General features: G+C 44.8%; 1 protein-coding gene across 1 annotated transcript; it reads left to right on the top strand.

The window, feature by feature from the left end:
* Window positions 1-25,109: 25,109 nt before the first annotated feature.
* Window positions 25,110-29,708, top strand: LOC123165556 (fatty-acid-binding protein 2). Its single transcript, XM_044583223.1, has 11 exons — window positions 25,110-25,462; window positions 26,309-26,854; window positions 26,990-27,200; window positions 27,465-27,540; window positions 27,649-27,751; window positions 28,492-28,560; window positions 28,655-28,691; window positions 28,766-28,840; window positions 28,912-28,963; window positions 29,063-29,107; window positions 29,302-29,708. The coding sequence occupies exons 2-11, from the start codon at window positions 26,373-26,375 to the stop codon at window positions 29,403-29,405; spliced, it is 1,254 nt and encodes a 417-aa protein (XP_044439158.1). The 5' UTR covers window positions 25,110-25,462; window positions 26,309-26,372; the 3' UTR covers window positions 29,406-29,708.
* Window positions 29,709-72,089: the final 42,381 nt, after the last annotated feature.

A 72,089-nucleotide genomic window follows, 5' to 3' on the forward strand; every position in this document is an offset into this window, starting at 1 on the left:
TTTTCTTGAAACTAGTGGTCTTGTTAACCATCAACAATTGATGCTTTTTCTTGATTTCAACCTTCGCCGATTTCAGCATCGCGAAGAGCTCGGGAATCGTTTTCGTCATCCCTCGCATATTGTAGTTCATCATGAAGTTCTAGTAACTTGGTGATAGTGACTAGAGAACTCTGTCAATCACTATCTTATCTGGAAGATTAACTCCCACTTGATTCAAGCGATTGTAGTACTCAGACATTATGAGCACATGCTCACTAGCAGAGCTATTCTCCTCCATCTTAGAGGCAAAGTACTTTGTCAGAGGTCTCATACCTCTTAACACGGGCATGAGTCTGAAATACCAATTTCAACTCTTGGAACATCTCATATGCTCTATCGCATTCAAAACGTTTTTGAAGTCCCGGTTCTAAGCCGTAAATCATGGTGCACTAAACTATCAAGTAGTCATCATACCGAGCATTGTTCAAACGTTCATAACGTCTGCATCTGCTCCTGCAATAGGTCTCTCACCTAGCGGTGCATCAAGGACATAATTCTTCTGTGCAGCAATGAGGATAATCCTCAGATCATGGACCAAGTCCGCATCATTGCTACTATCATCTTTCAACTTAGTTTTCTCTAGGAACATATCGTAAATAAACGGGGAGCTACATCGCAAGCTATTGATCTACAACATAGATATGCAAATACTATCAGGACTAAGTTCATGATAAATTAAAGTTCAATTAAGAATATTACTTAAGAACTCCCACTTAGATAGGCATCCCTCCAGTCATCTAAATGATCACATGATCCAAATCAACTAAACCATGTCCGATCATCATGTGAGATGGAGTAGTTTTCAGTGGTGAACATCACTATGTTGATCATATCTACTCTATGATTCACGCTCGACCTTTCGGTCTCAGTGTTTCGAGGCCATATCTGCATATGCTAGGCTCGTCAAGTTTAACCCGAGTATTCTGCGTGTGCAAAACTGGCTTGCACCCATTGTATGTGAACGTAGAGCTTATCACAGCCGATCATCACGTGGTGTCTCGGCAAGACGAATTGTAGCAACAGTGCATACTCAGGGAGAACACTTATACCTTGAAATTTAGTGAGGGGTCATCTTATAGTGCTACCGCCGTACTAAGCAAAATAAGATGCATAAAGGATAAACATCACATGCAATCAAAATAAGTGATATGATATGGCCATCATCATCTTGTGCCTTTGATCTACATCTCCAAAGCACTGTCATGATCACCATCGTCACCGGCTTGACACCTTGATCTCCATCGTAGCATCGTTGTCGTTTTTCCAACTATTGCTTCTATGACTATCGCTACCGCTTAGTGATAAAGTAAACCAATTACATGGCGATTGCATTTCATACAATAAAGCGACAACTATAAGGCTCCTACCAGTTGCTGATAACTTTTACAAAACAAGATCATCTCATACAACAATTTATATATCATCAGGTCTTGACCATATCACATCACAGCAAGCCCTGCAAAAACAAGTTATACGTCCTGTACTTTGTTGTTGCAAGTTTTACGTGGCTGCTATGGGCTTCTAGCAAGAACCATTCTTACCTACGCATCAAAACCACAATGATTTTTCGTCAAGTGTGCTATTTTAACCTTCAACAAGGACCGGGCGTAGTCAAACTTGATTCAACTAAAGTTGGAGAAACAGACACCCGCTAGCCACCTATGTGCGAACCACGTCGGTAGAACCAATCTCATGAACGTGGTCATGTAATGTCGGTCCGGGCCGCTTCATCCAACATTCTCGCCGAATCAAAGTAAGACGTTACTGGTAAGCAGTATGACTATTATCGCCCACAACTCTTTGTGTTCTACTCGTGCATATAACATCTACACATAGACCTGGCTCGGATGCCACTGTTGGGGAATGTAGTATTTCAAAAAAATTCCTACGATCACGCAAGATCTATCTAGGAGAAGCATAGCAACGAGCGGGGAGAGTGTGTCCACGTACCCTCGTAGACCGAAAGCGGAAGCGTTTAGTAACGCGGTTGATGTACTCAAACATCTTCGCGATCCAACCGATCCAAGTACCGAACGTACGGCACCTCCACGTTCAGCACACGTTCAGCTAGATGACGTCCCTCGAGCTCTTGATCCAGTTGAGGATGAGAGAGAGTTTCGTCAGCACGACGGCGTGGCGACGGTGATGATGAAATTATCGGCGCAGGGCTTCGCCTAAGCACTACGATGATATGATCGAGGTGCGTAACTATGGAGGGGGGCACCGCACACGGCTAAGAGAAGTCTTGGTGTGTCTTTGGGGTGCCCCTCTCCCCCGTATATAAAGGAGGGAGGAGGAGGAGGCCGGCCTAGGAGGGTCACGCCTATAGGGGAATCCAACTAGGATTCCCAATCCTAGTTGGAGTCCCCTTCCTTTTCCAAGAGGTGGAGAGATGGAAGGAGGAGGAGAGGGAGAAGGAAAGAGGGGGCGCCGCCCCCTCCTAGTCCAATTTGGACCAGCCCATGGGGGGCGCTGCCTCCCCTTGTGGCCATTCTCTCCTTTCCACTAAAGCCCAATACTTCCCCCGGCGAATTCCCGTAACTCCCCGATACTCCGAAAACTACCCGAATCACTAGGAACCATTCCGATGTCCGAATATAGCCTTCCAATATATGAATCTTTAACTCTCGACCATTTCGAGACTCCTCGTCATCTCCGTGATCTCATCCGGGACTCCGAACAAACTTTGGTTCATCAAATCACATAACTCATAATACAAATCGTCATCGAACGTTAAGTGTGCGGACCCTACGGATTCGAGAACTATGTAGACATGACCGAGACACATCTCTGGTCAATAACCAATAGCGGAACCTGGATTCTCATATTGGCTCCTACATATTCTATGAAGATCTTTATCGGTCAAACCGCATAACAACATACGTCATTCCCTTTGTCATCAGTATGTTACTTGTTTGAGATTCGATCGTTGGTATCCTCATACCTAGTTCAATCTCGTTACCGGCAAGTCTCTTTACTTGTTCTGTAATGCATCATCCCGCAACTAACTCATTAGTCACATTGCTTGCAAGGCTTATAGTGATGTGCATTACCGAGAGGGCCCAGAGATACCTCTCCAATACACGGAGTGACAAATCCTAATCTTGATCTATGCCAACCCAACAAAACACCTACGGAGATACCTGTAGAGCATCTTTATAATCACCCAGTTACGTTGTGACGTTTGATAGCACACAAGGTGTTCCTCCGGTATTCGGGAGTTGCATAATCTCGTAGTCAGAGGAATATGTATAAGTCATGAAGAAAGCAATAGCAATAAAATTTAACGAACATTATGCTAAGCTAACGGATGGGTCTTGTCCATCACATCATTATCCTAATGATGTGATCCCGTTCATCAAATGACAACACATGTCTATGGTCAGGAAACTTAACCATCTTTGATTAACGAGCTAGTCTAGTAGAGGCATACTAGGGACACTTTGTTTTGTCTATGTATTCACACATGTATCAAGTTTCCGGTTAATACAATTCTAGCATGAATAATAAACATTTATCATGATATGAGGAAACAAAATAATAACTTTATTATTGCCTCTAGGGCATATTTCCTTCACCCTCTGTGAAGGGACTATCTATTTACTTTTATGTTGTGTCATCACCCTCTAAAATAAGCGCCAGAACTTGAAAGCACTGTTGTCATGCTTATGCATTGTGTGTAGCTAATGTTGGGTGCATCATCACTAGATCTTTTCTACCATGAATTACAATGTTTAGTCGCTGCTTGAACTTTGCAGGCGCTCCGCATTTATGTTTCGCAGTCTCAGAAAGGGCTAGGGAGATACCAGTATTGTCATATTATATCACGGTTGTTTTGATAACGTGTTGCCGTCTGAGATATCTTATCATTGCTCGCTAGTTGATTATGTCATTGATATGAGTTAATATAATTTTAAGAGTTATTGTTGGCATGGTTATTTATAATGTTCCCTGAAAACCTGAGTGTTGTTTAAGCTTAATTATTTATGCAAACAAGAGCAAAAGACTTCGTAAAAGTTTTTCTTTTTCACTTTCAGTTTATCAACTGAATTGCTTGAGGACAAGCAAAAGTTTAAGCTTGGGGGAGTTGATACGTCTCCAACGTATCTAATTTTCCTAACGCTTTTCCTCTTGTTTTGGACTCTGATACGTCTCCGACGTATCTATAATTTTTACTGTTTCATGCCAATATTATACAACGTTCACATACTTTTGGTAACTTTCTATATGATTTATTTGGACTAACTTACTTATCCAGTGCCAGTGCCAGTTCCTGTTTGTTGCATGTTTTTTGTATCGCAGAAAATCCATATCAAACAAAGTCCAAATGCAATGAAATTGCACGGCGAATTATTTTGGAATATATGTGATTTTTGGGAGTTGGAATCACCGCAAACGGAGGCCCACGCAGCCCACAAGACAACTCTGGCGCGTGGTGTTGGGTTGTGCCCTCCTCGAACGTCGGTTGGAGCTCTACTTCGGGCGCAAGGAAGCTTATATCCGGAAAAAAAATCATGTTAAAATCTCAGCGCAATCGGAGTTACGGATCTCCCAGAATATAAGAAACGGTTTTCGGCCAGATCTGGGGAACGCGAAATAGAGGAGAACAGAGAGGGAGATCCAATCTCGGAGGGGCTCCCACCCCTCCGGCGTCATGGAGACCAAGGACCAGAGGGGGAACCCTCCTCCCATCTAGGGGGGAGGCCAAGGAAGAAGAAGAAGGAGGGGGGCTCTCCCCCCTCGCTTCCGGTGGCACCGGAGTGCTGCAGGGGCTAGGATCATGACGGCGATCTACATCAATAATCCTGCTACCGTCAACACCAACTCTCTCCCCCTCTATGCAGCGGTTTAACACCTCTTCTCCCTGCTGTAATCTCTACTTAAACATGGTGCTCAACTCCATATATATTTCCCAATGATCTATGGTTATCCTATGATGTTTGGGTAGATCCGTTTTGTCCTATGGGTTAATCGTGATCTTGGTTGGTATGATTGTATATTTTATTTATGGTGTTGTACTATGGTGCCCTCCGTCTCGCGCAAACGTGAGGGGCCCCCGCTGTAGGGTGTTGCAATATGTTCATGGTTTACTTATTGTCAGTGTTGCAGGGGATGACGGCAGCCCAAACGCGGATAGGTGGGTTATGGCGTATGGGTGTAAAGAGGACTGGATACGTAATGCTATGGTTGGGTTTCAGGACCTTAATGATCTTTAGTAGTTGTGGATGCTTGCTAGAGTTCCAATCATAAGTGCATATGATCGAAGTAGAGAAAGTATGTTAGCTCATGCCTCTCCATCATATGAAATTACAAGATTGATTACCGGTACTTGTTATCGATTGCCTAGGGACAAATAACTTTCTTGTTGACAAAAGCTCTCTACTAAAACTAAATTAGTTGTGTCTTTATCTAAACAGCCCCTAGATTTTATTTACGTGCTCTTTATTATCTTGCAGACCTATCTTATCACACCTACAATGTATTTCTAGTTTCATACTTGTTCTAGGTAAAGTGAACGGCAAGCGTGCGTAGAGTTGTATCGGTGGTCGATAGAACTTGAGGGAATATTTGTTCTACCTTTAGATCCTCGTTGGGTTCGACACTCTTACTTATCAAAAGAGGCTACAATTGATCCCCTATACTTGTGGGTTAACAAGACCTTTTTCTGGCGTCGTTGCCGTGGTGCAATAGCGTGGGGTGAATATTCTCGTGTGTGCTTGTTTACTTTATTACTAAGTAGTTTTTATTTTCTGTTATAAGTTGTTCAATATCTTTAGTTATGGTGATGGAACACGAAACACAAAAAAATAGTGGTACTTGCTACTCATGGAGTTGGGGAACCTCCTAAAACCCTCGATGCTCGTTATGTGAAAAATATTATGCACTACTTTGATAATCCTGAGAAAAACCCATTCAACTTGATAATGGGAGTAACGTTGGATCAACTTGAATACTTTAGGGATTATCGCTTGAAACAAAAAGGGAAACTTTTATGGGATCAAATTCATATGTTGCATGGGTATGCTTGGAATTTATGTCAGAGATATGATTTTACTTGTTGCTCCAGGATGAATGCTTCACATCTTTCCTTTTCATGTGAATTTAATGATAATGAAACCTTGGCTTCTTGTGCTAATGGTATATATGATTATTATGATGTGGAACGTTCGAAGAATTTGTTGCTTTTAAGGGTGCTTATGAAATTGAATCTTTGTTTGAAAAATATGAAGCTTTTGATGATGATGTTATAGACCTGAAAATTTTTCCATCCTTAAATATTGCTATGATAATTATAAATACAATTCTGATATTGATGAATTTATTGAGAAAGTCTCCGCTGTCCAAGAAGAGAATAATATTTTGCAGGAGTCTATGGAAGAAGAAACTGATGAAACTGTGAGCTCATTGGATGAAAAAGAGGATGAAGAGAGCGAAGAACAAAAGGAGGAAGATCGGATTAGCTACCCGTGCCTACCTTATAATGATAGTAACTCTTCAACTCATACATTATTTAATTTCCCTTCGTGCTACCGAAGGATGAATGCCATGATAATTGCTATGATCCCGTTGATTCGTTTGAAATATCCCTTTTTGATGATGCTTGCTATGCTTGTGGCCATGATGCTAATATGGATGATGCTTATGGAGATGAACTTGCTATAGTTCCTTATGTTAATAATGAAATTGTTGCTATTGCACCCACACATGATAGTCCTATTATCTTTTGGAATTCTCCAAACTACACTATATCGGAGAAGCTTGCTCTTGTTAAGGATTATGTTGATTAGCTGCATTTTGCTACTACACATGGTGATTTTGATGAATCTAATATGCATGTGCTTTGCTCCTCCTACTTGCAATTATTATGAGAGAGGAACTACATCTCCGCCTCTTTATGTTTCCAACACGATAAAATTGTAAGAAACTGCTTATGCTATGTATTGGCCTTTACTTGATGTGCATGAATTGTTCTTGTATGACATGCCGATGCATAGGAAGAGAGTTAGACTTCGTCATTGCATGATATATGTTGCTTTGTGCTCACTACTAAATGCCAAATCATTGTTAATTAAAATTGGCTTTGATATACCTTGGGATCTGGGTGGATCCATTACTTGAGCACCTTATGCCTAGCTTAATGGCTTTAAAAAAAGCGATGCCAGGGAGACAACCCGGAAGTTTTAGAGAGTCATTTATTTCTGTTGAGTGCTTTTATATAGTTTAAAAACAAAAAAAATATAGAGGGGAACTTAAAACTTCACAAAAAGAAAAGTGAAAGTGAGATAGACGAGCACCGTCGAAGCGGGAGCTAGCCTTGAACTTTGTTCATGCCCATGGAAACTTTGTGAATCTTAATTACAAAAAAATTTCAACAAAAAAAATTATCCCCTTGTACAATTCCATTGTATTCTAAAAATAATGTGCCAAGGTTTGCCTTTAGGATGTTTAATTTGCTTGTTTGTTTGTGCGGTGCAAAACAGAAACTTTGGCTGTAGTGCGCGATTTTACATTTTTTTTACTAGAACGTCAAACAGTTCTGAAACTTTTTGCACTGTCTTTCTATACAATTTTTTTTATTTTTCCTAAATTTTTCAGAATTTTTGGAGTACCAGAAGTATGGTTAATGTTCAGATTACTACAGACTGTCCTGTTTAAGACATATTATGTTTTTGATGCATTGTTTTGCTTGTTTTGATGAAATTATTGATTCTATTAGTGGATTAAGCAATGAAAAAGTTATATTACAGTAGCTACAATGCAAAAACAAAATATTAATTGGTTTGCAACAGTACTTAGAGTAGTGATTTTCTTTATTATACTAACGGATCTTACCGAACTTTCCGTTGAGTTCTGTGTGGATGAAGTGATCAAAGATCGAGGAGGTTTCGATATGAGGAGAAGGAGGAGAGGAAAGAGCTCAAGCTTGGGGATGCGCAAGGCACCCCAAGTAAATATTCAAGGATACTCAAGCGTCTAAGCTTGGGGATGCCCCGGAAGGCATCCCATCTTTCTTCAACAAGTATCGGTATGTTTTCGGTTTCGTTTCGTTCATGTGATATGTGTGAATCTTGGAGCGTCTTTTGTGTTTATTTTTTACTTTTCTTTTATGCACCATGCTAGTATGAGATAGTTCATGGTTGATTATAGAATGCTCATTGCACTTCACTTATATCTTTTGAGTGTGGCTTTATAGAATGCTTCATGTGCTTCACTTATATCATTTGAAGTTTGGATTGCCTGTTTCTCTTCACATAGAAAACCGTTGTTTAAAGAATGCTCTTTTGCTTCACTTATATTTATTAGAGCATAGTCTTTTGTAGAAAGAGTTATACTCTCATGCTTCACTTATATCTATTTAGAGGGTCAACAGGAATTACTCAATTGCATGGTTAATCATGAAATCCTAAATAAAACTTATGGATCACTGAGTTGATATGTTTGATTCCTTGCAATAGTTTTGCGATATAGAGATGATAATATGTGGGAGGTACTAGTGAATGGTTGTGTTTAGTAGGAATATTGGTGTTAAGCTTTGTAATTCCCGAAGCATGCACGTATAGTCTCTCGTTATGCTATGAAGTTGGAGCATGATTTATTATTGATTGTCTTCCTTATGAGTGGCGGTCGGGGACGAGCGATGGTCTTTTCCTACCAATCTATCCCCCTAGGGGTATGAGTAGTAGTACTTTGCTTCGAGGGCTAATAAACTTTTGCAATAAGTATATGAGTTCTTTATGACTAATGTGAGTCCATGGATTATACGCACTCTTACCTTTCTGCAATTTGCTAGCCTCTACGGTACTGTGCATTGGCCTTTCTCACATTGAGACATGGTGCAAACTTCGCAGGTGCATCCAAACCCCATGATATGATACGCTCTATCACACATAATCCTTATTATATCTTCCTCAAAACATCCACCATACCTACCTATTGTGGCTTTTCCATGGCCATTCCGAGATATATTGCCATGCAACTTCCACCGCTTCCGTTTGATGACTTGAGAATTCATTGCCATATTGCTTTGCATGATCATATAGCTAACATAGTAGTTGTGGCTCAGCCACCGTTCATCATTATTCATACATGTTACGCTAGATCATTGCACATCCTGGTACATGCCAGAGGCATTCATATAGAGTCATATTTTGTCATAGGTATCGAGTTGTAATTTTTATTTCTTTTGAGTTATAAGTAAATAGAAGTGTGATGATCATCATTAATCATTTTTAGAGCAGTGCCCCAGTGAGGAAAGGATGATGGAGACTATGATTCCCCCACAAGTCGGGATGAGACTCCGGACAATGAGAGAGAAAAATATAAAAAATGAAAAAAATGAAAAAGAAATAAAAAACAAAGAGAGAAGGGGCATTGTTAGTATCCTTTACCACACTTGTGCTTCAAAGTAGCACCATGTTTTTCATATGGAGAGTCTCATATGTTGTCACTTTCATATACTAGTAGGAATTTTTCATTATAGGATTAGATGCACACCCACTTAGTTTTCATATTGAGCTTTCATACACTTATAGATCTTAGTGCATTCGTTGCATGGCAATCCCTACTCCTCGCATTGATATCAATTGACGGGCATCTCCATAGCCTGTTGGTTAGCCGCGTCGATGTGAGACTTTGTCTTCTTTATATTTACCCTATCATCATACTCTATTCCACCCGTAGTGCTATATCCATGGCTTGCGCTCATGTATTGCGTGAGGGTTGAAAAAGCTGAAGCGCGTAAAGTATGAACCAATTGCTCGGCTTGTCATCTGGGTTTTGCATGATAAATACTTTGTGTTAAGAAGAAAGAGCATGACAAGACTATATGCTTTTGTAGGGATAGCTTACTTTAGGATTGATATTTTGAAAGACATGATTGTTTGTTGGGATGCCTGAGTATGATGTCTTTATGTCAAATTATAGACTATTGCTTTGAATCACTTATGTCTTAATATTCATGCCATGATTAGACATATGATCAAGTTTATGCTAGGTAGCATTCCACATCAAAAATTATCTTTTTTATCATTTACCTGCTCGAGGACGAGCAGGAATTAAGCTTGGGGATGCTGATACGTCTCCATCGTATCTACAATTTTTGATTGTTTCATACCAATATTATACAACTTTCACATACTTTTGTCAACTTTTTCTATGATATATTTGAACTAACTTACATATCCAGTGCCGAGTGCCAGTTCTTGTTTGTTGCATGTTTTTGTATCGCAGAAAATCCATATCAAACGAATTCCAAATGCAATAAAATTTCATGGAGAATTATTTTGGAATATATGTGATTTTTGGGAGTTGGAATCACCGCAAACGGAGGCCCACACAGCCCACAAGACACCAGGGCGCACCAGAGGCCCCTGGCGTGCGGTGGTGGGTTGTGCCCTCCTCGAATGTCCGTTGGAGCTCTACTTCGGGCGCAAGGAAGCTTATATCCGTAAAAAAATCGTGTTAGAATCTCAGTGCAATCGGTGTTACGGATCTCCCGGAATATAAGAAACGGTATTCGGCCAGATCTGGGGAACGCGAAACAGAAGAGAACAGAGAAGGAGATCCAATCTCGGAGGGGCTCCCACCCCTCCGGCGCCATGGACACCAAGGACCAGAGGGGGAACCCTCCTCCCATATAGGGGGGAGGCCAAGGAAGAAGAAGAAGGAGGGGGGCTCTCTCCCCCTCGCTTCCAGTAGCACCGGAGTGTCGCCGGGGCTAGGATCGTGACGGCGATCTACATCAACAATCTTGCTACTGTCAACACCAACTCTCTCCCCCTCTATGCAGCGGTGTAACACCTCTTCTCCCCGCTGTAATCTCTACTTAAACATGGTGCTCAACTCCATATATTATTTCCCAATGATCTATGGTTATCCTATGATGTTTGAGTAGATCCATTTTGTCCTCTGGGTTAATCGTGATCTTGGTTGGTATGATTGTATATTTTATTTATGGTGTTGTACTACAGTGCCCTCCGTCTCGTGCAAACGTGAGGGGCCCCTGATGTCTACTACACAACCTTCTTCTTGTAGACGTTGTTGGGCCTCCAAGTGCAGAGGTTTGTAGGACAGTAGCAAATTTCCCTCAACTGGATGACCTAAGGTTTATCAATCTATGGGAGGTGTAGGATGAAGATGGTCTCTCTCAAACAACCCTGCAACCAAATAACAAAGAGTCTCTTGTGTCCCCAACACACCCAATACAATGGTAAATTGTGTAGGTGCACTAGTTCGGTGAAGAGATGGTGATAAAAGTGCAATATGGATGATAGATATGAGTATTTGTAATCTGAAAATATAAAAACAGCAAGGTAACTAATGATAAAAGTGAGCGTAAACGGTATTGCAATGCTAGGAAACAAGGCCTAGGGTTCATACTTTCACTAGTGCAAGTTCTCTCAACAATAATAACATAATCGGATCATATAACTATCCATCAACCTGCAACAAAGAGTCACTCCAAAGTCACTAATAGCGGAGAACAAACGAAGAGATTATGGTAGGGTACGAAACCACCTCAAAGTTATTCTTTCTGATCGATCTATTCAAGAGTTCGTACTAGAATAACACCTTAAGACACAAATCAACCAAAACCCTAATGTCACCTAGATACTCCAATGTCACCTCAAGTATCCATGGGTATGATTATACGATATGCATCACACAATCTCAGATTCATCTATTCAGACCAACACAAAGTACTTCAAAGAGTGCCCCAAAGTTTCTACCAGAGAGTCAAGACGAAAACGTGTGCCAACCCCTATGCATAAGTTCACAAGGTTACGGAACTCGCAAGTTGATCACCAAAACATACATCAAGTGAATCATGTGATATCCCATTGTCACCACAGATAAGCACATGCAAGACATACATCAAGTGTTCTTTAATCCTTAAAGACTCAATCCGATAAGATAACTTCAAAGGGAAAACTCAATCCATTACAGGAGAGTAGAGGGGGAGAAACATCATAAGATCCAACTATAATAGCAAAGCTCGCGATACATCAAGATCGTGCCAAATCAAGAACACGAGAGAGAGAGAGAGAGATCAAACACATAGCTACTGGTACATACCCTCAGCCCCGAGGGTGAAATACTCCCTCCTCGTCATGGAGAGCGTCGGGATGATGAAGATGGCCATCGGTGATGGATCCCCCCTCCGGCAGGGTGCCGAAACAGGGTCTCGATTGGTTTTTGGTGGCTACAGAGGCTTGCGGCGGCGGAACTCCCGATCTAGGTTATGTTCTGGAGGTTTCTGTATATAAGAGGTTTTGGCGTCGAGAACAAGTTAGGGGGGTCTCCGAGGCGGCCACGAGGCAGGGGGCGCGCCCAGGGGGTAGGGCGCGCCCCCACCCTCGTGGTGGCCTCGGGACTCTTCTGGCCCAACTCCGGTACTCTATGGGCTTCTTCTGGTCCAAAAAAAAGCTCCGTCAAGTTTCAGGTCAATTGGACTCCGTTTGGTTTTCCTTTTCTGCGATACTCAAAAACAAGGAAAAAACATAAACTGGCACTGGGCTCTAGGTTAATAGGTTAGTCCCAAAAATCATATAAAATAGCATATAAATGCATATAAAACATCCAAGGTTGATAATATAATAGGATGGAACAATAAAAAATATAGATACGTTGGAGACGTATCAAGCATCCCCAGCTTAATTCCTGCTCATCCTCGAGTAGGTAAATGATAAAATAGAATTTTTGATGTGGAATGCTACCTAACATATTTATCAATGTAATTTTCTTTATTGTGGCAAGAATATTCAGATCTGTAAGATTCAAGACAAAAATTTAATATTGACATAAAAATAATAATACTTCAAGCATACTAACTAAGCAATTATGTCTTCTCAAAATAACATGGCCAAAGAAAGTTCATCCCTACAAAATCATATAGTTTGGTCAAGCTCCATTTTCGTCACACAAGAATGCTCTCATCATGCACAACCCCGATTACAAGCCAAGCAATTGTTTCATACTTTAGTAATCTCAAACTTTTTTCAACTTTCACGCAATACATGAGCGTGAGCCATGGACATAGCACTATGGGTGGAATAGAATAGAATGATGGGGGTTGTGTGGAAAAGACAAAAAAGGAGAAAGTCTCACATTGACGTGGCTAATCAATTGATGTCAATGCGAGGAGTAGGGATTGCCATGCAACGGATGCACTAGAGCTATAAATGTATGAAATCTCAACAAAAGAAACTAAGTGGGTGTGCATCCAACTTGCTTGCTCATGAAGACCTAGGGCATTTGAGGAAGCCCATTGTTGGAATATACAAGCCAAGTTCTATAATGAAAATTTCCCACTAGTATATGAAAGTGACAATCTAAGAGACTCTCTATCACGAAGATCATGGTGCTACTTTGAAGCATAAGTGTGGAAAAAGGATAGTAGCATTGTCCCTTTTATTTCTCTCTTTTTTTATTTTTTTATTTGGCCTTTCCTTTTTTTATTGGCCTTTCTTTTTTTTCTTTTTTTTGGCCTTTCTTTTTTTCCCTTTTTTTGGCCTTTCTCCTTTTTTTCCGGGACAATGCTCTATTAATAATGATCATCACACTTCTATTTATTTACAACTCAAAGATTACAACTCGATACTAGAACAAAGTATGACTCTAATGAATGCCTCCGGCGGTGTACCGGGATGGGCAATGACTCATGAGTGACATGTATGAAAGAATTATGAACGGTGGCTTTGCCACAAATACGGTGTCAACTACATGATCATGCAAGGCAATATGACAATGATGATGCGTGTCATAATAAACGGAACGGTGGAAAGTTGCATGGCAATATATCTCAGAATGGCTATGGAAATGCCATAATAGGTAGGTATGGTGGCTGTTTTGAGGAAGATATAAGGAGGTTTATGTGTGATAGAGCGTATCATATCACGGGGTTTGGATGCACCGGCGAAGTTTGCACCAACTCTCAAGGTGAGAAAGGGCAATGCACGGTACCGAAGAGGCTAGCATTGATGGAAGGGTGAGAGTGCGTATAATCCATGGACTCAATATTAGTCATAAAGAACTCACATACTTATTGCAAAAATCTACAAGTCATCAAAAACCAAGCACTACACGCATGCTCCTAGAGGGATAGATTGGTAGGTAAAGACCATCTCTCGTCCCCGACCGCCACTCATAAGGATGACAATCAAAGAACACCTCATGTTTCAAATTTGTCACACAACGGTTTACCATACGTGCATGCTGCGGGACTTGCAAACTTCAACACAAGTATTTCCCAAATTCACAATTACTCAACTAGCACAACTCTAATATCACCATCTTCATATCTCAAAACAATCATCAAGTATCGAACTTTTCATAGATTTCAATGCACTCTATATGAAAGTTCTTATTATATCCCTCTTGGATGCCTATCATATTAGGACTAAATTCATAACCAAAGCAAATTACCATGCTGTTTAGGACTCTCAAAATAATATAAGTGAAGCATGAGAGTTCATCTATTTCTTCAAAATAAAACCACCGCCGTGCTCTAAAAGGATATAAGTGAAGCACTAGAGCAAATGACAAACTACTCTGAAAGATATAAGTAAAGATCAGTGAGTAGTCGAATAATTATGTACTATGTGAAGACTCTCTAACATTTAAGAATTTCAGATCTTGGTATTTTATTCAAACAGAAAGCAAAACAAAACAAATAAAATGATGCTCCAAACAAAACACATATCATGTGGTGAATAAAAATATAACTCCAAGTAAAGTTACCGATGAACGAACACGAAAGAGGGGATGCCATCCGGGGCATCCCCAAGCTTAGGCTTTTGGTTGTCCTTGAATATTACCTTGGGGTGCCTTGGGCATCCCCAAGCTTAGGCTCTTGCCATTCCTTATTCCATAGTCCATCGAATCTTTACCCAAAACTTGAAAACTTCACAACACAAAACTCAACAGAAAACTCGTAAGCTCCGTTAGTATAAGAAAATAAATCACCACTTAGGTACTGTTGTGAACTCATTCCAAATTCCTATGTGTGTAATATCTACTGTATTCCAACTTCTCTATGGTTTATACCCTCCAATACTACTCATAGATTCATCAAAATAAGCAAACAACACATAGAAACAGAATCTGTCAAAAACAGAACAGTCTGTAGTAATCTGTATCAAACGTATACGTCTGGAACTCCAAAAATTCTGAAATAAATTTGTGGACCTGAGGAATTCGTATATTAATCATCTGCAAAAAATAATCAACCTAAAAGCACTCTCCAGTAAAAAATGGCAGCTAATCTCGTGAGCGCTAAAGTTTCTGTTTTTTACAGCAAGATCATAAAGACTTCACCCAAGTCTTCCCAAAGGTTCTACTTGGCACAAACACTAATTAAAACATAAAACCACATCTAACCAGAGGTTAGATGAATTATTTATTACTGAACAGGAGCAAAAATCAAAGAACAAAAATAAAATTGGGTTGCCTCCCAACAAGCGCTGACATTTAACGCCCCTAGCTAGGCATGATGATTTCAATGATGCTCACATAAAAGATAAGAATTGAAACATAAAGAGAGCATCATCAAGAATATGACTAGCACATTTAAGTCTAACCCACTTCCTATGCATAGGGATTTTGTGAGCAAACAACTTATGTGAACAATAATCAACTAGCATAGGAAGGCAAAACAAGCATAACTTTACAATTTTAAGCACATAGAGAGGAAACATGATATTATTGCAATTCCTACAAGCATATGTTCCTCCCTCATAATAATTTTTAGTAGAATCATGAATGAATTCAACAATATAACCAGCACCTAAAGCATTCTTTTCATGATCTACAAGCATAGAAAATTTACTACTCTCTACATAAGCAAAATTCTTCTCAATCGGAATAGTGGGAGTATCATAAGAGACTCGAATACTATAAATTGTTTCCACGTTAAAAGAGTAGTGTTCAGAAAAAGGGTAATCATAATCATGACAAGTTTTATAAATATAATCATCACTACTCTTTATAGCATAAGTATCGTCACAATAATCGTCATAGGTAGCAACTTTGTTCTCATCATAATCGATTGAAACCTCTTCCAAGATAGTGGAATTATTACTAAATAAAGTCATGACCTCTCCAAATCCACTTTCATAATTGTCACAATAAGATTCGACACCCTCCAAAATAGTGGGATCATTACTTCCTAAAGTTGACACTCTTCCAAACCCAGTTTCGTCAATATAACCATCATAAATTGGAGGCATGCTATCATCATAATAAATTTGCATATCAAAACTTGGGAGGTTAAACATATCATCTTCATTAAACATAGCATCCCCAAGCTTGGGACAAACGTTAATCACAGAAAATATATTCTCAAACATGTCATTCTCATCAAACATAGCATCCCCAAGCTTGGGCCTTTTCATATCATAAGCATAATCACTCTCATCATTAATAGTATGGATAGCACCAATAGTATAGCAATTATCATCATCACAATGAGTAATAGGAGCAACATCATTTGGGAGGGATACCTTTCTACCTTTGCTTCTCCGTCTTTTCTTTTTCTTCTTCACATTATGTGTGGGTTTAATCCTCTTTTTGGAGCTCCTTATTAATGAGATTGGTTGAATAGAAGGCTCCTCCTCATTACCTGATTCATCATAAGAAATAATAGGAAGATATTGGGAAGTCTCTTCCCTTTCATTAGAATTCTCTTCATCTTCTATTTGTTTTCTTGTCTTTATGTAATTGGCAATATAAGGATTTTCAATGCAATTCACCGCACAATACATAAAAATTTCTTCTAGATCAAAATCAAGAAATCTATCAAGATTAAATTTTGGAATACCCTCAGTGATACGTTTCAATTCTTCATACCCCAAAAGAAGACTAAGCTCTTTATGATGCTCAAGGGTAATCAAGTTATCACAATTTTTGGACACGATTTGATCATGAAACAAATAGCATTGGAGCTTTAAATGACCATGTTCATTGCAAAGTTCACAAGGATGCCGATAAATATTGAATCTTTCAGCACAATCATCTAGCCTTTCTTGCAACTATTTAGTTTCCAAATACTTATGACTCTTGCAAAATCTATCTTATCTATTTGGTGCATAATTGCAAACTCTATGCACTCCACAAAAGTTGACATGCTTATATGACATATTTTCATCATGACTAGTGCAATCATCATTAGTACTATGAATATTCAAAGAGTTCATACTAATAACATTGCAATCATGCTCATCATTCAAAGATTTAGTGCCAAACATTCTAATGCATTCTTCTTCTAACACTTTGGCACAATTATCGGAATCCTTATTTTCACGAAAGACATTAAAAAGATGAAGCATATGAGGTACCCTCAATTCCATTTGTTTGTAGTTTTCTTTTATAAACTAAACTAGTGATAAAACAAGAAACTAAAAGATTCAGTTGCAAGATCTAAAGATATACCTTCAAGCACTCACCTCCCCGGCAACGGCGCCAAAAACGGCTTGATGTCTACTACACAACCTTCTTCTTGTAGACGTTGTTGGGCCTCCAAGTGCAGAGGTTTGTAGGACAGTAGCAAATTTCCCTCAAGTGGATGACCTAAGGTTTATCAATCTGTGGGAGGTGTAGGATGAAGATGGTCTCTCTCAAACAACCCTGCAACCAAATAACAAAGAGTCTCTTGTGTCCCCAACACACCCAATACAATGGTAAATTGTGTAGGTGCACTAGTTCGGCGAAGAGATGGTGATAAAAGTGCAATATGGATGATAGATATGAGTATTTGTAATCTGAAAATATAAAAACAGCAAGGTAACTAATGATAAAAGTGAGCGTAAACGGTATTGCAATGCTAGGAAACAAGGCCTAGGGTTCATACTTTCACTAGTGCAAGTTCTCTCAACAATAATAACATAATCGGATCATATAACTATCCATCAACCTGCAACAAAGAGTCACTCCAAAGTCACTAATAGCGGAGAACAAACGAAGAGATTATGGTAGGGTACGAAACCACCTCAAAGTTATTCTTTCTGATCGATCTATTCAAGAGTTCGTACTAGAATAACACCTTAAGACACAAATCAACCAAAACCCTAATGTCACCTAGATACTCCAATGTCACCTCAAGTATCCATGGGTATGATTATACGATATGCATCACACAATCTCAGATTCATCTATTCAGACCAACACAAAGTACTTCAAAGAGTGCCCCAAAGTTTCTACCAGAGAGTCAAGACGAAAACGTGTGCCAACCCCTAGGCATAAGTTCACAAGGTTACGGAACTCGCAAGTTGATCACCAAAACATACATCAAGTGAATCACATGATATCCCATTGTCACCACAGATAAGCACATGCAAGACATACATCAAGTGTTCTCAAATCCTTAAAGACTCAATCCGATAAGATAACTTCAAAGGGAAAACTCAATCCATTACAAGAGAGGGGAGAAACATCATAAGATCCAACTATAATGGCAAAGCTCGCGATACATCAAGATCGTGCCAAATCAAGAACACGAGGGAGAGAGAGAGAGAGAGATCAAACACATAGCTACTGGTACATACCCTTAGCCCCGAGGGTGAACTACTCCCTCCTCGTCATGGAGAGCGCCGGGATGATGAAGATGGCCACCGGTGATGGATCCCCCCTCCAGCAGGGTGCCGGAACAGGGTCCCGATTGGTTTTTGGTGGCTAGGCTAGCGGCGGCGGAACTCCCGATCTAGGTTATGTTCTGGAGGTTTCTGTATATATAAGAGGTTTTGGCGTCGAGAAAAAGTCAGGGGGGTCTCCGAGGCGGCCACGAGGTAGGGGGCGCGCCCCCACCCTCGTGGTGGCCTCGGGACTCCCCTGGGCGCGCCCCCACCCTCGTGGGGGCCTCGGGATTCTTATGGCCCAACTCCGGTACTCCGTGGGCTTCTTCTGGTCCAAAAATAAGCTCCATCAAGTTTTAGGTCAATTGGACTCCGTTTCGTTTTCCTTTTCTGCGATACTCAAAAACAAGGAAAAAACAGAAACTGGCACTGGGCTCTAGGTTAATAGGTTAGTCCCAAAAATCATATAAAATAGCATATAAATGCATATAAAACATCCAAGGTTGATAATATAATAGCATGGAACAATCAAAAATTATAGATACGGTGGAGACGTATCAGCCCCCGCTGTAGGGTGTTGCAATATGTTCATGGTTTACTTATTGTCAGTGTTGCGGGGGATGACAGCAGCCCAAACGTGGATAGGTGGGTTATGGCGTATGGGAGTAAAGAGGACTTGATACGTAATGCTATGGTTGGGTTTCACGACCTTAATGATCTTTAGTAGTTGCGGATGCTTGCTGGAGTTCCAATCATAAGTGCATATGATCCAAGTAGAGAAAGTATGTTAGCTCATGCCTCTCCCTCATATAAAATTACAAGAATGATTACCGGTACTTGTTATCGATTTCCTAAGGACAAATAACTTTCTTGTTAACAAAAGCTCTCTACTAAAACTAACTTAGTTATGTCTTTATCTAAACACCCCCTAGATTTTATTTACGTGCTCTTTATTATCTTGCAGACCTATCCTATCACACCTACAAAGTATTTCTAGTTTCATACTTGTTCTAGGTAAAGTGAACGTCAAGCGTGCTTAGAGTTGTATCGGTGGTCGATGGAACTTGAGGGAATATTTGTTCTACCTTTAGCTCCTCGTTCTGTTTGACACTCTTATTTATCAAAGAGGCTACAATTGATCCCCTATACTTGTGGGTTGTCGGACTCTAATTTGCATGATTTGAATGAAACTAACCCCGGTCTGACGCTGTTTTCAGCAGAACTACCATGGTGTTGTTTTTGTGCAGAAATACAAGTTCTCAAAATGGAACGAAACTTTGCGAGGATTTTTTATACAATAAAAGTGAATTTCTGGAGCGAAGAGCCACCGGACGGGGGCACCTGGGTGGGCACAACCCACCAGGGCGCGCCTGCCCTCCCAGGCACGCCCATGTGGGTTATCCCCACCTGGTGGCCCTGCAGACCTCAACCCTGATACTATAAAATCACATATTTCCAGAAAAAAAACCAGGGAGAAAGAATTATCGCGATCCACGAGACAGAGCCACCGTCACCTCCTGTTCTTCATCGGGAGGCCAGATCTGGAGTCCGTTTGGGGCTCCGGAGAGGGGGATCTTCGTTCTTCGTCATCACCAACCCTTCTCCATCGCCAATTCCATGATGCTCCCCACCGGGAGTGAGTAATTCCTTCGTAGGCTCGCTGGTCAGTGAGGAGTTGGATGAGATTCATCATGTAATCTAGTTAGTTTTGTTAGGGCTTGATACCTAGTATCCACTATGTTCTGAGATTGATGTTGCTATGACTTTGCCATGCTTAATGCTTGTCACTTTGGCCCGGGTGCCATAATTTCAGATCTGAACTGTTTATGTTATCACCATTATATCCATGTTCTAGATCCGATCTTGCAAGTTATAGTCACGTACTACGTGTTATGATCCGGCAACCCCGGAGTGACAATAGTCGGGACCACTCCCTGGTGATGAACGTAGTTTGGGGAGTTCATGTATTCACCGTGTGTTAATGATTTTTCCGGTTGTCTATTAAAAGGAGGCCTTAATATCCCTTAGTTTCCAATTGGACCCCGCTGCCATGGGAGGGTAGGACAAAAGATGTCATGCAAGTTCTTTCCATAAGCACTTATGACTATTTACGGAATACATGCATACATTATATTTATGAACTGGAGCTAGTGCCGTATCGCCCTAGGTTATGACAGTCACATGATGAATATCATCCAACAAATTACCAATCCAATGCCTACGAATTTATCCTATATTGTTCTTGCTAAGTTACTACTGCTGCTGCTACTGTTGCACTTGCTACAAAACTATTGCTATCACTATTATCAAAACTATCATACTACTTTGCTACTGATCACTTGCTGCAGATAATTAATCTCTAGGTATGGTTGAATTGACAACTCAGCTGCTAATACCTTCAAATATTCTTTGGCTCCCCTTGTGTCGAGTCTATAAATTTGGGTTGAATACTCTACCCTCGAAAACTGTTGCGATCCTCTATACTTGTGGGTTATCAAGGCATACTAGGGACACTGTGTTTTGTCTATGTATCCACACATGTATCAAGTTTCCGGTTAATACAATTCTAGTGAATAATATTTATCATGATATAAGGAAATATAAATAACAACTTTATTATTGCATCTAGGGCATATTTCCTTCAGTCTGACCAACAAAAATTGTATGTACAATGTTGTTTTCTTGGGCCACTATAAATACCTCTCTTCCACCCCGTGGAACGGTTGACCTCTTCACTCAAAACACCCCAAAAATGATAAGTGACCCCTCTCAATCTCCCCGTACCAAATCCTAGAACCCAGAGAGATTCTTGAGAGTTCTTTTGATAAATTCCACCAAGTGGATCATTCTCTCTTCCTCCTTTGACGAAAAAGGGTTTCCTCTCGCTTTATATATAAAGCAACCATCACCACAACATTCGAGGCGAAGATACAAACGCACTCCACCACCACACTTAACACACACACCCAAGGCGAGATACAAAGGTGCCAGGCACCGAAACACCACCCCAACGAAGACCAATCAACCTAATGATAAGCAAAGGAGAACTGCTTGGGCCGACGGAGATCACCACCAAGATGAGCAATCCACCCGAGGATCGGTGAGACAGACACGCCCAGAGTGAGGACTCCAAGATGATGCCTTCAGGAACGATACGACCAACGTCCGATCCCGAAGATCAAGTTTTCACCCAAAGTGGCACGAAAGGAGTGGGAGCACCACGACGGAGCCTGCAAGGAGGAACATCCACAGACGCTGCCTATGTCAGCCAGTACATGGACTGGGCAGGTGGTGTACACGGTTGCTCCTACCACTCCATCGCATCCCCGCTCCGCTATCCACCTGCAGCCATGCCGCCTGTTGGGGATATAAGTATTGAGTATAAACCACCTAGGAGGGGCCGGATTATACTCATGATGATTACCAGTATTGAAGCCCATGAAGAGATAGAAGATGGCGACTTATGAAGGAGGCTTAATAAGAAGTCTCAAAGCCCAGAGGCGGGTTAGGGCCCATAGACATAAACCGCCATAGGCGTATGACTTGTATTGTAAGATGGGAAAGAGTAGATACCGAGCCAGACACGTTTATGAGCTGGCCGGGATTCTGTGAACCGTGGGGCGTCAACCTGTGTATATAAAGGGACGACCCGGCGGTGGTTTAGGGGCAAGAAACAACATATCGAGAGCCAGGTTAAGCGTATTCGCTCCCTGGTCATCGAAACCCTAGCAATACCACCTCAAACTGGATTAGGCCTTTACCTTCACCGCAAGGGGCCGAACCAGTATAAACTCCCCATGTCCTTTGTCCCGTTTAACCCCTTTAAGCTAATCTCGTTGCGATGGCTCCATGACTAAGTCCTTACACTAGGACATCTGCCGTAACAATTCCACGACACCGCCCAAGCGACCATGGCTGCCCGTTCGCACCCGAGCTGCGTTGTCAGCCCACGATCAAAGCACCTCCCGCCGCCAGAGCCGCCGCTCCACACCCAGACCACCGTGAGCACCAACAAAGGCCGCGACTTTCAGTAGATCCGCGCCCCCAACACCATCGGGACCGCCGACAAGCCACCCCGCCTCGAGCAACACCGGAACCGAAAACAGAGCAACCATGATGCGAAAGGGGGGAGGGGGATGGAGCGGCCCACAGCCACGACCGGCGACAACCTGTGCCTGTGACGATCAACTCGACCACGGAGCCCCCGTCCCTCCAACCAGCCTCCGGCCTGAAACCCATGTTTCGCCCCACCGTGGCCACTGGCTGGGACCAGCGTGAGACCACTGGCCGGGACCAACGTGAGACCACTGGCAGCAGCCCGTCGCCGGAGAGGGGGGAGCAGAGCCATCGTCGCCGCCACCATGGATGGCAACCAGGGGGGTCTCTCGCGTCGTGCGTCGTCGACTAGCCACAAGGGCCCGACCAGCCAACGCGAACGCAACCACCAGCTGTCGTGCCACCCCTGCCCACGAGCCATGGCAAGGAGGCCGACCGCGACTCAGGTCGCCCGCGACCAGCGGCGCTGGAGGGAGATCTGGGCGCGCCGCCGCGACGCAGTAGCCACCATCAGCAGCCCAGCCCGCACCACCTCCGTGCCGCCCGTCGCATCGCCGTCAGGTCACCGTCGCCGGCCCACTTCGGAGCGTCGACGAGCTGTCGTGCCCAACACCGAGCGTTATATCCGGCTCTAGGCATCCGACTTGCGCCATATCCCCTGCGCGCGGAGACGAGGAGCCCCGCCGCTGCCAGCGACGAACGGGCTTCACCCGCTCGCGCCCCTGGTGGTGGCGAGGGAGGAGGGGGCCCAGTGGCAGTGCTAGGGTTGGCCTCCCGGACGCTCGTGGGAGCGTCGTGGGAGGAGGAGGCAAACTCCTGACGAGAAAAGAGAGGCTATTTTCGGAATATAAATTCTCTTCCTCCTTTGACCAATGTGTTTTGTGATTTGAGCAAGTCTTGAGCTTTTTTCATTTGATCTTGTTACTCTTGGACATTGAAGAGTCCTAGACGATAAAAAGTGCTCCGATGAGGAATAAAAGTGTGATTTACCTCGAAAAATCTGTGAAGCTTTGGAGGCCCCCTCAAGGTCTACCACTGGTGATCGAGAATCACATTTGCTATGATATCTCAAGGGAATAGGGTGAGCCTTCGTGGTAACATCCACCCCTCCACCAACGGTGACTAGCTTCCTTCCAAAGAAGTGGACATCAAGATACATCACTATTGTTGTTATCATCTATTTTAGAACTTAACTCACCTTTGCAACTGTTGGGCTTACATTTATATTCTGCACATGCCTAAAATTGATAATTATTAATTGTACATATTCACCCCATATAGGTCTACATTTTGACTCCTTTGGTTAAACTGTCATGAAATAGAACAACACAAAAGACAACATCGACTAGTCTGCTACCAACACGGAGTGAACACACACACGCGCGCGCACACACACCACTGCGATTAAGGTTGTTAGAATCACAATTTTGAATCGGATCGGACCTCTGATGGCAGCATCGCAAATCGTAGAATCTTAACTATTAGAATCGTGGAAATGTAGATTTTACGAACTAAAATCGTAGAATTCGAGTGGTTAGTTTGGATCATAAAGTTGTAGAATCGTACAATAGAATCGTGGTTCTGAGAACCTTGTTGCAAAGAGAGCCACCGCCTATGCAACAAATACATATACATAGCCAGAACAAACTAGTATGTTTAGAGCAGTAGCTAATTGTTCGTGCGTCGCAACGGAGGCTATATATTCTATTGTTTCAACACCAATCGGGTCCGACATAAATCGTATACCCATCATATTTTAGATTTTGGTAAGATTTGATTATATTTGAGTATGGGCATGGAAAGACTGGCATTTTTGATTCAGTTGAGTTTTGTAAAGATTTGTTTTGGGCATGGATATGGGAAGGCAAGAAATGACATTTTGGTAAAATTTGATTTTAGTTAACATTTTGATATATTTGATTTGATTTGATTTTAGTTAACATTTTGATATATTTGATTTGATTTTAGTTAACATTTTGATATATTTGATTTGATTTGATTTTGAGTTAAAACAAGACGTGGCGACCCAGCGTGACCAAAGAGAGAAAAAAACACGTCCAGGAAATTTGGACCTTTCCACGAGGAAGAGGAAGAAGGCGTCCATTTTAAACGTGCTCCAGGCCCTTCCAGCCGCCGTCCGCGTCTGTCTCCGCGGTCGACGTGGACCAACTCCCGCGGTCGCGTCGCATCGACGGCCGCTACCTCCCAACGCCAGCCGACCCCTTCCTCGTGGCCGTCCGATCGCCCCGCCGAATATCCCTCGGTTCCTCGTGCCACGACCCGCACCTTCCCGGAAAAGGACGAGGCATTTTACATCCAACCCCCCTTTACAACCTCCTATTATCCTTAACAACGGTCAGGCACGTATCCAGTGCACGTGACAAGGACTAATATGGGAATATAGTTCTGAGAAGGGCTCCCCGGTGAACGCGGAAAGGAGGGAACCCAAAAATTATTGAACCCTTTTTTGGCCTCGGCTGGGGTGGGAGGAGAGAGAGAACGGAGCAAACGACGCCGGGCCGGAGCACGCGTTCTACGCCCCTCTCCCTCTCCCTCTCTCTCACGGGAGGCGAGTGCGAGGGCGGAGGCGAGGCGAGGCGCGGGGGGTCGGATTTGGGGAGGCTGATCGAGCAGGGGATCCGCCGCCCCTCCATCCCCTCCAGGTTTCGTGTCAGGCGCGGGGGCTCCGGGCCGATTGGTCTTTGATCCCGGGCCCCCGAATCAGCTCGGATCGCGCGCGGATCCTAGGCCGGCCTCGGTCGCCGCTCTCGCCCCGGAGTTCTCCCTGATCCGTTGGATAGGTATGGTGATTTTATTCAGCTTTCCTTTTTTGGTGTATGAGAGTTATTTTTTTTTTCGTGAATGTGAGTTGGTCAGTGACGATTTTGTTGATTTTGTATGGAGGGGAGGGGTGATGAATCATGTTTAGGCAGAGATTGCTGCCCAGCAAATTTTAGTATGATGACGTTTGAATTGTCACACGCTTGGGTGGTTGATGCTTAGCTTGGGGAATTTTTTTTGGGTTAAGGGGCCATTGATTTGTGCCATTGCTGCACTAATTTCCCGCTACAGGTTGGAATCTAATCGCGTTGGCACTGTCCTGTTCATCAGCTTATATATACATATGGGCATTTTGTGTTGGTCTGATAGTTTTGTGAATAAATGTTAATGCTGCAATTAAACTAGAAAGAAATACTGTTTGCACATCTAACCTTCTGGTTTTCTAGAGCTTCCGAGTGCTGATTTGAGGTGCTTTAGCAATACTGTTTGCACATCTAACTAGTTATTGCACATCTAAGTGACTCAATCAAACTAGAAAGAAAAAGAAAAAAGACTAATGAAAATGCTTGCATGAATCTTCACGTAAAATGGCATAGGACTTAGATGTGGCATCTAGATGTGCTTTAGCAAAACCGTTTTCTTATTTAGTTGGCATGAAGTTAACTTGAAGGTTTCCCAAAGCGACCTGTGCAAGTGTGATTTATACTGTTTTGCAATGTCGTTGTAAGTTGTAATTATTATGAACTCGCCTACAGGGTAAAAGCCGTCAAGTCGATGAAGAGTTCTACTCGTTGTTTAGGTCTGTTCTGAACAGCTGGTGTTGTTATTGCATAGCTGATTCATTTTACTTTTGCTCTTATTGACAGATCACTATATAATCCTCGTCCTACATCCACACGCTTGAAAGGCTTCATATATATTCATTTTAGCATGAAGCACAATCGGTTAATTTTCGCCAATATTGGTCATGCTGGGGGATACATGTACCAGTATCCACCAGAGTTTCCAATGTCCCATGATCTTGGGCTGAGTTTGGTAACACATCTCGGAAGATTGTTGGGGAGTTCTTTGCAACATCGCAGGGAGATCTGTTCTTCAGGAAATGTGAAGGCTCAGGAAGCATTCATCTGCCTCAGGAAGTTTGCCAGAGCTTTCTTCTTCTGGTTTTCTAGAGCATATGACCCCAAGAGTCCCCACGGGTTTTCACATATAAAGCGAGTGACTTCTGGTGTGCAAAATTTGGTGGGATCGCAGTTTGGTTCTCTAAAAGAAGGGCATGCTGTACAGCTGTTGTTAGCCAGACTTGCACAGGCAACCGTTGGACGAATGTGGAATGACATTGAGCGGCAACATGCCAGCAATCTTCTTACTATGGCTGGTTTTGCTGCTATCGTACCACCATTTGAAAACATGTAGGCCTCAATACCAATTATTTGCCCATCATGTGCTCTACTTTCCCTTTTATATTTTTGTTTGCGTTCATGACTTCTCTATTGTATTTCTTGAAAATGCTTCTCTCTAATTTTATATTTGTATGAATGTTCAAGATCTCCGAAGATGCTTGCAGAGTTGATGGCGTTTGGAAATGTTGATGGTTATATCAACATGCCAGCAGACCAGTCTTGTTTGGAGGGAAAACGCTTAAGTTGTTCTTCTGTTGCTGTGCCAACTACGATCTTTCAGGAAGATGCAGTTGAACCAAAAACTGGAATCAAGTTCCCTGCATTCCTTGAAGATGACTCCTGTCCAGCTACAACGGTACACACCCCTTATTTTTAGGAGCTTCTTATGTCATACTGCAGAGTTGTTTCTTTAACTATGTAGAGTTAAGATTGGACATAAGTCTAGTATAAGTATTAAATCGACTAACCAAGACACTTGGTATACTCAGTTATTCCGTGGATGGATTCATTTGAAAGTTCATTGATAACTAATGCTTTACTTCTCAATTTTCTAAGTCATTTGTCCTCCCTTGGTTTGTGGATGACTTCATGTGACAGTTCACTGAAAACTAAATTGCAGGTCCTTGTTGGGGTGGGTTTCAAAGGCATGAAAATAATGAGGGTCAAAAATTTGAACCTGTACGCTTTTGGTTTATGTAAGTAAACTGTTTGAAAAGTGATTAGGTTGTTTGTATCTATTTACCAGTAAAATTTGTTTATCCGGCATTCCTCTATTGATTACTGACGATACCATGCCCTCATAGATATGCAACCGAATACTATTTGCGAGAAGCTGGGTCCTAAGTATGCTTCAGTTCCAACCACCAATCTGAAGGATGACCCAGATTTCTATAATGATCTTCTGAGGTATGCTCTCCATTGATATGTCACTGACCCAGTGACACACTCACACATTCTCTGAAGTGCATAAGCTTAGCATGCGCTATTATGGCGTCACAAAATTATCTTGTCGAGCAAAGGTCATAAGGATTCTTCTTTAAGCTGGATATATGTTATTGTGGTAGTTGGTTTCTGGTTGTACTGCATGTTGCTATCAGTTGGTATCTTGTTGTCAGGATTTCTGCTTGTACACTTTCATGGCAGCAGATGGTGCACATTTCACCCACATGTGCATAGGTCACTAAATCCTCATAGGGAACATTTAGTGGTTGTTTATCTACTATGTGTTCATCATGGAAATATGATAAGAAAGTTAGGCCCTTTTTTATTCTATGGATTTCATAGGATTTTGGTAGGACTCCAATCCGTAGAAATTTTTCCTGCACAGGCACTTTGGATGATAGGCGTTGGTTCCATCTTCCAATTTATTGGTTTCCCGTGCCCCAATTCATAGGAATTGCAACGCCCATTCCAAGTTTCCGACCTATTTTTCCCACTCATTCTCGTAGGATCGATGCACTTTTCTCTTGTTGTATAGCTGAACGTTTGTTCCTACCATTTTCATGCGTTTTCAATTCTCTGTTTTGGACTTACATTCTGTTAAAAGCCTGTGTTTTTCATTCTTGCAATCCAAAGTGGACCTTCATACTTCTTCTACATTCTATGATCCTCTGGTTCTAATAACATATGTGTTGTCATTTTTCCAGGGAAAACCTTCATATTAGAGTCAGGTTGGTAGTCAACTACAAAGGCCTTAGCATTGGTGCAGTGAGAGAGTAAGTAGTATGATCTTATTTTGCTGGCATGAATCTCTTACCAATATCTATCATGTACTTCAGACTGAACTGGCATTCCTTTTATTCGTTGCAGTGTATTCGAGAAGTCACTTGGCCTGCGCTTGCGAAAGGTCCTTGCTGTTTCAGATGCCACTTCACTTCTCTTATAGTCCTATAGACTTATGTGAGATTTTGCATTTTACAGATAAATCCCAACACTGACTATCATTGCTTGAAGACCTTTGCTTCTTACTTCACTAAAGATATCCCTATACCTGCTGTAAGGCTGAACACACTAGTTTGTAGTCGGTAACTTTCAGACTTGAGTGGTTAAATTAATGTTATTTGCAGGGCACAAAGATCGACTTCTGCCAAACGTCTGACGGTCAGCTAATAACAAAAAGTAAGTACCTCAGGCCGTGGTTGCTGAGTCGATTTATTTGTTTCGGAATGTTCTCTATGCAATATCGAGTGTATCTTTGACAAGAATGTTTGTTTGCAGTTGATGGCAGGCAGATCAGTGCTGTTCAGAGCAAAGACCTTTGCAGTAAGTATATGTTTCCCTAGTCAAAATTTTGGTAGCTACCATTATTTGCACCCTCAGTGTCTCCACTTGGAACATCCATAAGTTGTACTCAACAGGCAACTTGGTGAAGTGCTTCTTCCTATGCTAAGGCAACTTGGTGATTCTGTATATGTGTGCTGCTTGTAATTTTGAACCAAGTCATTTTCTACGCGCAGGGGCTTTCTTCGACATGTACATTGGCGACTCACCCGTCTCGTTAGAGGCCAAAAGGGAAGTCGCCCGGAACGTCGCCGGGCTCATGGGCAGATGCGGCGGGTGAGACAGGGCCCCGGTGGGCCAGAGAATTATTTCGTTCTTCCGTTACAGCATGTGGATAGGAGGAAACTAGGCGAGGATCGTTGTTGCGTGTACATACGCTGAGAGATCTGGTAACCTGTAAAGTGGAAAGGGCGATGTTGTATATTGTTGTAATACACACACATGGAGATGCGCATCTGCCTGCTGTGCCAAGGGGCCTCCGTCCCCATTTGGATGGAGCTCTTGCCTTTTTGTAGATGAGGAGTTGAGGATGCTTCTCCCATGATGAAAGAAAATATACAAGCCAGTCTTTTCGTTGGTGACTTGGTGCCGTGAGTCTTTGCAATGCGATGTGCCTGTTGTCGTGCTCTGCTCTGTTCAATTTCTATTTCGTACAAGTCAGAGCTGCCTTTCTCTGCTCTTCGACTCTATCGTGTGTCTACAAGATTTGGATGTATCCCGCGCAGAAATCCTGCAAGCAGATGTAAGTAAAAGAACAGATATGTTTGGTCCATGTGACCAAGCTAGTTGGTGCAATCTACCATAAACCACACCCAATTCGCTATCATTTATCAGCATTAGAAAAAAAAACGAGACCAGAGGGCAAACACCATCTGGGGAACGCAAGACAATGTCCATACCACTGAGTTAATGCTCAGTTCTCTATTTATTAGCATTAACAAGGCACATTATTCACGCGTGTTTTAGGCATAGTTTAAAAAATCGAACCAAAAAGGTTGTCGGTTCAGGTTTTCACCGGTCGGACCGCCGGTTCACCGGCTTGATTATCGGTTTTTAAGCAATAAAATAATATATGTTGAGTAATATATGTGCTAATATAGTGTGAAACAATGGTCAAATAAAATTATTTCCATGTAATTTACAACAAAGTAGCACAATCAAGTTGGTTATTGGGCCATTGGCAGGCCCCGTGTACTGCTCACACGACCTTCGATTGAATCCCACTTTCCCAATTTCTATTAAAACATTTTTCCTGGGTTTTCCGGGTTCAATGGCCCGGTTTTTTCACCGGTTTTCCAGAAAACCGGCAGGTTCACTGGTTTTCACCGGTCTGATTGCAGAACGGTCTTATTAGCTTAAAAACCGCTGAGGCTGCCGGTTCCAGTTTTTTCCGGTTCGACCGCCTGTCCGGTCTGATTTTTTAAACTATGGTTTTAGGGACAGATTAACGATTGATAAGTGAAATGACACGCTTGACTGGCTCACATTTTCATCTTCGTCTTCCTCTCAGATAGAGCTTGACATAAAGCTCAAGGCTCGGTTGGGTTTGTCTTGTGCTCAGCCCAACTTGAAGGTCCAACAAGCCGAGCCTAAGCCTCCGGCCAAGCTCGTGAAGCTTCCAAGCCAGCTTGAGGTTCGGTGGAGATTTTTCTTGGAATGACCTTTTCCAAAAAAAAACTAACAATACATAATCAAAATCAACAAAATCATGATGATATAAGATAAGATAGGCATGCCTTGATCATATTGATCATAAAACAGCGCAACGAGTGTAACATCAGCATTCATGCATGCACCTAGTCCATCAAATTCGAAATAAAAACAGTCTATATCATTGATTGAGAGCGCATACTTTACCAAAGGTGTGAAATAATTAGTTGTACGGAGACAACTGGGCTCATCATATGGAGTACCAGTATAAATTTGCATGCTAGGAGTTGTTAGTGATGCATGATCTTCAGGATTTCAGAAAAAAAAAAGCATGATCTTCAGGATCAAGAGAATGGTTGCTAATTAGTAGTACTTCTCATACCATGAATATACCCATCAGTGCTCCGATCTCCATCAATTAAAGTAATGACATCATAAAAATCAAAGAGCAGAGGCCCAGTGGTTTGTGGTGGTGATCAAGGATCAGGCGAATGATGTACTAGAGAAGCAACAAAATTGGTCAGTTGCTCTCACCATCTGTTGGCAATAACTCGTTCCATTTAATCTCGTCAGGGGGGATCTGCTTCGATTTCCACGTCAGTTTGGCATTTCGATGAACCTATTAACATTTCCTTTGCAAATACATCAAATAATACAACATGGAGATTTACGGGCACATCATGACACAAACAAACTCACCTGTCTACACGGTTTAGTTTTTACCCTAGTACAGATTCAACCACCTCCATTGACTATCCAATCAATACTTGACTCTCAAACATGTTCTTGCATGTTACTCTTAAACATACATGTTTGGTCCATGTGACACGAGAGGATATGTGCACCCTGGTTAGCTTGTGCCAAGATAAGTGGTGCACTTTACCATTAACCACGCCCAACACATTAGCTGACCAGGTACAATCATGCTTGTTTAGGTACAGATCAACAGGGCGGAGTCAGGAAGTTTGGCAAATGGGTTTACTAAGGATTTGGGGTATGAACTGGCTATTGTCTACCAATGGCGGAGCTTGCTATAAATCCAGGCTAAGCTCTCCCAAAATCCTTCACAACTTAATCCAAGGTTAGGGGGCCCCCGACGATAGTTACATAGCTCTTTTTGGTCATGAGGTTCACTAAAAAAACCAAATGCGTGGTAAACCATTCGTACCACTACCAAACTAAAATGAATCGGGGATCTCAATAATTTTGCACTGGTCAAGACATAATTTGGCGCACTTGATAAATGATGGTAAAAGTAGAAACTAAATGATAAAATGTTTATTTAACACCAAAAAACATAGGATGACGGCAAAACTAATGTGTGCATCAACCCTGGCTCCACGGCTTCTCCAAAGGCAAGAACACCACCACCCGTTGGACTGTGCATGCATAGCGTGAAGACTTTGCCTGATACTCCAGGAGAATATAATTGTGAAATAAAGGATATTCCAAATGGCGCGAAGCCGAAAATCCCGTCAAATGAGGCTTGTGATCGTTGCCCCGTCCATGAAGTGGTGCATCTGTTGAAAAAATGATCGGTAAATTGATGGATAGGACAGGTAATGATACTAGAGGAGTAGAGGATGCAGGAGCATACCCCAAAACTATCTTGCACGGGTAGATGCACCGTCCAAGTGCACTAATTAAATCATTGTCTCCATTACCATACCCAAGGTCATAGACACAACTGTTGGTCGAAGCGTGGCATCCTGCAAAATGCGCACTGGCCATGGTCTCGCACCTCTGATCTGGACATGTGAATGCCAACGTTGATGATCCAGGGTGGAAAAGTCGGGTCTGACAAACAAATGAAAATTCGATAATTATTTTATTGATTAGATATAGAGGACAATTTCTCGAAAGGAAGAAACTTCTGATCGGAGAAGATGGCTTACAGTAAGTCCAGCTGACGTCTCGCAACCGACCCAGGGTATACTACTACTGGTGTCCAGGGGCAGAACCTGGAAGTTTTGTCAATGGGTTCACCAAGGATTTGGGTATGAACGAACTATTGTGTGCAGTGGTAGAGCTTGCTAATAAATCCAGGCTAAGCTCTCCTAAAATCCTTGACAACTTCAAGGTTGGGGGCCAATGCCCCCCGCCTGACGATATTTACATAGCTCTACCCTTGATTATTTTTACAACCTCATACTAGACAACACTAGTAGAAAACTGGGCTTTGGTCACAGGGCAATATTCACATTAGTTCCGGTTCAGTCACGAACCGGGACTAATGTGAGCATTGGTCCCGGTTCGTGCGGCCAGGGGCCTGCCGGGCCTCGTGGGGGCATTGGTCCTGGTTCGTCCGGCCCCTTTGGTCCCGGTTGGTGGGACAAACCGGGACCAATGGGCCTCGCTCCTGGCCCACCACCATTGGTCCCGGTTGGTGGCTTGAACCGGGACCAGAGGCTCACCCTTTCGTCCCGGTTCATACCACAAACCGAGACTAAAGGGTTGGTCCTAGTTGCGGTCAGAGTTTAGTCCCACCTCGCCAACCGAAGGGCGCTCACACCGGTTTATAAGCCCGTCCCTCTCTGCCTTGTTGAGCTCCTCTCAAAGTGAAAATAGATGCCCTTATACAGGGAATTTGACCTAAATTCAGAGTAAATTTCTTTGAATTTCATAGAAATTTATTATGAATTTAGGTTGAATTTTCTCTATAGGCGCATCTATGTTCATTTTTTTATAGTAAATAAAATAAATAAACCTTAATAAAATAAATAAAAATAAATAAACCTTAATAAAATAAAATAAAATAAACTATAGTAAATAAAATAAATAAAAATAGCAGCAGTAAAATAAATAAAAATAAAATAAATAAAGTAAAATACATAAGTAATTAGAAACAAAATGGAATAAAATAAATACGTTTTTTGTTGTAATTAGAAACAAAACAAAATAAATAAAGCAAAATAGAAAACAAAAAACAGGGAAAAAATTATGCCACCAACTGGGCCACCACGGCCTGAATACGATTTGAAACCCATCCATGGGCCAGAATTCAGGCCCGCAGAAGGCCCAGTAGGCCCCACAGGCAAAGAGAACGGTTAGGCCCGAAAGCCTGCAGTTGAGAGGAGCTCGAGAGGGTGGGCGCAGCAGCGCTTATAAACCACTCTCGAGCTCTCTCAACTAGCGAGGTGGGACTAAAATTTTGACGCGGGGCAGCACAAGGCCTTTGGTCCCGGTTGGTGCCACCAACCGGGACTAAAGGGGGGCATGCGTACCGGTTCGTGGCACCAACCGGGACCAATGCCCCCCTTTAGTCCCGGTTGGTGCACGAACCGGGACCAATGAGTTGCCTATATATACCCCATCGCCACAGCAGAGCACTCCACAGTGCTCTGTTTTTTCTGGCCGGCGAGGGGAGGGCATTTGGGTGCTCTAGCTCACCTCCTATGCACATGAGGTGTTCGATGAAATGTCTGAGCCACACTAGTTAATCTTTCTCCTCTCGAAACTCGACCTCCGAGCTCCATTTTCCCCGAGATTTGTCTAGGTTTAGCGGTCCGTCACGTCCCGTCCCCGTCTTCACCGCCGTCGATCGCCCGCGCCGATCTCGTCGCCAGCACCACCGTGGTGAGCCTCTTGTTCTTATCTTCTTTCTGAAAGAAAAAAATTCTTACTTTAGATAGATACTTGTCTAATTTTGTTACTTTTATTATTCCTTCTTATTACATAGTGCGATGGTTTTGGTATCCGCCCCGTCGGCCCTCGTCCTGTCTATGATTCGGATGTGGTATATATTATCTTTTTATAACTATTTGGTTCATTTATTGTTTATGACAAATATGCCGACCAACGTGACATAGATTTTATTTATCTAGGAGGTGGTTGAACCGGAAATTCCAACCGACCCTATTGTCGAGAGGTTAAATTTAGTTGAAGAAGAAAACAATTACTTGAAGGAAAAAATAAAAAAATTGAGGAGGAGAAGATGATATTGGAGTTGCATGTTGCGGATGTCGTCGATGATCACAAGATCAAGATGGATGCAATGCGCTTGAAGATTAGAAAGATTAGAAAATATGCCATTCATACCGAGGCTTGGTATCATTATGCCGTTGGATCAATTGTTACCTTGGTTGCGATTATGATCGCATTTGTTTTCGCATTGAAATGTTTTACATAGTTTCAATGTATGGTTTAATTAATTAGATGCTCTGGAGAGCTATATGTTGTTAGATGAGAACTATGTATGTACTTTGGTTTTAATGTGATGATGAACTTCTATTAATTTGGTCACTTAATTATCTATTCATGATGTTCTGTAATGGTTTTTGACACACTTAATTATATATAATGCACGCAGATGAACCGGCAATGGATGTACGGTGACAGACACACCTCCGAGTACATTAAGGGCGTGCATGATTTTCTCGAAGTGGCTGAGGCAAACAAGCAGAATGGTTTTATGTGTTGTCCATGCCCTACATGTGGGAATACGAAGTCTTACTCTGACCGGAAAATCCTTCACACCCACCTGCTTTACAAGGGTTTCATGCCACACTATAATGTTTGGACGAGGCACGGAGAAATAGGGGTTATGATGGAAGACGGCGAAGAAGAAGAGGACGATGACAACTATGTGCCCCCTGAATACGGTGATGCTGCAACGGGGGAAGCTGCTGAAGATCAAGAGGAACCAGACGATGTGCCCAATGATGCTGCAAGGGGGGAAGCTGCTGAAGATCAAGAGGAACCAGTGCCCGATGATGATGATCTCCGCCGGGTCATTGTCGATGCAAGGACGCAATGCGAAAGTCAAAAGGAGAAGCTGAAGTTCGATCGCATGTTAGAGGATCACAAAAAAGGGTTGTACCCCAATTGCGAAGATGGCAACACAAAGCTCGGTACCGTACTGGAATTGCTGCAGTGGAAGGCAGAGAATGCTGTGCCTGACAAAGGATTTGAGAAGCTATTGAAAATATTGAAGAAGAAGCTTCCAAAGGATAACGAATTGCCCGACAGTACATACGCAGCAAAGAAGGTCGTATGCCCTCTAGGATTGGAGGTGCAGAAGATACATGCATGCCCTAATGACTGCATCCTCTACCGCGGTGCGTACAAGGATCTGAACGCATGCCCGGTATGCGGTGCATTGCGGTATAAGATCAGACGAGATGACCCTGGTGATGTTGACGGCGAGCCCCCCAGGAAGAGGGTTCCTGCGAAGGTGATGTGGTATGCTCCTATAATACCACGGTTGAAACGTCTGTTCAGAAACGAAGAGCATGCCAAGTTGATGCGATGGCACAGTGAGGACCGTAAGAAAGACGGGAAGTTGAGAGCACCCGCTGACGGGTCGCAGTGGAGAAAAATCGAGAGAAAGTACTGGGCTGAGTTTGCAGCTGACCCAAGGAACGTATGGTTTGGTTTAAGCGCGGATGGCATTAATCCTTTCGGGGAGCAGAGCAGCAATCACAGCACCTGGCCCGTGACTCTATGTATGTATAACCTTCCTCCTTGGATGTGCATGAAGCGGAAGTTCATTATGATGCCAGTTCTCATCCAAGGCCCTAAGCAACCCGGCAACGACATTGATGTGTACCTAAGGCCATTAGTTGAAGAACTTTTACAGCTGTGGAATGGAAACGGTGTACGTACGTGGGATGAGCACAAACAGGAGGAATTTAACCTGCACGCGTTGCTGTTTGTAACCATCAACGATTGGCCCGCTCTCAGTAACCTTTCAGGACAGACAAACAAGGGATACCACGCATGCACGCACTGTTTAGATGACACTGAAAGTATATACCTGGACAAATGCAGGAAGAATGTGTACCTGGGCCATCGTCGATTTCTTCCGACCAACCATCAATGTCGAAAGAAAGGCAAGCATTTCAAAGGCGAGGCAGATCACCGGAAGAAGCCCGCCATGCGTACCGGTGATCACGTACTTGCTATGGTCAATGATTTACACGTAATCTTTGGAAAGGGTCCCGGCGGACTAGCTGTTCCGAATGACGCTGAGGGACACGCACCCATGTGGAAGAAGAAATCTATATTTTGGGACCTACCCTACTGGAAAGAGCTAGAGGTCCGCTCTTCAATCGACGTGATGCACGTGACGAAGAACCTTTGCGTGAACCTGCTAGGCTTCTTGGGCGTGTATGGGAAGACAAAAGATACACCTGAGGCACGGGAGGACCTGCAACGTTTGCACGAAAAAGACGGCATGCCTCCGAAGCAGTATGAAGGTCCTGCCAGCTACGCTCTTACGAAAGAAGAGAAAGAAATCTTCTTTGAATGCCTGCTCAGTATGAAGGTCCCGACTGGCTTCTCGTCGAATATAAAGGGAATAATAAATATGCCAGAGAAAAAGTTCCAGAACCTAAAGTCTCATGACTGCCACGTGATTATGACGCAACTGCTTCCGGTTGCATTGAGGGGGCTTCTACCGGAAAACGTCCGATTAGCCATTGTGAAGCTATGTGCATTCCTCAATGCAATCTCTCAGAAGGTGATCGATCCAGAAATCATACCAAGGCTAAGGAGTGATGTGGCGCAATGTCTTGTCAGTTTCGAGCTGGTGTTCCCACCATCCTTCTTCAATATCATGACGCACGTCCTAGTTCATCTAGTCGACGAGATTGTCATTCTGGGGCCCGTATTTCTACACAATATGTTCCCCTTTGAGAGGTTCATGGGAGTCCTAAAGAAATATGTCCGTAACCGCGCTAGGCCAGAAGGAAGCATCTCCATGGGCCATCAAACAGAGGATGTCATTGGGTTTTGTGTTGACTTCATTCCTGGCCTTAAGAAGATAGGTCTCCCTAAATCGCGGTATGAGGGGAGACTGACTGGAAAAGGCACGCTTGGAGGGGACTCAATAATATGCAGGGACGGATATTCTTGGTCTCAAGCACACTACACAGTTCTACAGAACTCTACCTTGGTGACCCCGTATGTCGATGAACACAAGAACAGTCTGCGCTCCAAACACCCGGAGCAGTGCGACGACTGGATTACATGTGAACACATCAGGACTTTCAGCAGTTGGTTGGAAACACGTCTCAGAGGTGACAACACTGTTTGTGATGAGCTGTACTCGTTGTCCAGGGGACCATCTTTGACTGTATTGACTTACAAAGGATACGAGATAAATGGGAATACATTTTACACGATCGCCCAAGATCAAAAGAGCACCAACCAAAACAGCGGTGTCCGCTTTGATGCAGCAACCGAGAGGGGAAAGGACACATATTATGGTTACATAGTGGACATATGGGAACTTGACTACGGACATGATTTTAAGGTCCCTTTGTTTAAGTGCAAATGGGTCAATCTGTCAGGAGGCGGGGTACAGGTAGACCCACAGTACGGAATGACAACAGTGGATCTGAACAATCTTGGGTACACTGACGAACCGTTCGTCCTAGCCAATGATGTGGCACAGGTTATCTATGTGAAGGACATGTCTACCAGACCGAGAAAAAGAAAAGATAAGGAAGCGAATACATCATACGATGAGCCAAAGCGCCACATAGTTCTTTCAGGAAAAAGGGACATCGTGGGAGTGGAGGGCAAGACAGACATGTCTGAAGATTATGAAAAGTTTCATGAAATTCCTCCCTTCAAAGTCAAGGCTGATCCAAGCATCCTGATAAACGATGAAGATTATCCATGGTTACGGCGCAATAAGCAAAGGACACAAGCGAAGAAAAAGTGAAGACTTTCTCTCCACAACTATTATGATGATACCATGCCAACTTTCAACCTTTTTGTAGTTCATTTGAAATGCCTGTTGTAACAGATGAGTTTTCGTCCGAAATCCTGATACTTCGAAAGAGATTGTCCATTTTGTACACGAAGTGCATCCAGTTTTTGCCGTAACCCTCTCAACTTTTTAGCACATGCTATGTGGGTGAAATGATGACACCATGCCAACTTTCAACCTTTTCAGAGTTCATTTGTAGTGCTTTTCAATTTCACGGTCATATAGCTCATGAAAATCAGTAAATGCATGAAAAATAACAAATGAAGTCAGAAAGGGTTGAAAATTGATGATGTGGCTTTGAATGGTGCATTTTGAACACACAAAAAGTCTGGAGTTCAAATAAGTTCAAAAAAATGAAATCCCTTTGTAACTGATGAGTTTTCGTTCGAAACCCTGATACTTCGGAAGAGATTGTCCATTTTGTACACGAAGTGCATCCAGTTTTTGCCGTAACCCTCTCAACTTTTTAGCACATGCTATGTGGGTGAAATGATGACACCATGCCAACTTTCAACCTTTTCAGAGTTCATTTGTAGTGCTTTTCAATTTCAGGGTCATTTATAGCTCATGAACTAATAGCAAAAAGAATGAACTAAAAATAATCAATTAAAATATGCTGTTATGATCAACTAAAACAAAACTATAATATTCTTCAATAGCCAAAAGAATCAACTAAAAAGCTTTTATAAAACTCCAATAGCAAAAGGAATTTTCATAAAGAATGTTTTTGTTAGAAACTTTAATAGCAAAAAGCATTATCATAAAGATTTTTTTGTTAGAAACTAAAATAACAAAATCTGTTTTTGAATAGAATCATAAAACACAGTAATATTAAATAGCAGGAAAAAGAATCACTCCAAAATCTATTTTTATAGTAAAGTTAATCACAAACTAGTGATTCACACAAATTTCAAAGAATTCAAATTTAAACTATTCAAATTTGAAAACTAATGGCACTAACAGAAAGTTTATAATTTTTGTGACCTAAAAGCAAAAAGAATTAAAAAATAAACTTTAATAAAATAAATAAAAATAGCAACAGTAAGTATTTTGTTGTAAGTAGAAACAAAATAAAATAAATAAAGCAACAAAGGGAAAAAAAGTGCCATCTACTGGGCCACCACGGCCTGAATACGACTAGAAACCCAACCATGGGCCAGGATTCAGGCCCGCACGTGGCCCAGTAGGCCCCACAGGCACATAGTGTATGGTTAGGCCCGAAAGCCTGCAGTTGAGAGGAGCTCGAGAGGGTGGGCGCAGCAGCGCTTATAAACCACTCTCGAGCTCTCTCAACTAGCGAGGTGGGACTAAACTTTGGCCGCGACGCGGGCAGCACATGTCCTGTGGTCCCGGTTGGTGGCACCAACCGGGACTAAAGGGGGGCATGGGTACCGGTTAGTGGCACCAACCGGGACCAATGCCCCCCCTTTAGTCCTGGTTGGTGCCACCAACCGGGACCAAAGGCCGCCGCTTCCCGCCCTTTGGGCTGCTGAAAAGAGGCCTTTGGTCCCGGTTGGTGGCACCAACCGGGACTAAAGGGGGCATTGGTCCCGGTTGGTGTCACGAACCGGGACCAATGGCTTTGCTATATAAGCAAACACTTAGTAAATTTTTCAGAGTTCATCTGCAGTTTGCCCCGACGACGCCGAGCACATCGACGCCGCCAGGCTGCCCCGACGCCGTCGCCGCCCCGCCCCTGAGCCCGCGCCCCTGCCCCGCCCCCTCCGTCGCCATCGCCGAGCCCGCGCCCGTGCCCCGGCCCCTCCGCCGCGCCGTCGCCGAGCCCGCGCCCTGCCCCGGCCCCGCCGTCGCTGTCGACGTCACCGCCCCCGAGCCCGCGCCCCTGCCCGCCACCGCCGTCGTCGTCGCCGTCACCGAGCCCGCGCCCTGCCCCGCCCCCGCCGTCATCGTCGCCGTCACCGCCCCCGAGCCCGCGCCCTGCCCCGCCCCCGCCGTCGTCGTCGCCGCTCCCGAGCCCGCGCCCCTGCCCCGCCACCGCCGTCGTCGTCGCCGTACGTCACCGCCCCAGAGCCCGCGCCCTGCCCCGCCCCCGCCGTCGCCGTCGCCACCCACGCTGTGAGCTGCCGCCGCCCCGGCCCGCTATCTTTTTTTATTAGTAAAGTTTATGTATTTTTTTGTTCATATATAATGTAGATGTATATATATATGTATGTATGTATATATGGATGGATGAAAATATTGATGTGATGTTTTTTTGTTCATAGACCTTTTTATGTTCATAGAATTAGTATTTTTTTGTTCATATATATATAATTAATGTAGATGTATATGTATGTGTATGTATGTATGTATGGATGTATGTATATAGAAAATATTGATATTGTGATATATAGATTATTTTTTCTTTAGAATTTTTTTGTAAATGATATGATGATGATGATATATAGAGTTCTTTGATTGTGATGATAGATGATGATGATATATATAGAGTTCTTTGATTGTATGAAAACTTTGTAAAATTTACCCCCTCCCCGATAACTTTGACATGAGGGGGGACGTCGGACATGCATGAGAGAGAGGCGGTCCGCTTGCCCGACCAACTATCGAGGCCACCCAAACCCTAGAAAAAGAGCGTCGTCATTGTCGATCTACCCAGGCCCTCCCTGATAACTTCGACATGAGGGGGGGACGTCGGACTATATAACAAACACTTGTGAAAAGTTTCAGTTTTCATCGCCAGTTGCCTCCCCCTCCCGGATAAACCCCTCCCGGATAACTTCGACCGTGATAACTTATACCACGGGAGCACCCCCGGGCCCTCTCGCTCGACCAAAACTCTCAAGGACACCCAAACCCTAGAAAAAAACGATGTCGGTCTCCTACCCCCTCCCGCCGCGCCCCTACCCTTGAAGCGTTGCCGAGGCCACCCCAAACCCGGAATAAGCTAGGTCTACGTTTGCACTAATATATCCACCTGCTGTCATGTTTGTGTAATAATTGCCATGTTGTAATATTTGCAGAAACAATGGAGCACGGACGAGACGAGCAAGCAGAAGAGGTGTTGGGGGACATAATCTTAGCCGGAGGTGATATCTTGTCGTATCTTAACGACAATGATGGTCTGGAAGAACAGGGTGAAGAAGCAGGCTACGGTGATCGAAGAGTGGAGGAGGAAAGACATGATTATGATGGCTCCGGTGACCCAATGCTGGTGCAAGAAGGAGCCCGTGGTGACGGCTCCGGTGACCGAACAGAGTCCGGCCAGGTAAATATATTAGTTAAGCCTGTGCTGACTAGCTAATTGATGCATTCATTGTTTTGGTATGTACACATATTAATTAACTCTCGTCTTTCTTCTTTTTTCTAGCCCTCCGGATCAAGCACAACTTCGGTAAAGAGACGAGGCCCGAAGAGAAAGTTGCGCTCGGATGAAAGGTTTGAGATCACAGCAATCGCGCGCGACGGCCAACCGATTGAACCCATCCGGACAAAGGAAGCATTTGCTGCTCAGTGCGGGGTTCTTGTTAGGGACAAGATCCCGATCAGCATCCACCAATGGTATAAGCCTAAGAAGGAAGACCCTGAGGTGTCTTATGTCAATGATATGCAGAAAGATGATCTTTGGACTGAGCTGAAGGCAAATTTCACCCTACCGCCAGAGGAGGATCCGGAGAAGCCAGTTAAAGAGCAATTAATCAAGTCTCATGCTCTTAAGAAGATGGCAGACCTATTCAGGAGGTGGAAGAATGAGCTGAAAATGTTTGTCGACAAAGAAGAGACACCAGAATTCATCGGCCAGTATGAGAAGATCAGAGATCACTGGCCCGCATTTGTGGCCCACAAGACATCGGAAAAGAGGAAGAAGATGTCAGCGACAAACAAGAAGAATGCTGCGAAGAAGAAGCTTCACCATCGCACGGGGTCAGGTGGCTACCTCAAAGCCCGGCCTAAGTGGGCCAAGGCTGAGAATGATCTGCTTGAAAAAGGGATCGAACCACTGACAATGAACTGGCCAGACCGTTGCCGGACTTGGTTCTTCAGGGCTGGCGGAAAATTGGATCCTGTATCAGGGAGGTGCGTTTGGACGGACGAGCTTTTGAGAATACCAGTCAAGAGGCTTCAGCACTATATCGATGCAGCACAGCAAGGGACGTTCGTTCCAGACAGAGAGAACGACGAGCTCACAATGGCCCTCGGGAATCCTAAGCACCCTGGACGGACACGAGGCACGCCAGGCTCCGTTCCGTGGAAGGCTGGTTTTCCGGACGCAGGCGGTTACAAAAGCCAGGAGAGGAGGAAAAAAGCGAAGCACACCCAAATTCAGAAGCTGCACGAAAGGGTTCAAGCGCTAGAGGAACGAGACGGCAATCAACATGCCGAAACTACCCCCGAAGCTACCCCGCCATCTCAGCGGAGAAGCAGCGTGGCTTCCACCGAGTTGCTTCAGCCGGAGGATGTCTTGACGGCTCCTGCTAGCTACACCGTGGATGCTATCACGGAGTCTCAACATTGCCACCTTATGGCGCAATGGCAGAACTTCAAAGTCAAGGCGACTGTTGGCTCTGTTTTACCTCCTGAACCCGGCGCAACCTACCACTGCCGGCCGATTCTAGAAGGATATGCTAGGGTGATGGTGGATGAAATAACGAAGGGATTTGAGGACCTCCAGCTTGACCACCCTACCGGTGAAGGGGAGACTCGGCTGGGTTCTGCTCTGAAGACTCCGTGCCTATGGCGGAAGGAGCTCATTAACCTTCCGAACTGGACGCCTCCGGCGAGTAAGGGCACTCCGCCGCCTCCTCCTCCGGCGAGTGATCAGGGCACTCAGCCTCCTTCTCCGGCGCGTGGCGGCACTCCGCCTGCGCCGGCATGCCAGAGCAGCCAGCCTCCTACTTCTCCGCCTCGTCAGCAAGGGCGGAAGAGACCCGCCGCCGCTCCGGCAGCTCCGGCGCATCGTAGTCCTTCTCCTCCGCCTCGTAAGAAAGGAAAGAAGACAGCCGCAGCCGGTCCGTCTGCTCTGCCGCCGTCTAGCAGTACAGCTGCCAGAGGCGGGAGGCAATACATATTCGGTCCTTCTCTGAAGACTCCAAAGAAGTTACCATACGAGAGGACCCCGGAGGAGAACGGGAAGATCGTGCGAGACGAAGTGACAAACTTCTTTGAAGGGGTGAAAGCAAAGAAACATCCACCTCCGGAGGAGAAGGTAGATCCGGTGAAAGCGAAGCGCACTCTGGCTGCCCTGACAAAACCACCAAAGTCTCCGCCGAAAGGCAACTATGAGCGCATTATTGCAAAGACATTTGTCGAAGCGGAGCGGTCGGGAAGTACTATCAGTGATCAAAGGTTAAAAGAACGACGAGCTAGGAAAAAAATGGCCCAGCTCGGCGAACAAGCGAACCAATCGTGCCCCCCGCTCAAGGTGTCTAGCGACATCGTCGCTAATGATCCGAGGATTGTGCCCGGTTATAGCAATCTTGGAGATTACCTGCCCGACGATGTACATTATGAAATCATGGAGGTGGACGAACACAAATACCATTACGGGAAGCCTCTCGTCAAAGATGAAAGATCTCTAACAACGATGATGCAAAGATTACATGATTGGTACATGAAAACCTGCAGAGAGTCTGATGGGATGAATACTTAGACGCTGAGAGTTAAACCGGAGCATGACCTCGTTGGAATTGAACTGCTGAATGTTCCATTTGAGGAGTTCTTCCAGTTTTTCAATCAAAAGGCCATCGATAAATCAACGATCACTTGCTACTGTCTGTAAGTAGTACTACTTCTGTCATTAAGTCTCTCTATATAGGTCAGCTCTTTGATTGCATGTATTTATAATTATCCTCACTATATTATGCAGATTGAAGATCGCCGAATTGAAGAAAACACTAGTAGAAAAAGGGGTTTTAGCCCCGGTTGGTAAGCCCCTTTAGTCCCGGTTTTTGAACCGGGACTAAAGGGTCATTACTAATGCCTCTCCCCTTTAGTCCCGGTTCTTACACGAACCGGGACTAAAGGCCGCGGCCACGTGGAGCTCCACCTTTAGTCCCACCGGGACTAAAGGAAATTTTATGAATTTTTTTTGAATTTTTTTTGATTTTCAAATTTCTGAATTATTTTAACCTCTAATCTCTAATAACCACCCCTCATCACTGCTCAATTTATCCTCTAATCTCTAATCACCCCTCATCATTCCAAATCATCTAACTTCCCGGACGGTCACCCATCCTCTCACTACTCCAGCCTGAGCACGCTTAACTTCCGGGTTCTATTCTTCCTCGTTTCTAAGTCTGCACTTGTTGTTTTCCTGACATTAGTAAGTTGTCAATCCTGTTAACCCTCAGGAATTTAGCTTGAGCATGAAGTGACACATTTTACTGTTTGAGTTTGAAACTATTGTTTTAAAAAACAATAATTATTTAGTAACACTAATATTTCTTGAATAATTAGTTTGACCATTGTTTGACCACAGTTTGACCAGATTTGACCAAAATTCAAAAAAACTGAAATAATTATTTAGTAACACTAATATTCTAGAATAATTAGTTTGACCACGGTTTGACCAGATTTGACCACATTTTTTCCAAAAAAAAATTGAAACTATATTGTTTTCTGTTACTATTGGCGCACCTAGCAAATGCTGCGCCACTAGTAAGCTCGAATTTTTTTCGAGTTTTTTCCACTCTAGATCTTAAAAGCCCCGTAACGTTTTTTAGGTTTTTGAGGATTTTGAAAATGTTTAACGGGGTTCCCCCGGTTAAATTCGGATGTAACTTTTCGAGTAGATGATTTTTCATATAAAAAACTTTTTCATCCGAGTTCGTATGCAAAAGTTATGCCCATTTTACAAATTTCAGAGAGATTTTGCAAATAAAGTCGAAATTCATATTTGTAAATTTTGCCAACAACTAGACCACATATCACATGGGAAACTTATTTTATTTTATTTTATTTTTTTTGACATTTCCATCATTTTCTTTTGTTTTTTCTAAAACTAAAAAGGCGGTCCAGGGGGGGTAGAGTTTGAAAATGGGACCTTTAGTACCGGTTCGTGCCATGAACCGGTACTAATGCCTCATAGCCCATTAGTACCGGTTGGTGGCACCAACCGGTACTAATGGGCATCGCACCCTTTAGTCCCGGTTCGTGGCACCAACCGGGACTAAAGGGCCCAGGTGAACCGGGACTAATGCCTTAGCCGCACGAACCGGGACCAATGCTCACATTAGTCCCGGTTCGTGACTGAACCGGGACTAATGTGAATACTGCCCTGTGACCAAAGCCATGTTTTCTACTAGTGAAAGACAAATCGGTGATATTGGGTTCATTAACACAAATCTCATAGATGCATATACGGTTGAAAAACATGCCAAAGAAGTCAAGGCCAACTTGCTACGATCATTGGTATTAAATTAAAACAAAGATATAATACTCTTTCCTTACAACTTCAAGTGAGTGTTACTGTCTTGTGCATATTCGGTTTCCCTTATTAGTCCAGGTTATGGTAATGTAATTGATGACTTATGCATGCATGCGCAGCTTCCACTATATTCTCCTAGAGATTAAGCTTGAGCAGGGAGTAGTAACCGTCTTAGACTCGAGACGAAAAGATCCCCAGGACTATGCGGACATGACTCAAATGCTCGAGAAGTAAGTTAAATCGATCATTATCCACCATATCAGCAACTTTGTTCATTTCCTGATATCAAGTAATTGTTTTCTTTGTCTGGCAGGGTTTCGAGAAAATTCACCACAAAAGCTCCGGGACTGCCGAAGAAGCTGCAATTTTCACACCCGAAAGTAAGTACTATAGTAGCATGTTCTGCACATCTCCTAGTGATTCAAGCACTAGTTTCATCAATACCATTTAGCATGCTTGCTTATCAGTTAGATTGACCTCTATTTCTTGTAAAGTGGTTGTGGCAGGAACAAGGGAATGATTTCTGTGGATACTACGTTTGCGAGTCTATCCGCCACACGACCTGTGAGCGGGGCTACTCTGACGAACAATATGAAGTGCGTAAGCAATAATATTCACAATTTTATTTTATTACCATCATTTGTGTCGAGTTTCATTTATTCATATATATATGTATTGACCCCCTTCTTCAAATTAGATCTTTCGGATGCGGGATGAACTCCTAGCACCAGATCGTATGCGAGCAATTCAAGAGGAATTGGCGGCATTCTTCCTTGACCACGTGATCGCTGAAAACGGAGAATACTATGTGGACCCTGTGTTCTTACAATTTAATTAGGAGATTATATTGTAAGAGATAATTATTGTATATATGTAGCCGGTAGTGTCAGATAGATATACGAGAACTTGTTGTTTGACCAATCTCTCGGAGAAGGAGAGGTGGTCGATATCACTTCTCTCTGTATGCATATGTTCATTACGATCTTCTGTTTCCTTCATTTGCTTACTAGCTAGCGTGTCTAGTCCTCTCCATACGTATATAGTACGTAGCGTCGACCAAGCACGGAGATAAGAAAGGACACTTCTCTCTATTAATTAGCTAGCTAACACAATATATGAAACACCTAAATTAACCCCCCAAAACCCCCCAACCCCCCCCCCTTCAAAAAAAAAACAAAAACCCCAGCCCCTGAAATGTTGACGCGTGGATGACTATTGGTCCCGGTTGGTGACACCAACCGGGACAAAAGGCCCTGCCTATTGGTCCCGGTTGGTGACACCAACCGGGACAAAAGGCCCTGCCTATTGGTCCCGGTTGGTGTCACCAACCGGGACCAAAGGCCCCCCTGCCTATTGGTCCCGGTTAGTGTCACCAACCGGGACCAAAGGCCTCCCTGCCTGGGCTGGCAGCAGCGGCCACATGGAGGACCTTCTGTCCCGGTTCGTGTAAGAACCGGGACTAAAGGGTTAGGGCTTTAGTAACGACCTTTAGTCCCGGTTCGAAAACCGGGACAAAAGGTCCTTACCAACTGGGGTAAAAGCCCCTTTTTCTACTAGTGCAACAAAAGGAACCAAAATATTACATGAAACTATCAGTTTAATGAAAACGCAACCCTCTTTTTTCACACGTTTTATACTCCTGCCAAAAGAAAAAATCTGCAGTTCTAGCTGACCTTTTCAGTAGTGTTTTTTTATGATACAGTCTGTACTCATGTTTAAGAAAATATGTAGCTTTTTCTATTCAATCAACCTTAAAAGAACATGAAGAACCAAGTTTGCTCGGAATTTTGTGTCCACAACCACAACTGAAGAGCTCATGCATATATTTTAATTCACATGGCATTGGTCAATATCACTGCTATTATTTGGATTAAGCTAAGTTCTTACTTATTCCCATGATAATGAGCTTATTACTAATATATTTCAAGGATATATGCATGCAGTTTTTTTTGACAGAAGTAAGAGCATCTACAACCGTGTATATCTAATCTGACCCCTCAAACGTCCGCAGACTCGCCCGGACGTGTCCGCAGACAGTGACCGATCACCTCTTAAATTTTCAGTTTCACAGCCATGTCCCCCACTTTTCCCTTATACATCCGGTCAAGAGATGGAGTGAGAGAAAGAAGAGAAAGAACAAACAAAGAGAAAATGTGATCCAAGTTGGGTCAAATCCTCTGTGGCAGACGCAGGACCACTGACCGGACACGTCCAAGCACACCTCATACTCATATCATATATGAGGGCAATATGAGGATGCCGGACAGCCTGTGTATTTAAGGAGGATTTGAGGGGCCCGGTTGAGTCAATATTTTTCTTTCTCTCTCTTTATCCGGTTAGTGGTCCTGCATCCGCCTGGTCAATTTAAGGAGTGATCTATTTTAATTTCTATTTAATATAGGAGAGAGGCGTCCAAAATCAAATACTATGTCACTGAATGCAGAGAAAAATCATCTTGCACTCGAGAGCTGAGGGGTATGTTAAGAACCACTTGAACATCAGAAGCAATAAAATGTTCAGTAAGCGCTTGCTTGTTCCATGTCTTGGTCACAGGATCGACGAGGGTTACCCGAACGAGCACATACCGGTCTTAAATTTAGAACGCCGATAACGTTCACACATGTGGCATATTAGACATCCGCTCACACATCGTGTGTGGCGTGAGTAGAAGGCAGCCCACACGGACTGTGTGTGGGTGAACATTAGAATTGCCCACACGTGTGGACGCAGCTACTTCGTGCCACACGCCCAACAAGTACTACTCATCTTCACCCCACGCGTGTGGCATGAAATAAAAATGCCCACATGTCCTGGCACAGCTACGTTACGTACCCGCGGGATGACGATTTAGTTGCCATCTGGGATGACAGATGTAGTTATCCGGGATGGCAAATATAGTTATAAAAGCATGGCAACTCTATCTGTTTTGGTTAACTATAGTTGTCATGTCTAATTTATGGTAGTTGCCGTGTGTAATCAAACCATAATTGCCGTGTTTGATTAACTACTTGCCACATATGGTCAAACAGTAGTTGCCATGTGTGTTTACCTAGTTGTCACGTGTGGTCCAACCATAGTTGACATGTATGGTTAATCACACTTGCCCTGTGTGTTTATCTGGTTACCACGTACGCGCAACAGTAGTTGTCGTCTAGCAATGAATCATAGTTGTCATGTGTGTTTACTAGTTGCCACATACGCGTAACTGCAGTTGCCATCCAACAACGTGCGAGTGTCATGTGGGCGAAAAGCAGTTCGCACACACGCGCATGGACTAGGTGGTGGCTGTGTGGGCATAAACTAGTTTGCCCACACAACGCAATTGGCAAACCGCATGCTGCGAGGCGTGTGGGCGAACTCTTCAACGCCCACACACCAGCCCCGTCATACATGGCACGCAAGTTCTGCCTCAATGTGTCAAGATTCGTGCAAACTCGACTGGACGGTGATACACGCATGTGGGCGAGTTGCAAAACTGCCACACGTGTGGGTGTTATCATTTGGGTAAATTTATAGTCCCTTGGCAGCCAATTCTCATTCCAAATATGAGTGCTTAAACCTTTTTTTACGGGATGAGTGCTTAAACTTGATCCGATTCTTTTTGTTTCAAGTTCAACCACCAAAGCAACCCAAAAAAATGTTCAACCACCAAAGCTACCGGGCCGGAGGCCCTCCCGATCACGTGCCCAGCGCAGCAGGCCGGACGCCTAGCCGAGTGCAACGCTTCGTTGTCTTCCTCCTTCAGCGTGCGCGCACACGCATGCACAAGACGAAGCAGCAGAAACGGCGGCATGCACGCACGCGTGATCCCCGCCGCCCCATCGGTCCACGAACCGATCCTGCTACTCATCCGTTTAAATCCACCTCCAGAAACTGACGCGCCGAATAACGCATTCGTCGCCCGCCCGGCCACCACTCCAAACGTCACCCACGCCACGCGTACGCCCGGATTCGCTTCGTTGCCAGGAGGCAGGCCGATCACTTGGACAGCGACGGAGTTCAGCGGCAACGACGCAGTAGACCGACGCGGACCTCGACATCACCATCGGCGACATGGCTGGGTAATCAAACCAAAACCTAAACCCATAGTATGAACCTGGCGATGTCAGGACGTGTTAGTGGTGATAGTTTTCAAATCCTTTGAGTACATTTTGGTTACTCTTAAATCCAGTCAAAATGGGCAGATTTGATTACTTCGCCCTTGTAGTTTGAGTCTGCCAATAGAATGTTCGGGAATCCACCAACAAAAAAAAAAGTTCGGGAATCAGTCAATTGTTATTTCCTACTTTTGGAGAATTTAATAATTTTCTAATATTATTTTATGATCTGTTTTATTTTTTAAACTGCTTTTGGAATATTGTTTTATGTTGATAATTTTGGCGCTGTACGTAGTCTCATTATATAACTCTAAACCAAATTTGGTGGTTCATTTCCATCTGAAAAAAAATCCATATAATTACTTTATGCTATATTATAGTTTTATAGTTGTTTAACTATTGCTGGGATTCATCTAAATATTTATTTTGTGTTAATTATTACTTTTAAGCATGGCACCTTGTTGCTTGAAGTGCATGGTCTTATATTATTTAATGTATTGCCATGCTATCATTAGTGTTATGTTCAATCTTGATATATTTCTAGCCTAGGTATATAATGGGCAATAATAGTGTCAATAGTATATAATGGGTAATAGTACTAGTTAGTAGCATAATTCATAGTAGAATGATTGGACTTGTTGGTGAAGTGTTGCTTGGCTGCGATGAACCTAGACCCTACCATTCGCTGAAAAACCTCTCTACTTACCTCTTCATCGTGCTACCTCGTGACACTCAATTTGTATTTGGATGTTATTTGGAATTATATTTGCTAGTTTATTTGTTATTACAATGAGTAGGAGGTGACCTGACCGGGAAGGAGCACCACCTGGAAGAGGGAGATGAAGGACTCATCAACGTAGGCATGCCTCTCTTTGATTATTCTTATATATAACTTGCTTTGAATGTTGCATAGTATTTTATTGTTTGTAAGCATGCATGCTATTTAGTCTTGTAGGTAGTGTCAATTGACACTTTAAAATGATCTGCTTGTCGCTTGTTTCACTTGACATCGGAGTGTAATTATGTAGTAATCATGCATAAAGTAGAAATGCTTAGCCATGCTCAATAATGTAATTGCCTCTTCGGATGACTTTCCAGGATCAGTGACACTTTGAAACTTACAATTCAGCTCGTCCAGCTAGGACATTGGGCCTTGTTGGTTCATCTATTCTCTCACTAGTAGAAAAGAGGGCTTTGGTTCAGGCCGGGTCAGCCCATTAGTCCCGGTTCAGGCCAGAACCGGGACCCATGGGGGCACTGGTCCCGGTTCATGAGGCCAGGGGCCTACCGGGCCTCGTGGGGGCATTGGTCCCGGTTCGTCTGGCCCCTTTGGTCCCGGTTGGTGGGACGAACCGGGACCAATGGGCCTCGCTTCGGGCCCACCATCATTGGTCCCGGTTGGTGGCTTGAACCGGGACCACAGGCTGCCCTTTAGTCCCGTATCATGCCACGAACCCGGACCAATGAGGTGCCTATATATACCCCTCGCCCGCGAGCAGAGCACTCCAGTGCTCTGTTTTTCTCTGGCCGGCGAGGGGAGGGCTTTGTGGTGCTCTAGCTCACCTCCTATGCACATGAGGTGTTCGATGAAATGCCCGAGCCACACTAGTTAAGCTTTCTCCTCTCGAAGCTCGACCTCAAAGCTCCATTTTCCTCGAGATTTGTCTAGGTTTAGCGGCCCGTCACGTCCCATTCCCGTCTTCACCGCCGTCGATCGCCCGCGCCGATCTCGTCGCCGGCACCACCGTGGTGAGCCTCTTGTTCTTATCTTCTTTCTGAAAGAAAAAAAATTCTTACTTTAGATGTATGGTTTAATTAATTAGATGCTCTGGAGAGCTATATGTTGTTAGATGAGAACTATGTATGTACTTTGGTTTTAATGTGATGATGAACTTCTATTAATTTGGTCACTTAATTATCTATTCATGATGTTCTGTAATGGTTTTTGACACACTTAATTATATATAATGCACGCAGATGAACCGACAATGGATGTACGGTGACAGACACACCTCCGAGTACATTAAGGGCGTGCATGATTTTCTCGAAGTGGCTGAGGCAAACAAGCAGAATGGTTTTATGTGTTGTCCATGCCCTAAATGTGGGAATACGAAGTCTTACTCTGACCGGAAAATCCTTCACACCCACCTGCTTTACAAGGGTTTCATGCCACACTATAATGTTTGGACGAGGCACGGAGAAATAGGGGTTATGATGGAAGACGGTGAAGAAGAAGAGGACGATGACAACTATGTGCCCCCTGAATACGGTGATGCTGCAACGGGGGAAGCTGCTGAAGATCAAGAGGAACCAGACGATGTGCCCAATGATGCTGCAACGGGGGAAGCTGCTGAAGATCAAGAGGAACCAGACGATGTGCCCGATGATGATGATCTCCGCCGGGTCATTGTCGATGCAAGGACGCAATGCGAAAGTCAAAAGGAGAAGCTGAAGTTCGATCGCATGTTAGAGGATCACAAAAAAGGGTTGTACCCCAATTGCGAAGATGGCAACACAAAGCTCGGTACCGTACTGGAATTGCTGCAGTGGAAGGCAGAGAATGCTGTGCCTGACAAAGGATTTGAGAAGCTACTGAAAATATTGAAGAAGAAGCTTCCAAAGGATAACGAATTGCCCGACAGTACATACGCAACAAAGAAGGTCGTATGCCCTCTAGGATTGGAGGTGCAGAAGATACATGCATGCCCTAATGACTGCATCCTCTACCGCGGTGCGTACAAGGATCTGAACGCATGCCCGGTATGCGGTGCATTGCGGTATAAGATCAGACGAGATGACCCTGGTGATGTTGACGGCGAGCCCCCCAGGAAGAGGGTTCCTGCGAAGGTGATGTGGTATGCTCCTATAATACCACGGTTGAAACGTCTGTTCAGAAACGAAGAGCATGCCAAGTTGATGCGATGGCACAGTGAGGACCGTAAGAAAGACGGGAAGTTGAGAGCACCCGCTGACGGGTCGCAGTGGAGAAAAATCGAGAGAAAGTACTGGGCTGAGTTTGCAGGTGACGCAAGGAAAGTATGGTTTGGTTTAAGCGCGGATGGCATTAATCCTTTCGGGGAGCAGAGCAGCAATCACAGCACCTGGCCCGTGACTCTATGTATGTATAACCTTCCTCCTTGGATGTGCATGAAGCGGAAGTTCATTATGATGCCAGTTCTCATCCAAGGCCCTAAGCAACCCGGCAACGACATTGATGTGTACCTAAGGCCATTAGTTGAAGAACTTTTACAGCTGTGGAATGGAAACGGTGTACGTACGTGGGATGAGCACAAACAGGAGGAATTTAACCTGCACGCGTTGCTGTTTGTAACCATCAACGATTGGCCCGCTCTCAGTAACCTTTCAGGACAGACAAACAAGGGATACCACGCATGCACGCACTGTTTAGATGACACTGAAAGTATATACCTGGACAAATGCAGGAAGAATGTGTACCTGGGCCATCGTCGATTTCTTCCGACCAACCATCAATGTCGAAAGAAAGGCAAGCATTTCAAAGGCGAGGCAGATCACCGGAAGAAGCCCGCCATGCGTACCGGTGATCACGTACTTGCTATGGTCAATGATTTACACGTAATCTTTGGAAAGGGTCCCGGCGGACTAGCTGTTCCGAATGACGCTGAGGGACACGCACCCATGTGGAAGAAGAAATCTATATTTTGGGACCTACCCTACTGGAAAGACCTAGAGGTCCGCTCTTCAATCGACGTGATGCACGTGACGAAGAACCTTTGCGTGAACCTGCTAGGCTTCTTGGGCGTGTATGGGAAGACAAAAGATACACCTGAGGCACGGGAGGACCTGCAACGTTTGCACGAAAAAGACGGCATGCCTCCGAAGCAGTATGAAGGTCCTGCCAGCTACGCTCTTACAAAGAAGAGAAAGAAATCTTCTTTGAATGCCTGCTCAGTATGAAGGTCCCGACTGGCTTCTCGTCGAATATAAAGGGAATAATAAATATGCCAGAGAAAAAGTTCCAGAACCTAAAGTCTCATGACTGCCACGTGATTATGACGCAACTGCTTCCGGTTGCATTGAGGGGGCTTCTACCGGAAAACGTCCGATTAGCCATTGTGAAGCTATGTGCATTCCTCAATGCAATCTCTCAGAAGGTGATCGATCCAGAAATCATACCAAGGCTAAGGAGTGATGTGGCGCAATGTCTTGTCAGTTTCGAGCTGGTGTTCCCACCATCCTTCTTCAATATCATGACGCACGTCCTAGTTCATCTAGTCGACGAGATTGTCATTCTGGGGCCCGTATTTCTACACAATATGTTCCCCTTTGAGAGGTTCATGGGAGTCCTAAAGAAATATGTCCGTAACCGCGCTAGGCCAGAAGGAAGCATCTCCATGGGCCATCAAACAGAGGATGTCATTGGGTTTTGTGTTGACTTCATTCCTGGCCTTAAGAAGATAGGTCTCCCTAAATCGCGGTATGAGGGGAGACTGACTGGAAAAGGCACGCTTGGAGGGGACTCAATAATATGCAGGGACGGATATTCTTGGTCTCAAGCACACTACACAGTTCTACAGAACTCTACCTTGGTGACCCCGTATGTCGATGAACACAAGAACAGTCTGCGCTCCAAACACCCGGAGCAGTGCGACGACTGGATTACATGTGAACACATCAGGACTTTCAGCAGTTGGTTGGAAACACGTCTCAGAGGTGACAACACTGTTTGTGATGAGCTGTACTCGTTGTCCAGGGGAACATCTTTGACTGTATTGACTTACAAAGGATATGAGACAAATGGGAATACATTTTACACGATCGCCCAAGATCAAAAGAGCACCAACCAAAACAGCGGTGTCCGCTGTGATGCAGCAACCGAGAGGGGAAAGGACACATATTATGGTTACATAGTGGACATATGGGAACTTGACTACGGACATGATTTTAAGGTCCCTTTGTTTAAGTGCAAATGGGTCAATCTGTCAGGAGGCGGGGTACAGGTAGACCCACAGTACGGAATGACAACAGTGGATCTGAAAAATCTTGGGTACACGGACGAACCGTTCGTCCTAGCCAATGATGTGGCACATGTTATCTATGTGATGAACATGTCTACCAAACCGAGAAAAATAAAAGATAAGGAAGCGAATACATCATACGATGAGCCAAAGCGCCACATAGTTCTTTCAGGAAAAATGGACATCGTGGGAGTGGAGGGCAAGACAGACATGTCTGAAGATTATGAAAAGTTCATGAAATTCCTCCCTTCAAAGTCAAGGCTGACCCAAGCATCCTGATAAGCGATGAAGATTATCCATGGTTACGGCGCAATAAGCAAATGACACAAGCGAAGAAAAAGTGAAGACTTTCTCCCGCAACTATTATGATGATACCATGCCAACTTTCTAGCAGATGAGTATGATACCATTGTCCGTTTTGTACACGAAGTGCATCCAGTTTTTGCCGTAACCCTCTCAACTTTCTTGCACATGCTATGTGGATGAAATGATGATACCATGCCAACTTTCAACCTTTTCAGAGTTCATTTGAAATGCTTTTCAATTTCAGGGTCTTATAGCTCAAAATAATCAATAAATGCATGAAAAATAACAAATGAAGTCAGAAAGGGCAGAAAGAACCGGTACTAAAGGAATCAACTAAAAAGCTTTTATAAACCTCTAGTATTATTGAAACTAAAATTATATAGAATTTATGCAACTAAAATTATCAAAGTATTTTCTGTTCAAAACATTAAAAGCAAAAAGAATTTTCATAAAATAAATACAAAAAGCAAAAAAGAAAATAAAATAAATAAGTATAAACAAAATAAACTTTTATAAATAAGTAGAAACAAAATAAAATAAAATAAATAAATAAGTAGAAACAAAATAAATAAATAAATAAACTTTTATAAAATAAATAAGTAGAAACAAAATAAAATAAAATAACATAAACTATAATAAAACAAAATAAATAAACCTTAATAAAATAAATAAAATAGCAACAGTAAGTATTTTGTTGTAGGTAGAAACAAAATAAAAAAATAAAGCAACAAAGAAAACTGGAAAAAAATAAAAAAATTCCACCACGGCCTGAATACGACTAGAAACCCAGCTAGTTGGGCCAGGATTCAGGCCCGCAGAAGGCCCAGCAGGCCCACAGGCAAAGCAGTGTCAAATTAGGCCCATAGGCCTGCAGTTCAGAGGAGTTCGAGAGAGAGGAGGCAGCAGTGCTTATAAACAGGTAGTCGACGCTCTCAACTAGCGAGGTGGGACTAAACTCCCACCACCATGCCGCTGTGCAAGGCCATTGGTCCCGGTTGGTGGCACGAACCGGGACCAATGCCACCCTTTCATCCCGGTTCGTGGCAACAACCGGGACCAATGCCCCCCTTTAGTCCCGGTTGGTGCCACCAACCGGGACCAAAGGCCGCCGCTTCCCGCCCTTTGGGCTGCTGAAAAGAGGCCTTTGGTCCCGGTTGCTGGCACCAACCGGGACTAAAGGGTGTCTTTGCATTGGTCCCGGTTGCTGCTATGAACCGGGACCAAAGGCCTGGGTATATAAATAGCACTTAGGAAAATTTGACGAACTCATCGCCAGTTGCACCCCGGCCCGCCCGACGACGCAGAGCTCATCGATGCCGCCCGCCGCCCCGACGCCATCCGCGTGCCCCCGTCGTCGCCCCTACCCCGTCGCCGCCAGGCTGCCCCGACGCCGCCCGCTGCCCCCGCCGACGCCGTCGTCGTCGCCCGCGCCCGCAGTCGCCGTCGCCCGCGCCCATCGTCGCCGTCGCTTCGGGGAAGCACCACGCCGGCTCCCGCGACCCGTTCATCCCCGAGGCCGTTCGTCCGCCGCCGCACCGATTCCGGCCGGTGACCTCGACCCCTCCCCGCGCTGTGAGCCCCTGCCTCCCCCCTTTCCTTCTCATTGCCGTCCCCGCACGCCATCCGTAAGCGCGCGCCACCGCCAACCATCGTCGCCGTCGCCGACCACCAGCCTATTTTTCATTTTTTTGTTACGATGTATGTATGTATGTTCACTGTATAATGCTCTGTATATGCTGTATAATGCTCGTTTTTGCATTTTTTTGTTACCAAGAAAAAGGTCCATTTTTCGATGATATGTATGTTCATATGCTCATTAATATTTAAGAAAATGTTCATATGCTCATTTAAGAAAATGTTCATATGTAACATTTAAGAAAAAAAGTAAATGTATGTATGTTCATATGCAAAGAATTATTTTTGGATGAAATGAGATGAGATGAGATGTGTTCTGTGTTGTAGAAGAAAAGAGGAAGAAGGAAGAAGGAAGTAGGAAAAGAGGGTCGGGGGGGGGGGTCGATATACCCCCTCCCCGATAACATTTTTTCCATGTATATATGCAAAAGTTACATTTTTAGAAAAGTTTTATATATCTAGCTAGGAAAGGAAGAAGAAGAAAAAGAATGAGAGGAAAAAGGAAAATAAGAAGAGGAAGAAAGGAGAAGAAGAGGAGAGGAAGAAGAGGAGAAATAAATAAGAAAAGAAATAAGAAGAAAAAGAAGAGGAGAATAAGAAAGGAATAGAGGAGAAGAAGAGAAAATAGAATATGTCCTCTTCTCCTCTATTCCTTTCTTCTTCTCCTCTTTTTTTTCTTCAATCTTCTCCTCTATTAATATCTTCTTCTCCTCTTTTTATTTCTTCTTCGTCTTCTTATTTTTTATCGGATATGTCGTTGTCGATATACCCCATGTCCCGATAACTTCAACACGAGGGGGGGGGGGTTCGACCTACCCACTCCCCGATAACATTATTTTCCCATGTATGTATGTCATCGTTGTCGATATAACCCCCTCCCGGATAACTTCGACCATGATAACTTATACCACGGGAGCACCCCCTGGCCCTCTCGCTCGACCAAAACTCTCGAGGACACCCAAACCCTAGAAAAAACGATGTCGGTCTCCTACCCCCTCCCGCCGCGCCCCTACCCTTGAAGCGTTGCCGAGGCCACCCCAAACCCAGAATAAGCTAGGTGTACGTTTGCACTAATATATCCACCTGCTGTCATGTTTGTGTAATAATTGCCATGTTGTAATATTTGCAGAAACAATGGAGCACGGATGGGACGAGGAAGCAGAAGAGGTGTTGGGGGACATAATCTTAGCCGGAGGTGATGTCTTGTCGTATCTTAATGACAATGATGGTCTGTAAGAACGGGGTGAAGAAGCAGGCTACGGTGATCGAAGAGTGGAGGAGGAAAGACATGATTATGATGGCTCTGGTGGCCCAATGGTGGTGCAAGGAGCCCGTGGTGACGGCTCCGGTGACCGAACAGAGTCCGGCCAGGTAAATATATTAGTTAAGCCTGTGCTGACTAGCTAATTGATGCATTCATTGTTTTGGTATGTACACATATTAATTAAATCTCGTCTTTCTTCTTTTTTCTAGCTCTCCGGATCGAGCACAACTCCGGTAAAGAGACGAGGCCCGAAGAAAAAGTTGCGCTCGGATGAAAGGTTTGAGATCACAGCAATCGCGCGCGACAGCCAATCGATTGAACCCATCCGGACAAAGGAAGCATTTGCTGCTCAGTGCGGGGTTGTTAGGGACAAGATCCCGATCAGCATCCACCAATGGTATAAGCCTAAGAAGAAAGACCCTGATGTGTCTCATGTCAATGATATGCAGAAAGATGATCTTTGGACTGAGCTGAAGGCAAATTTCACCCTACCGCGAGAGGAGGATCCGGAGAAGCCAGTTAAAGAGCAATTAATCAAGTCTCATGCTCTTCAGAAGATGGCAGACCTATTTAGGAGGTGGAAGAATGAGCTGAAAACGTTTGTCGACAAAGAAGAGACACCAGAATTCATCGGCAAATATGAGAAGATCAGAGATCACTGGCCCGCATTTGTGGCCCACAAGACATCAGAAAAGAGTAAGAAGATGTGAGCGACAAACAAGAAAAATGTTGCGAAGAAGAAGCTTCACCATCGCACGGGGTCAGGTGGCTACCTCAAAGACCGGCCTAAGTGGGCCAAGGCTGAGAATGATCTGCTTGATAAAGGGATCGAACCAGAGACAATGAACTGGCCAGACCGTTGCCGGACTTGGTTCTTCGGGGCTGGCGGAACCTTGGACCCTGTATCAGGGAAGTGCATTTGGATGGATGAGAAAATGAGAATACCAGTCAAGAGGCTTCAGCACTATATCGATGCAGTGCAGCAAGGGACGTTCGTTCCAGACAGAGAGAACGACGAGCTCACAATGGCCCTCGGGAATCCTGAGCACCCTGGACGGACACGAGGCACGCCAGGCTCCGTTCCGTGGAAGGCTGGTTTTTCGGACGCAGGCGGTTACAAATGCGAGGAGAGGAGGGAAAAAGTGGAGCAGACCCAAATTTAGAAGCTGCACGAAAGGGTTCAAGCGCTAGAGGAACGAGACATAGCTCGCAGCAAGCGCCCTGCCGAAACTACCCCTGAAGCTAGCCCGCCATCTCAGCGGAGAAGTAGCGTGGCTTCCACCGAGCTGCTTCAGCCGGAGCATGTCTTGACGGCTCCTGCTAGGTACCCCATGGATGCTATCACGGAGTCTCAACATTGCCACCTTATGACGCAATGGCAGAACTTGAAAGTCAAGGCGGCTGTCGGCTCTGTTCGACCTCCTGAACCCGGCGCAACTTTTCACTGTCGTCTGATTCCAGAAGGATATGCTAGGGTGATAGTGGACGAAATAACGGAGGGATTTGAGGACCTCCAGCTTGACCACCCTACCGGTGAAGGGGAGACTCGGCTGGGTTATTCTGTGAAGACTCCATGCCTATGGCGGAAGGAGCTCATCAACCTTCCGAACTGGACGCCTCCGCCTCCTCCGGCAAGTAAGGGCACTCCGCCTCCTCCTCCGCGTCCTCCTCCGGCGAGTGATCAGGGCACTTAGCCTCCTTCTCCGGCGCGTGGCGGCACTCCGCCTCCTTCTCCGCCTGCGCCAGCGCGCCCGAGCGGCCAGGCTCCTCCTTCTCCGCCTCGTCAGCAAGGGCGGAAGAGACCCGCCGCCGCTCCGGCTGCTCCGGCGCGTCGTAGTCCTTCTCCTCCGCCTCGTAAGCAAGGAAAGAAGACAGCTGCAGCCGCTCCGTCTCCTCTGCCGGCGTCTAGCATTACAGCCAGAGGCGGGAGGCAATACAGATTCCATACGAGAGGACCCCGGAGGAGAACACAAAGATTGTGCGAGCCGAAGTGACGAACTTCTTTAAAGGGGTGAAAGCAAAGAAACATCCACCTCCGGAGGAGAAGGTAGATCCGGTGAAAGCGAAGCGCACTCTGGCTGCCCTGACAAAACCACCAAAGTCTCCGCCGAAAGGCAACTATGAGCGCATTATTGCAAAGACATTTGTCGAAGCGGAGCGGTCGGGAAGTGCTGTCAGTGATCAAAGGTTAAAAGAACGACAAGCTGGGAAAAAAATTGCCCAGCTCGGCGAACAAGCGAACCAATCGTGCCCCTCGCTCAAGGTGTCTAGCGATATCGTCGCTAATGATCCGAGGATGGTGCCCGGTTATAGCAATCTTGGAGATTACCTGCCCGATGATGTACATTATGATTTCTTGGAGGTGGAGGAACACATATACGAGTACGGGAAGCCTCTCGTCAAAGATGAAAGATCTCTAACAACGATGATGCGAAGATTCCATGATTGGTACATGAAAACCTGCAGAGAGTCTGGGGGGAGGAATACTTTGACGCTGAGAGTTAAAGAGGAGCATGACCTCGTTGGAATTGAACTGTTGAATGTTCCATTTGAGGAGTTCTTCCAGTTTTTCAATCAAAAGGCCCTCGATAAATCAACGGTCACTTGCTACTGTCTGTAAGTAGTACTACTTCTGTCATTAAGTCTCTCTATATAGGTCAGCTCTTCATTGCATGTATTTATAATTATCCTCACTATATTATGCAGATTGAAGATCGCCGAATTGAAGAAAAGACAAATCGGTGATATTGGGTTCATTAACACAAATCTCATAGATGCAACTGAGGTTAAATATCATGCCGAAAATACCGAGGCCAACTTGCTACGATCGTTGGTAATAAATGAAAACAAAGATATAATACTCTTTCCTTATAACTTCAAGTGAGTGTTACTGTCTTGTGCATATTCGGTTTCCCTTATTAGTCTAGGTTATAGTAAGGTAATTGATGACTTATGCATGCGTGCGCAACTTCCACTATATTCTCCTAGAGATTAAGCTTGAGCAGGGACTAGTAACCGTCTTAGTCTCGAGACGAAAAGATCCCCAGGACTATGCGGACATGACTCAAATGCTCGAGAAGTAAGTTAAATCGATCATTATCCACCATATCAGCAACTTTGTTCATTTCTTGATATCAAGTAATTGTTTTCTTTGTCTGGCAGGGTTTGGAGAAAATTCACCAAAAAAGCTCCGGGATTGCCGAAGAAGCTGCAATTTAGACACCCGAAAGTAAGTACTATAGTAGCATGTTTCACCCGAAGAACCGGGACTAAAGGGCTAGGGCATTAGTAACGACCCTTTAGTCCCGGTTCAACAACCGGGACAAAAGGCCCTTACCAACCGGGACAGATGACCCTTTTTCTACTAGTGTCTTCTAGTTCGGGTGAAACTTATCGACTAAACACTTGTCCATGTGGCAGATGAATCAAGAATTCAACTAGCGATTTTAGAGTGCGGAATCATTGACATGCTTTAGTTACCCTGTTCAGTGGCACTAGTAGAAAAAGGGTCATCTGTCCCGGTTGGTAAGGGCCTTTTGTCCCGGTTGGTAAGGGCCTTTTGTCCCGGTTGTTGACCAGGACTAAAGGGTCGTTACTAATGCCCTAGCCCTTTAGTCCCGGTTCTTACACGAACCAGGACAGATGGGCCTCCACGTGGCCGGTGCGGTGAGCCCAGGCAGGAGGGCCTTTGGTCCCGGTTGGTGGCACTAACCGGGACCAATAGACATCCACGCGTCAACATTTCAGGGGCTGGGGTTTTTGTTTTTTTTGAGGGGGGGGGGGGGTTGGGGGTTTTGGGGGTTAATTTAGGTGTTTCATATATTGTGTTAGCTAGCTAATTAATAGAGAGAAGTGTCCTCTCTTATCTCTGTGCTTGGTCGACGCTACGTACTATATACGTATAGAGAGGACTAGACACGCTAGCTAGTAAGAAAATGAAGGAAACAGAAGATCGTCATGAACATCTGCATACAAAGAGAAGTGATATCGACCACATCTCCTTCTCCGAGAGATTGGTCGAACAACAAGTTCTCGTATATCTATCCGACACTACCTGCTACATATATACAGTAATTATCTCTTACAATATAATCTCCTAATTATATATGAACACAGGGTCCACATAGTATTCTCTGTTTTCAGCGATCACGTGGTCAAGGAAGAATGCCGCCAATTCCTCTTGAATTGCTCGCATACGATCTGGTGGTAGGAGTTCATCCCGCATCCGAAAGATCTAATTTGAAGAAGGGGGTCAATACATATATATATGAATAAATGAAACTCAACACAAATGATGGTAATAAAATAAAATTGTGAATATTATTGCTTACGCACTTCATATTGTTCATCAGAGTAGCCCCACTCATAGGTCGTGTGGCGGATGGACTCGCAAACGTAGTATCCACAGAAATCATTCCCTTGTTCCTGCCACAACCACTTTACAAGAAATAGAGGTCAATCAAACTGATAAGAAAGCATGCTAAATGGTATTGATGAAACTAGCGCTTGAATCACTAGGAGATGCGCGGAACATCCTACTATAGTACTTACTTTCGGGTGTCTAAACTGCAGCTTCTTCGGCAGTCCCGGAGCTTTTTTGGTGAATTTTCTCCGAACCCTGCCAGAGAAAGAAAACAATTACTTGATATCAGGAAATGAACAAACTTGCTGATATGGTGGATAATGATCGATTTAACTTACTTCTCGAGCATTTGAATCATGTCCGCATAGTCCTGGGGATCTTTTCGTCTCAAGTCTAAGAGTTACTAGTCCCTGCTCAAGCTTAATCTCTAGGAGAATATAGTGGAAGCTGCGCACGCATGCATAGTCATCAATTACATTACTATAACCTGGACTAATTAGGGAAACCGAATATGCACAAGACAGTAACACTCACTTGAAGTTGTAAGGAAAGAGTACTATATCTTTGTTTTCATTTATTACCAACGATCATAGCAAGTTGGCCTTGGTATTTTCGGCATGATATTTAACCTCAGTTGCATCTATGAGATTTGTGTTAATGAACCCAATATCACCGATTTGTCTTTTCTTCATTTCGGCGATCTTTAGTCTGCATAATATAGTGAGGATAATTATAAATACATGCAATGAAAGAGCTGACCTATATAGAGAGACTTAATGACAGAAGTAGTACTACTTACAAATAGTAGCAAGTGACCGTTGATTTATCGAGGGCCTTTTGATTGAAAAACTGGAAGAACTCCTCAAATGGAACATTCAACAGTTCAATTCCAACGAGGTCATGCTCCTCTTTAACTATCAGCGTCAAAGTATTCCTCCCCCCAGACTCTTTGCAGGTTTTCATGTACCAATCATGGAATCTTCGCATCATCGTTGTTAGAGATCTTTCATCTTTGACGAGAGGCTTCCCGTACTCGTATCTGTGTTCCTCCACCTCCAAGAAATCATAATGTACATCGTCGGGCAGGTAATCTCCAAGATTGCTATAACCGGGCACCATCCTCGGATCATTAGCGACGATGTTGCTAGACACCTTGAGTGGGGGGCACGATTGGTTCGCTTGTTCGCCGAGCTGGGCAATTTTTTCCCAGCTCGTCGTTCTTTTAACCTTTGATCACTGACAGTACTTCCCGACCGCTCCGCTTCGACAAATGTCTTTGCAATAATGCGCTCATAGTTGCCTTTCGGCGAAGGCTTTGGTGGTTTTGTCAGGGCAGCCAGAGTGCGCTTCGCTTTCACTGGATCTACCTTCTCCTCCGGAGGTGGATGTTTCTTTGCTTTCACCCCTTGAAAGAAGTTCGTCACTTCGGCTCGCACGATCTTTGCGTTCTCCTCCGAGGTCCTCTCGTATGGTAACTTCTCTGGAGTCTTCAGAGAAGGACCAAATCCGTATTGCCTCCCGCCTCTGGCTGTACTGCTAGACGCCGGCAGAGCAGACAGAGCGGCTGCGGCTGTCTTCTTTCCTTGCTTACGAGGCGGAGGAAAAGGACTACGACGCGCTAGAGCAGCCGGAGCGGCGGCGGGTCTCTTCCGCCCTTGTTGACGAGGCGGAGGAGGAGGCTGGTTGCTCGGGCGCACCGGCGCAGGCGGAGAAGGAGGTGGATTGCCGCCACATGCCGGAGAAGGAGGCTGAGTGCCCTGGTCACTCGCCGGAGGAGTTGGCGGAGGAGGAGGTGGAGTGCCCTTACTCGCCGGAGGAGGAGGAGGAGGCGGAGGCATAGTTCGGAAGGTTGATGAGCTCCTTCCACCATAGGCATGGAGTCTTCAGAGCAGAACCCAGCCGAGTCTCCCCTTCACCGGTAGGGTGGTCAAGCTGGAGGTCCTCAAATCCCTTTGTTATTTCATCCACCATCACCCTAGCATATCCTTCTGGAATCGGACGATAGTGAAAAGTTGCGCTGGGTTCAGGAGGTCGAACAGAGCCGACAGCCGCCTTGACTTTCAAGTTCTGCCATTGCGTCATAAGGTGGCAATGTTGAGACTCCGTAATAGCATCCACGGGGTAGCTAGCAGGAGCCGTCAAGACATGCTCCGGCTGAAGCAGCTCGGTGGAAGCCACGCTGCTTCTCCACTGAGATGGCGGGGTAGCTTCGGGGGTAGTTTCCGCAGGTCGCTTGCTGCGAGCTACGTCTCGTTCCTCTAGTGCTTGAACCCTTTCGTGCAGCTTCTGAATTTGGGTCTGCTCCACTTTTTTCCTCCTCTCCTGGCATTTGTAACCGCCTGCGTCCGGAAAACCAGCCTTCCACGGAACGGAGCCTGACGTGCCTCGTGTCCGTCCAGGGTGCTCAGGATTCCCGAGGGCCATTGTGAGCTCGTCGTTCTCTCTGTCTGGAACGAACGTCCCTTGCTGCGCTGCATCCATATAGTGCTGAAGCCTCTTGACTGGTATTCTCATTTGCTCATCCGTCCAAACGCACTTCCCTGATACAGGGTCCAAGGTTCCGCCAGCCCCGAAGAACCAAGTCCGACAACGGTCTGGCCAGTTCATTGTCTCTGGTTCGATCCCTTTATCAAGCAGATCATTCTCAGCCTTGGCCCACTTAGGCCGGGCTTTGAGGTAGCCACCAGACCCCGTGCGATGGTGAAGCTTCTTCTTCGCAGCATTTTTCTTGTTTGTCGCTGACATCTTCTTACTCTTTTCTGATGTCTTGTGGGCCACAAATGCGGGCCAGTGATCTCTGATCTTCTCATATTTGCCGATGAATTCTGGTGTCTCTTCTTTGTCGACAAACATTTTCAGCTCATTCTTCCACCTCCTAAATAGGTCTGCCATCTTCTGAAGAGCATGAGACTTGATTAATTTCTCTTTAACTGGCTTCTCCGGATCCTCCTCTCGCGGTAGGGTGAAATTTGCCTTCAGCTCAGTCCAAAGATCATCTTTCTGCATATCATTGACATGAGACACATCAGGGTCTTTCTTCTTAGGCTTATACCATTGGTGGATGCTGATCGGGATCTTGTCCCTAACAAGAACCCCGCATTGAGCAGCAAATGCTTCCTTTGTCCGGATGGGTTCAATCGATTGGCCGTCGCGCGCGATTGCTGTGATCTCAAACCTTTCATCCGAACGCAACTTTTTCTTCGGGCCTCGTGTCTTTACCGAAGTTGTGCTCGATCCGGAGGGCTAGAAAAAAGAAGAAAGACGAGAGTTAATTAATATGTGTACATACCAAAACAATGAATGCATCAATTAGCTAGTCAGCACAGGCTTAACTAATATATTTACCTGGCCGGACTCTGTTCGGTCACCGGAGCCGTCACCACGGGCTCCTTCTTGCACCAGCATAGGGTCACCGGAGCCATCATAATCATGTCTTTCCTCCTCCACTCTTCAACCACCGTAGCCTGCATCTTTACCCTGTTCTTCCAGACCATCATTGTCATTAAGATACGACAAGACATCACCTCCGGCTAAGATTATGTCCCCCAACACCTCTTTCGCTTCCTCGTCTCGTCCGTGCTCCATTGTTTCTGCAAATATTACAACATGGCAACTATTACACAAACATGACAGCAGGTGGATATATTAGTGCAAACGTAGACGTAGCTTATTCCGGGTTTGGGGTGGCCTCGGCACCGCTTCAAGGGTAGGGGCGCGGCGGGAGGGGGTAGGAGACCGACATCGTTTTTTTCTAGGGTTTGGGTGTCCTCGAGAGTTTTGGTTGAGCAAGAGGGCCGGGGGGGTGCTCCCGTGGTATAAGTTATCACGGTCGAAGTTATCCGGGAGGGGGTTATATCGACAACCACGACATACATACATGGGAAAATAATGTTATCGGGGAGGGGGTAGGTCGAACCCCGCGCCCCCCTCGTGTTGAAGTTATCGGGACACGGGGTATATCGACAATGACATATCTGATAAAAAATAAGAAGACGAAGAAGAAATAAAAAGAGGAGAAGAAGATATTAATAGAGGAGAAGATTGAGAAAAAAAGAAGAAAAAAAGAGGAGAAGAAGAAAGGAATAGAGGAGAAGAAGAGAAAATAGAATATATTTTATTTTCTCTTCTTCTCCTCTATTCCTTTCTTCTTCTCCTCTTCTTTTTGTTCTTTTTTCTTCTTCTTATTTATTTCTCCTCTTCTTCCTCTCCTCTTCGTCTCCTTTCTTCCTCTTCTTATTTTCATTTTTCCTCTGATTGTTTTTCTTCTTCTTCCTTTCCTAGCTAGATATATAAAACTTTTCTAAAAATGTAACTTTTGCATATATACATGGAAAAAAATGTTATCGGGAGGGGGTATATCGACCCCCCCTCGACCCTGTTTTCCTTCTTCCTTCTTCCTTCTTCCACTTTTCTTCTCCAACACAAAACACATCTCATCTCATCTCATTTCATCCAAAAATAATTCTTTGCATATGAACATACATACATTTACTTTTTTTCTTAAATGTTACATATGAACATTTTCTTAAATGAGCATATGAACATTTTCTTAAATATTAATGGGCATATGAACATACATATCACCAAAAAATAGACCTTTTTCTTGGTAACAAAAAAATGCAAAAATGAGCATTATACATCATATACAGAGCATTATACAGTGAACATACATACATACATCATAACAAAAAAAAATGAAAAATAGGCCGGTGGTCGGCGACGGCGACGATGGTTGGCGGTGGCGCGCGCTTACGGATGGCGTGCGGGGACGGCAATGAGAAGGAAAGGGGAGGAGGCAGGGGCTCACAGCGCGGGGAGGGGTCGAGGTCGCCGGCCGGAATTGGTGCGGCGGCGGACGAACGGCCTCGGGGATGAACGGGTCGCGGGAGCCGGCGTGGTGCTTCCCCGCAGCGACGGCGACGACGGCCGCGGGCGATGGCGACGGCGTCGGCGGGGGCGGCGGGCGGCGTCGGGGCAGCTTGGCAGCGACGGGGCAGGGGCGACGACGGGGAGCGCGGACGGCGTCGGGGCAGCGGACGGCGTCGATCTGGGCAGCCTGGCAGCGTCGATGAGCTCGGCGTCGTCGGGCAGGCCGGGGGTGTCACGATCGGTTTTTCAATAAAATATTTATTGAGAGACCAATCCCTTTTACGGACCAGTAAAGAAGAATTCCTTCTCACTGGTAGACAATATCTTGGTCACAAAAGAAAAATACCAGGAGTACGGAATATAATACAAGGTTGAGCGGAGACTGCTCAACAATTTATTACAAACACGCCGATAAAACATAACGGCGGGTAGGGTGGCATAACTACTAACTCACGATAACAACGGTGGTGGAAATATCACAGTGGAGTGGGTGATATGACTCCTGAAAACCACAGCTCTTCGAGCGTCGGAGTGAGGCTCGAGGAGACTTATTGCGGGTGGCGGAAGCGTATATAATACAAGTGACCAATATCCAGGATCGCACGGGACTGACTGGGACTCCTCTAGGCGTCGGACTCACTATCAAACTCTTCATCCATGAGATCGCCTTCGTCAACATCTGGCCAAATCAACAAGCCAGGTGAGTACTATGAAAGTACTCGCAAGACAGTTCGGACATAAGATATAACAAATGTAAACATGGTGCATATGAACAGATTAACAAGTGCACTCAGACATAGAGATAATAATGCATGGGAAATAAAAGAGAAGTCGGGCGGTAGTCCTCTCGAAATCCCAAAATAAATACTGGGTGCCAAACGAGGGTCTGAATGACTCCTCGAGAGGAAAATGCAAGAATAACAATGCCGCAGTCGGGCGTCAAGGCGACACCACATAAAGGGCTTATAATAGGAAATAAATGACAGTGCGTGCCACAGTCGGACGTCTGGGCGACATCACATAAAGGGCTTATATTGAAAGTAAAAGACACACATGCCACAGTCGGACGTCTGAGCGACATCACATAAAGGGCTTATATTGAAAGTAAAAGACACACATGCCACAGTCGGACGTCTGAGCGACATCACATAAAGGGCTTATATTGAAAGTAAAAGACACACATGCCACAGTCGGACGTCTGAGCGACATCACGTAAAGGGCTTATATTGAAAGTAAAATGACAAACATGCCATAGTCGGACGTCTGAGCGACATCACATAAAGGGCTTATATTTCATAGCTTGATATCTCAGTAGCTCAAGAATTCAAACACTGCAAGGGCATAATCAGATATGAAATAAACAACAGGGTTAGTCCAACCACGGAATAACGTTCAACCAATATACCAATCAAGCTTATTTACCGGGGAGAGAGTATACCATGAGGATTTGACACAGACATGGATACACTGCTCATGTTACTTGACCATGGATACGATGACTCGGAAGGATTTGACTCTGCAGAGTTTGTACTTTAACCACAGCCAACGGATTTCAGTAGTCACGGGGACTAGTTCCGTTTACGGTGTTTTGGAAGAAACACATCTAACCAGTACACACCCATTCAACATTCCAAAGCCAGGAATCACCATCGGCAACGTTCAAGAAAAACCTTGAGACGGGGAGGCTACAACCTCGCGTAGCATGGGATCAAATTTATATACGCGCGCTCTAAGGGGTGCCCCCCTCTCGGTCCCAACCGGAAACACCCATGCCCCCTGACCGGATGACTGGCTTTCATCCAGGGCCATGGAACCCTCATCCCGGCCCCTCTATTTGGTGTGTGCACGGAAAGAGGTTACCAACTTACTAAACCGCATTCTGGCAGAAGACATGTGGTAGCACGGAAGGGGAAAGAACGATAACGTGACTCCGTCCACGTTAACGTCGGAATTAATCGAATGACGTAAGGCTGGCATGCTACAACAGTACCACCTTACTGCCCTTCATGTCACCACATGACTAGGCCATCTCTCATCAGAGATCATAGAAGTTTCGGAACACACGGGTAGTTGCCTTACGTGCAACTAGATACCCACCGATGCTCATATGCCATGCACAACCTTTCAAGCAAACATGCAAAACACCTATCATATCAAAGGTACAAACATGCTTGCCTGGTTCGGAGAAGTCGGAGTCTAGCTCGGCGAAGTTCGCGGCTCCGTCACCTCTTCCGGAACCTACGGTATAGCGAAAATGCATACTAACGTGAAAACCAACGCGTGCATAAAAGTTGTCTCAAAATTTTTCCATATAAATCCTATACAAAACTAGACAAAAAAATAAGACTATCAGAAAAAGAATCACTCAAAAATCACTTTTTATTAAAAAGTTATAAGGGTTTTAGTCCAGGGACTAATCTGTGATGAAACAGAAAAGAACCAGGGACTTAACTGAGAAAACAAAAAAGGTTCGAATAGAAACGCGCCAGCCCACAGGGAAAGCGTACTTGCCCGAAGGCGCCAACAGAAAACGGTTCGCGGGAGAGAAAGAAGAGAGGCTGACGTGGGGGTCCCACATGTCAGGTTCAAATCTTCGCCGGCGCCCGAAGGCTGCGGTGGTCGCCGGCGTCGAACCACGGCGAGTTAGGGAGATCGGAGTGTACCAAGAGGTTCAGCGTGTCCTTCCGCGTCGGTGGGTGGTGGACTTGGTCGTCGGAGAGCACCACGTCGACGGCGACACTTTCTCCGGCGGACGGCGGCTCGGGCGATGGTGGGGAACTCCGGTGGGTGCTGCAAACTCCGAATTGAAGCGCGGGTCAGGGGAGTGGATGCACTAGAGAGCTACTGGCAAGGGCTGGGAGTTAGGGATGCACGCACGGGAGTGAATCGAGCTGGATCCTGTGGCGGGTCGCGGCGGCCGGAGTTGAGGAAGAAGGCTCCCTCGGGGCTCTTCCAGTGGCTAGGCGGGGTGTTGGAGGTGTGCAGAGGTGGTGTGGGTTCGAGGTGGAGCTCGGGGCCTCTATTTATAGGCGGCACAAGGGGGTGGCCGTGAACGGGATCGCTCCGGCGAGCAATTACGGCGAGGCAGTGGCTTGGCACGGAGTTTAAGTGGCCAGGCAGCATCAGTGAGGTGTACTGGTGCTGTTCCCCCGCTAATCCTGGTCGGTCTTGGCGTAATGGCGTCGGTCCACGGCGGGGTGGCTGTATGGGCACGGCGGCGGCAGAGAGCGCACTCCGCGCCCAGCGGTTCACGACGAGGGTGGCAGCGCGCACTGGGGAGTGGAAGACCACGCGGCGGCCTCCGGTGGCTTGGGCGGCGCTGGACGGCGCCGTCTACGCTGCGCCTCTCTCTGGCGGCCGCAAAGCCGCCGTTGGCGTCGGTCACGGGGCTGCGCACCTCCTCCTGCTCGTCGCCGACGCCCGCAACCTTCCATGCGCTCGTGCGGTGCAGAGGACAAGGGGGAGGGGACAGGGAACACGGCGACGCCGGGGCACTGGTGAGATCGACAACAGACACTGAAGAAACGACAGTAGTTTCAGACACTGTTAACTGAACTTGACTGAACCTTGTAGAAACAATGTCCAGCAGGTGTTCGATGAAATGATTTGGCATCAAGAAATTTTTTCCTGGAGCTGGGACTTGGTGAGGTGACCTCTCAATGCACCAGAGGCTGCCTGATTTTTCTCAGATTTTTAGGAGAAGGATTTGAATGAATTTCATTAAATTTGGCAAATCTGGTCCAAACTTGCAGCAAGTGTAGTTTGAAAATTTTTAATTGAAGACCAGTGGATCTTCATTGATCTTGGTTGAGGGTTCAAAGGACTAGCTAGGGAAATTGGTTTGGGGGCAAAAATCAAAACAGAAAGGGTAGCTCCTTTGTAAATCTTCAAGAGCTAGAATAGAAGGCAGAAATTGTTTTTGATAAGAAATAAATGGAAATATTTATATGGAGAGGTTCGACTTGCTGGATTTGAAGTACATCTTGATCCAAAGATGAGGAAAGGTTTATGAGAGAGGATTTGCACTTGTCATGGCAAGAGGGATTTTTTGAAAGTGGAGAGAAACATTCCAAAAGCCATAAGATTTATTTAAAAGAATTTTCAAAAGGAAAATCTCCCAAGTGAAAGGCATTTTTGGTTTTGAGTCCAAATAAAACTCTTGCCATAAAGAAAAATAATTTGAGAGGGAGGGTTCTTTCGAAGAAAAATTTAAATCACCTCCCTCAAGTCAAATAATTTTTTTGAAAAGTCCAAACAAAATTTTGGGTGTCACAGGGGGGCAACTGGAGATGAGTTCGTCAAATTTTCCTAAGTGCTACTTATATACCCAGGCCTTTGGTCCCAGTTCATAGCAGCAACCGGGACCAAAGACGCCCTTTAGTCCCGGTTGGTGCCACCAACCGGGACCAAAGGCCTCTTTTCAGCAGCCCAAAGGGCGGGAAGCGGCGGCCTTTGGTCTCGGTTGGTGCCACCAACCGGGACTAAACGGGGGGCATTGGTCCCGGTTGTTGCCACGAACCGGGACAAAAGGGTGGCATTGGTCCCAGTTCGTGCCACCAACCGGGACCAATGGCCTTGCACAGCGGCGTGGTGGTGGGAGTTTAGTCCCACCTCGCTAGTTGAGAGCGTCGACTACCTGTTTATAAGCACTGCTGCCTCCTCTCTCTCAAACTCCTCTGAAC

The sequence above is a fragment of the Triticum aestivum genome, chromosome 7D (assembly GCF_018294505.1).
Source record: "Triticum aestivum cultivar Chinese Spring chromosome 7D, IWGSC CS RefSeq v2.1, whole genome shotgun sequence".
NCBI classification, from domain to species: domain Eukaryota; kingdom Viridiplantae; phylum Streptophyta; class Magnoliopsida; order Poales; family Poaceae; genus Triticum; species Triticum aestivum.

Excerpts from the sequence above, each read along its gene's own strand:
- LOC123165556 (XM_044583223.1), top strand. The coding sequence starts at position 26,373 with ATGAAGCACAATCGGTTAATTTTCGCCAATATTGGTCATGCTGGGGGA. Across the intron at positions 28,964-29,062 it reads CGGTCAGCTAATAACAAAAA|TTGATGGCAGGCAGATCAGT; the intron begins GTAAGTACCTCA and ends GTTTGTTTGCAG. Across the intron at positions 29,108-29,301 it reads TCAGAGCAAAGACCTTTGCA|GGGCTTTCTTCGACATGTAC; the intron begins GTAAGTATATGT and ends TTCTACGCGCAG.